The sequence below is a fragment of the Triticum urartu genome, chromosome 2A (genome assembly GCF_056163025.1).
Source record: "Triticum urartu cultivar PI428250 chromosome 2A, HENAU_Tu73, whole genome shotgun sequence".
NCBI lineage: Eukaryota > Viridiplantae > Streptophyta > Magnoliopsida > Poales > Poaceae > Triticum > Triticum urartu.
In genome coordinates, this window is record NC_141874.1 from 345,309,501 (window position 1) to 345,381,589 (window position 72,089).

The 72,089-nt window shown below is 47.5% G+C and overlaps 2 protein-coding genes across 3 annotated transcripts; one reads left to right on the forward strand and one right to left on the reverse strand.

Moving 5' to 3' along the window:
• The first annotated feature begins 17,926 nt into the window (after positions 1-17,926).
• Positions 17,927-42,066, forward strand: ELF5 (proline-rich family protein). Of its 2 annotated transcripts, XM_048700125.2 has the most exons (9): positions 17,927-18,161; positions 27,966-28,059; positions 33,375-33,460; positions 35,054-35,103; positions 35,195-35,264; positions 35,348-35,429; positions 35,518-35,921; positions 36,086-36,613; positions 41,525-42,066. In XM_048700125.2, the coding sequence occupies exons 1-9, from the start codon at positions 18,081-18,083 to the stop codon at positions 41,747-41,749; spliced, it is 1,620 nt and encodes a 539-aa protein (XP_048556082.2). In that variant the 5' UTR covers positions 17,927-18,080; the 3' UTR covers positions 41,750-42,066. The 2 variants fall into 2 exon arrangements, with proteins under 2 accessions (XP_048556082.2, XP_087399982.1); XM_087543856.1 differs by lacking the exons at positions 17,927-18,161; positions 33,375-33,460.
• On the reverse strand, positions 21,935-24,408 carry LOC147985050 (uncharacterized). The gene has a single exon (XM_087543855.1). It carries the CDS (start codon positions 23,966-23,968, stop codon positions 21,974-21,976), a length of 1,995 nt encoding a protein of 664 aa, XP_087399981.1. The 5' UTR covers positions 23,969-24,408; the 3' UTR covers positions 21,935-21,973.
• Positions 42,067-72,089: the final 30,023 nt, after the last annotated feature.

The window sequence follows — 72,089 nt, forward strand, 5'->3', positions numbered from 1 at the left end:
TGCCACGTTCTTACTTTTCATGTTCAGGTTATCTATCATGTTGTTTTTCTGCTTCGAAGAGGGCTTCGTGATCTGAAATTTCAGGCTAGTGTTAATTTCACTAAGTCTGGAATCTGTTTTGCATATTCATTCTTGCCATGCTTGTTTGACCCCCTTAATGGATGAATTTGCCTATGGCTCAGTGCTAGTGTTTTGCTAAGCATCTTGTGTACTTCACTGCCATGTATTTTGTTTTCATGTTTGGTGGCTGTAGCATGTTCATTTCGTTGTATTTAGATGCCTACTTGCTGTAAATCGCAGACCGGTGTCCTATCTTAAAACGCTTGCCATTTCCAATCCGTAACTCCGATTCCAATGATCTTTATATCGTTTTCAAGCGATTTCGTCCCCTATATCCAGTGGCACCCTTGGAATTCCAAGTTGAGGCCAGGTTCATGCATTTCCTGTCATATCTTGCATTTTGCATCCCGCATCGCATCCCGCATAGCATATCATCATTTCATCATATTGCTTGGTCTTGCACGTGATTGATTGTATCCTTGTTGCTTGTTTGTCTTGTTGGGTAGAGCCGGGAGACGAGTTCGCTACCGAGGAGCCCGTTGAGTTTGCTTGTGAGGATCCAGTCAGCTTTGACAACTGTGCAGGCAAGATGATCATACCCTCGAAATCACTACTATCTTTGCTATGCTAGTTTGCTCGCTCTTTTGCTTTGCCACTGCTACGATGCCTACCACTTGCTTGTCAGCCTCCCAATTGCATGATTGAACCTCTAACCTACCATTGTCCTAGCAAACCGTTGATTGGCTATGTTACCGCTTTGCTCAGCCCCCTCTTATAGCGTTGCTAGTTGCAGGTGAAGATTGGAGCCGTTCCTATTAGAACATCTTTTATTTGCTTGTTGGGATATCACTATATTGCTATGTTATCTTAATGCATCTATATACTTGGTAAAGGGTGGAAGGCTCGGCCTCTCGCCTAGTGTTTTGTTCCACTCTTGCCGCCCTAGTTTCCGTCATATCGGTGTTATGTTCCCGGATTTTGCGTTCCTTACGCGGTTGGGTTATAATGGGAACCCCTTGATATTTCGCCTTGATTAAAGCTTTTCCAGCAATGCCCAACCTTGGTTTTACCATTTGCCGCCTACCCCTTTTCTTTCCCTTGGGTTCTGCAGACTCAAGGGTCATCTTATTTTAACCCCCCCCCCCCCCCCGGGCCAGTGCTCCTCTGAGTGTTGGTCCACCTGTCAGCTACCGGTGGCCACCAGGGGCAACTCTGGGCTGGCCTACCCGTACCTAAGACAATCTGAGTGTGCCCTGAGAAAGAGATATGTGCAGCTCCTATCGGGATTTGTCGGCACATTCGGGCGGTGTTGCTGGTCTTGTTTTAACCTGTCGAAGTGTCTTGAGTTACCGAGATACCGAGTCTGATCGGAACGTCTTGGGAGGAGGTCTTTTCCTTCGTTACCGTGAGAGCTTGTCATGGGCTAAGTTGGGACTCCCCTTCCTGTTAATGATATTTCTGCAAAAGTTCTTTTTGACACTGGTGCATCGCATTGTTTCATCTCGAGACCGTTTTCATCTAAGCATGGGTTGCCTTTGCAAATTTTGCCTAGTCCTTTAGCAGTTGTCTCTCCCGGTAAGCGCATGCAGGCTAACTCCATTGCTCCGGATGTTACTATTACTTTGGGTGACTACAAGTTTCTGTCTTCTCCAACGGTTCTCGGTGACTCGGATATTGATCTTATTCTCGGGATGGATTGGCTTTCTAAGCACAAGGCACATCTTGATTGTGCAGCCAGGCAGATTCAACTGTCTCATTCGTCTGAGGAAGTCATTGTCTTTGCCGCTCGGGATAATACAATCCGGTTGTTTTCTCTTAATGAGAAGGGTGAATTGGATGCTATTTCGCAGATTCCGGTTGTTTGTGAATATCCAGACGTCTTTCCAGAAGAACTCCCAGGGATGCCTCCAAACCGGCCGGTTGAATTTGTTATTGAACTTGAGCCCGGTACGGAACCTATGTGCAAACGTCCCTACAAGCTCGGCCCCGAAGAGTTGAAGGAGTTGAAGAAACAACTCGATGAGCAAGAAAGATTGGGTCTCATCCGGCCTAGTACTTCTCCGTGGGATTGTGGTGTTCTTTTTGTGAAGAAGAAGGATGGTTCGAGCCGACTTTGTGTTGATTACCGTCCAGTGAACAAGAAGACCATCAAGAACAAATACCCACTTCCCAACATCAATGAGCTGTTCGAACAACTCAAGGGTGCTCAAGTATTCTCCAAGCTTGATCTTCGTATGGGTTATCACCAGATTCGCATTCGTGAAGAAGATATTCCCAAGACAGCATTCAGAACAAGCTTTGGTTCATATGAATACACAGTCATGTCTTTTGGCCTCGCCAACGCTCCTCCGACGTTTTCTCGCATGATGAACTTCATCTTCAACGCCTACACCAATGACTTCGTTTTGGTCTATCTCGATAACATTCTGGTTTTCTCGAAGAACAAGGAAGATCATGCCAAGCACTTGCATTTGGTTCTTGACAAGCTCAGGGAACATCAGTTCGACGCCAAGTTCTCCAAGTGTGAATTTTGGCTCGATGAGGTCCTTTATCTTGGCCATATCATCTCTGCCAAGGGCATTTCCATGAATCCCGAGAAGGTGTCTACAATTGTGAATTGGGAACCTCCTCAGAACGTGAAGCAACTCCGCAGTTTCCTCGGTCTCGCAAGCTATTGCCGAAGATTCGTTGAAAACTTTTCCAAGATCGCGAAGCCTCTCTCAAATCTTCTTCAGAAGCACGTCAAGTACGTTTGGTCTCCAGAGTGTGATATTGCTTTCAACACTTTGAAAGAGAAGTTGATCACTGCTCCAGTTCTGACTCCACCTGATGAATCCAAGCCGTACGAGGTCTTTTGTGATGCCTCTCTCCAAGGTCTTGGCGCAGTATTGATGCAAGAGAAGAAAGTTGTTGCTTATACATCTCGCCAGTTGAAGCCTAATGAGAAGAACTACCCCACTCATGATCTCGAGTTGGCGGCAGTTGTGCATGCTCTTTTAACTTGGAGACATCTTCTATTGGGAAGAAAAGTGGATATTTTCACTGATCACAAGAGTCTCAAGTACATCTTCACCCAGCCTAATCTCAACCTAAGGCAGACTCGATGGATCGAAATGATTCAAGAGTATAATCCGAGTATTGAGTATACTCCAGGCAAGGCCAATGTGATTGCTGACGCTTTGAGCAGAAAGGCTTACTGCAACAGTCTGATTCTCAAGCCCTATCAACCCGAGCTTTGTGAAGCTTTCCGCAAGCTGAATCTGCAAGTTGTTCCTCAAGGTTTCCTCGCCAACCTTCAAGTCTCTCCTACCTTAGAAGACCAGATTCGCCAAGCCCAGCTTCTTGATGCTATGGTGAAAAAGGTGAAGATTGGGATTGCAAAGAGTCAGTCCAAGTACAAGTGCTACCGCCTTGATGACAAGGACACTCTCTTCTTCGAGGATCGTATTGTTGTGCCCAAAGGTGAACTTCGTAAAGTGATCATGAACGAGGCTCACAACTCTCTCCTCTCCATCCACCCTGGTAGTACGAAGATGTATCAGGATCTCAAGCAAGCTTATTGGTGGACTCGAATGAAGCGCGAGATCGCTCAATTCGTGAATGAATGTGATGTCTGCAGAAGAGTGAAGGCAGAACACCAAAGGCCAGCAGGTCTCCTCCAACCGCTTGCCATTCCAGAATGGAAGTTTGACCACATTGAAATGGACTTCGTGACTGGGTTTCCAAAGTCCAAGCGTGGCAATGATGCTATATTTGTTGTCATCGACAAACTCACCAAAGTGGCTCATTTTCTGCCTATCAAAGAGTCGATCACTGCAGCTCAATTGGCGGAACTCTATACCTCTCGCATTGTCTCTCTGCACGGTATTCCTCAAGTGATCTCTTCAGACCGTGGCAGCATCTTTACCTCGAAGTTTTGGGATTCTTTTCAGAAGGCCATGGGCACCAACATCCGCTTCAGCACTGCTTTCCATCCTCAAACAAGCGGTCAAGTCGAGCGTGTCAACCAGATTCTTGAAGATATGCTCAGGGCTTGTGTGATCTCCTTCGGCATGAAGTGGGAGGATTGTCTTCCTTATGCTGAATTCTCCTATAACAACAGCTTTCAAGCAAGTTCGGGCAAGGCCCCCTTCGAAATTCTGTATGGCAGGAAGTGCCGTACCCCTCTCAACTGGTCTGAAACCAGTGAACGTCAGCTGCTGGGTAATGACTTAATCACAGAAGCAGAAGAAATGTGCAAAGTCATTCGTGATAACCTCAAAGCAGCCCAATCCCGCCAGAAGAGCTACTATGATAGTAAGCACCGTGATTTGGTTTTCAAGATCGGAGATCATGTTTACCTCCGCGTCTCTCCTATGAAAGGTACTCGTCGCTTCGGTATCAAAGGGAAGCTTGCCCCTAGATACGTGGGACCTTTCAAGATTGTCAGGAAGAGAGGCGACCTCGCCTATCAACTTGAGCTTCCTTCAAACTTTGCAAATGTTCATGATGTGTTCCACGTCTCTCAGCTTCAAAAGTGCTTCAAGACTCCTGACCGCACCGTCAACTTCGAGGACATTGAGCTCCAAGAAGATCTCTCCTATCGTGAGCACCCAGTTGCTATTCTTGAAGAGACTGAATGCAAGACTCGCAACAAGTCAATCAAATTTCTCAAAGTCAAGTGGTCTCACCATTCCGACCGTGAAGCTACCTGGGAACGCGAGGATCACCTCCGTTCTGAGTACCCGGAGTTCTTTCAGTCCTAGATCTCGGGACGAGATCTTTTCGTAGTGGTGGAGTGTTGTAACGCCCCAGATATACTTTCCATATTTGTACTCCAACTCTTGCCGTTTCCGGCGTTAAGTTATATTTATTTCTCGGGTTCGGGTCCTTGTCTCCGTGTGTTGTTTTCTTTTCCGTGCATCTCTTATCTTGTCATCACGTGCATTGCATTTGCATACATGTTCATCTCATGCATTCGAGCATTTTCCCCGTTGTCCGTTTTGCATTCCGGCGCTTCGTTCTCCTCCGGTGGCCTTTTCTAGCGTTCTTTCGTGTGTGGGGATTAAACATTTCCGGATTGGACAGAGACTTGCCATGCGGCCTTGGTTTACTACTGGTAGACCGCCTGTCAAGTTTCGTATCATTTGGACTTCGTTTGATACTCCAACGGTTAACCGAGGGACCGAAAAGGCCTCGTGTGTGTTGCAGCCCAACACCCCCCAGATTTGGCCTAAAACCCACCAAACTCTGCTCCATGTCCTAGAGCGTTCGATCACGATCACGTGGGCGAAAACCGCACCTCATTTGGACTCTCCTAGCTCCCTCTATGCCTATATATACATCCCCCCATTTCGGATCTCGTCTTCCTCCCCGTCCTCCTCCTCCTAAAAAAAACAGTTCAAACCCCCCCGCCACCGACGGACATGTCCGGCGTCCCCGTCCGCCGCCACGTGTCGGCCTCCTAGTGGTCGCCGCCCGGACCACTTCCCCGCCGCCGCCGAGGCCCGCCCGGCCCACGCGGGGCCCTCCCGGGCCCGGGTCGCCGCCCTCCCCGCGCCTCCTCCACCCGACGCCGGCTCCGCCATCCCGTCCGGCTCCGCCGTCCCGTCCGGCTCCGGTGGCCGGATCCGCTCCACCGCCGCCGCGCCGAACCGCGTCGCCGGCGCCGCGCCATCGCCGCCTCGCGCCTCCGCCGCGCCCCGCCGCCGCCCGTCCCCGGCCGCGCCGCCCCTCCTCGCCGCCAAGACCGGCCGGCCCCGGCCCTCTCCTTCCATCTCCGGCCGCCGCGCGCCGTTTCCGGCGAGCCCGAGCTCGGGCTGCTACAGTGCCGCGAGATCCGGATCTAGATCCGGTTGACCTCTCCCCGAAACCCTAATCTCCATATTTTTTTATGCATTCTTTGACTGCTCGTATCTCCGCAACCGTAACTCCGTTTTGGGCATATGATATATCAAAATCTTCGCCTCGACATGTACATCATTCCATTCCATTGCATCATTTGCATTTGAGGTCATCTTGATGCCCAAAATGCTGTTAGAAGTGGGCTTCGTGAGTTAAATTACAGATCCGTTAGTTCATCATGCACTTTTGTCATTTTTGCCATGTTTAATCCGTGCATGATATGCCTGTGCCCCTTTGGGATGAATTGTTAAGCATTTTGTCTTCTTTCCAGAGGTGCCACCCATGCATTTTTAGGATGTGTGTGTTGTCTTGTGCAAGCTTGCGAAGAGAGGTACCTGAGATTGCTGATTTCAGGGACTTAGTGATTTTCACAAAGTCTGGAATATTTTAGTTCATGATGCCATATGTCCAGCTTGTTTCCTAGTGATACGTGCCTCTTTTGAGGATGATCAGTAAGGGAGTTTTGATATTTACGTTATGCTCTATCCATCCATGTCTTTGTTTGCATATGTGGAGTGCTCTAGGTTGACTCAATCGAGCTCAACTTTTGCTTCGTTGTTAATCTGGGCAGATCGTCAACTTGTTTGCGATTTTGCCGATGCTACCGTTAGTGTTCCATGCAGGCTATGTCTTTGTTCCTGCCATGTGTAGCTAGCATATTGTGTCTTCTTTCGGGATATATGCTTACCTTGCCATGACTTGCACCGTAGTGAGTGCATCGAGCTCGTTTACATGCCTTCGTGAGTTATAATTTCAGCATGTCTCAGTTTTCACTAAGTCTGAAAACTGATTGTGTTCGAGCTATGTTCGTGAGCTCGGTAGAGTATTTTGTGAAGCCTTTTGGCCCCAGGTCACTTTGGGTGTTTTGTTAAGCTTGTTGAGTAGCTCCATGCCATGTTCTTACTTGTCATGTTCAGGTTATCTATCATGTTGTTTTGCTGCTCCGAAGAGGGCTTCGTGATCTGAAATTTCAGGCTAGTGTTAATTTCACTAAGTCTGGAATCTGTTTTGCATATTCATTCTTGCCATGCTTGTTTGACCCCCTTAATGGATGAATTTGCCTATGGCTCAGTGCTAGTGTTTTGCTAAGCATCTTGTGTACTTCACTGCCATGTATTTTGTTTTCATGTTTGGTGGCTGTAGCATGTTCATTTCGTTGCATTTAGATGCCTACTTGCTGTAAATCGCAGACCGGTGTCCTATCTTAAAACGCTTGCCATTTCCAATCCGTAACTCCGATTCCAATGATCTTTATATCGTTTTCAAGCGATTTCGTCCCCTCTATCCAGTGGAACCCTTGGAATTCCAAGTTGAGGCCAGGTTCATGCATTTCCTGTCATATATTGCATTTTGCATCCCGCATCGCATCCCGCATAGCATATCATCATTTCATCATATTGCTTGGTCTTGCACGTGGTTGATTGTATCCTTGTTGCTTGTTTGTCTTGTTGGGTAGAGCCGGGAGACGAGTTCGCTACCGAGGAGCCCGTTGAGTTTGCTTGTGAGGATCCAGTCAGCTTTGACAACTGTGCAGGCAAGATGATCATACCCTCGAAATCACTACTATCTTTGCTATGCTAGTTTGCTCGCTCTTTTGCTTTGCCACTGCTACGATGCCTACCACTTGCTTGTCAGCCTCCCAATTGCATGATTGAACCTCTAACCTACCATTGTCCTAGCAAACCGTTGATTGGCTATGTTACCGCTTTGCTCAGCCCCCTCTTATAGCGTTGCTAGTTGCAGGTGAAGATTGGAGCCGTTCCTATTGGAACATCTTTTATTTGCTTGTTGGGATATCACTATATTGCTATGTTATCTTAATGCATCTATATACTTGGTAAAGGGTGGAAGGCTCGGCCTCTCGCCTAGTGTTTTGTTCCACTCTTGCCGCCCTAGTTTCCGTCATATCGGTGTTATGTTCCCGGATTTTGCGTTCCTTACGCGGTTGGGTTATAATGGGAACCCCTTGATATTTCGCCTTGATTAAAGCTTTTCCAGCAATGCCCAACCTTGGTTTTACCATTTGCCGCCTACCCCTTTTCTTTCCCTTGGGTTCTGCAGACTCAAGGGTCATCTTATTTTAACCCCCCCCCCCGGGCCAGTGCTCCTCTGAGTGTTGGTCCACCTGTCAGCTACCGGTGGCCACCAGGGGCAACTCTGGGCTGGCCTACCCGTACCTAAGACAATCTGAGTGTGCCCTGAGAAAGAGATATGTGCAGCTCCTATCGGGATTTGTCGGCACATTCGGGCGGTGTTGCTGGTCTTGTTTTAACCTGTCGAAGTGTCTTGAGTTACCGAGATACCGAGTCTGATCGGAACGTCTTGGGAGGAGGTCTTTTCCTTCGTTACCGTGAGAGCTTGTCATGGGCTAAGTTGGGACTCCCCTGCAGGGACTGAACTTTCGAAAGCCGTGCCCGCGGTTATGGGCAGATGGGAATTTGTTAATGTCCGGTTGTAGATAACTTGAACCTTAAGTAATTAAAATGAATCAACCGAGTGTGTTGCCGTGATGGCCTCTTCTCGGCGGAGTCCGGGAAGTGGACACGGTGTTGGGGTAATGCTTGCGCAGGTTGTTCCTCTAGATTCTCGCTCACGCCTTGCCTCCTCTTCTCGCTCTCTTTTGCGTATAAGTTAGCCACCACATATGCTAGTCGCTTGCTGCAGCTCCACATACTTGCCTTATCCTTCCTATAAGCTTAAATAGTTTTGATCGCGAGGGTGCGAGATTGCTGAGTCCCTGTGGCTCACAGATACTATAATTCCAGATGCAGGTCCAGGTGATTCCGCTCCAGGTGACGAGTACGAGCTCAAGTGGGAGTTCGACGAGGACTCTCAGCGTTATTATGTTTCCTTTCCCGACGATCAGTAGTGGTGCCTAGTTGGGGTTTTCGATTCAGGGCCTTGTCGCATGTTGGGGGTCTTTTCTATTTTGGCGCCGTAGTCGGGCCATGAGTGTTTTGTTGAATGGATGTTATTTATGTACTTTGATGTGACGTGGCGAGTGTAAGCCAACTATGTATCTCCTCTTTATTATGTATTACATGGGATGTTTGTGATGATTTCCTAACTTGCGACATTGCTTTCAATGCGGTTATGTCTCTAAGTCGTGCCTCGACACGTGGGAGCTATAGCCGCATCGAGGGCGTTACAGTTTCCTTGCCAACCTTCAAGTCTCTCCTACTTTGGAAGATCAGATTCGCGAGGCTCAACTTCTTGATGCTATGGTGAAGAAGGTGAAGATTGGGATTGCCAAGAGTCAACCCAAGTACAATTGCTATCGCCTTGATGACAAGGATACTCTCTTCTTCGAGGATCGCATTGTGGTGCCTAAAGGTGACCTTCGTAAAGTTATTATGAACGAGGCTCACAATTCACTCCTCTCTATCCACCCTGGGAGTACGAAGATGTATCAGGACCTCAAGCAGGCTTATTGGTGGACTCGAATGAAGCGCGAGATTGCTCGGTTCGTGAATGAATGTGATGTCTGCAGAAGAGTGAAGGCAGAACACCAACGACCAGCTGGTCTCCTCCAACCTCTTGCCATTCCAGAATGGAAGTTTGACCACATTGAGATGGACTTTGTGACTGGGTTTCCAAAGTCCAAGCGTGGCAATGATGCTATATTCGTTGTCATTGACAAAGTCACTAAAGTGGCTCATTTCCTGTCTATCAAAGATTCTATCACTGCAGCTCAATTGGCGGAGCTTTATACCTCTCGGATTGTCTCTCTGCATGGCATTCCACAGTTGATTTCTTCAGACCGTGGCAACATCTTTACCTCCATGTTTTGGGATTCTTTTCAGAAGGCCATGGGCACCAACATCCGCTTCAGCACAGCTTTCCATCCTCAAACTAGCGGTCAAGTCGAGCGTGTCAATCAGATTCTCGAAGATATGCTCAGGGCTTGCGTTATCTCCTTCGGTATGAAGTGGGAAGATTGTCTTCCATATGCCGAATTCTCCTACAACAACAATTTTCAAGCAAGTTCGGGCAAGGCCCCATTCGAAATTCTCTATGGCAGGAAGTGCCGTACTCCTCTTAACTGGTCAGAGACCGGTGAACGTCAACTTCTTGGAAATGACTTGATCTCTGTGGAAGAGAAAATGTGCAAAGTCATTCGAGATAACCTCAAAGCAGCGCAATCGTGCCAGAAGAGCTACTATGATAGTAAGCATCGTGATTTGGCTTTCGAGATCGGATACCATGTTTACCTCCGCGTCTCTCCAATGAAAGGTACTCGTCGCTTCGGTATCAAAGGGAAGTTTGCCCCTAGATACGTGGGCCCTTTCAAGATCGTCAGCAAGAGAGGCAATCTCGCCTATCAACTCGAGCTTCCTCCTAACTTTGCAAATGTGCACGACGTGTTCCATGTCTCTCAGCTCCGCAAGTGCTTCAAGACTCCTGACCGCACCGTCAACTTCGAAGACATTGATCTCCAAGAAGACCTTTCTTATCATGAGCACCTCGTGGCTATTCTTGAAGATACTGAACGCAAGACTCGCAATAAGTCAATCAAATTCCTCAAAGTCAAGTGGTCACACCATTCCGACCGTGAAGCTACCTGGGAACGCGAGGATCACCTCCTGAGTACCCGGTGTTTTTCCAGTCTTAGATCTCGGGACGAGATCCTTTCGTAGTGGTGGAGTGTTGTAACACCCTGGATGTAATTTACCTTATATGTATCCCAACTCTTGCCGTTTCCGGCGCTAAGTTATCTTATTTCCTCGGGTTCGGGTTTTTGTCGCGTGTGTTGTTGCCTTTGTCATGCATCTCATATCATGTCATCATGTGCATTGCATTTTCATACGTGTTCGTCTCATGCATCCGAGCATTTTCCCCGTTGTCCGTTTTGCATTCCGGCGCTCCTATCTCCTCCGGTGGTCCTTTCTACCTCTTTTCGTGTGTGGGGGTTAAATACTTCCGGATTGGACCGAGACTTGTCAAGCGGCCTTGGTTTACTACCAGTAGACCGCCTGTCAAGTCTCATGCCATTTGGACTTCGTTTGATGCTCCAACGGTTAACCGAGGGACAGAGAAGGCCTCGTGTGTGTTGCAGCCCAACACCCTTCCAATTTGGCCCAAAACCCACCTAAACCCTTTCCTATCGTCTAGAGCGTTCGATCACGATCGCGTGGCCACAAACCGCATTCCATTTGGAGCCTCCTAGCTCCTCCTATCTATAAAAAGGGTTCCTCCCCGAAATTTTCGGTTCTTACCCTAACCCTAGCCCCCTTCTCCCACCGCGCGCCGGACAACGTCCGCCGGCGTCGGACGTGTCCGACTTGCAGCCGCCGCCGCCCCGCGCCCAATCGCGAGCCGCCACCTGTCCCGGGGCGGGACCGCTTCGCTGCCGCCGCCCGAGGCCCGCCAGGCCCGGAGCCGGCCCTCGCGGCCCACTCCCTCTGCCGCCGCGGATCGCAGCCTCTCCCTCACGCCCGACCACCGCGCAGCCGCGCGCCATCGCCGTTAGCCGCCACGCACCTCGCCGGTCGGAGCCGAACTTCGTCCCGCGCCGGCCGCACCTCGCCGCCCCACCGTGGCAACCTCGCCGCCGACGTCCGCCGCCCTCCGCCGCCTCTCCTCCCCTCGGCTACGTCCTCCGGCGAGCTCCGCGACAGCTCCGGCGAGAAGCCCCAATGATCCTCGAACAGCGTGCCCCGATCCAGATCCGGTGCTACAGTAACCCTAGGGGTTGACCTCATTTTTTTCCTAAGTCTGCATATTTTTTTGCATTGTTCATCGCACCATAACTCCGCATCTGTAGCTCCGATTTGCGTGTGTAGCATATCAAAATGTTCGTATCAGAGAGTGCATCATTTCATCTCATTGCATCATTTTCATTTGAGCTCATATTGATGCCCGAAATGCTGTTGGAAGAGGGCTATATGATATAATTGTCAGATATGTTTCATCAAATGGCTATTTGTCATTTTTGCCATGATTAATGTGTGCATGATATGCTCCTGAGTTCTACATGTGTTTTGTTATATGCCATGCCATCTTTACATAGGTGCTTACCATGTATTTTTATGATATGTGTGGTGACTAGTACAAGCTTGCAAAGTAGTGCATTCGTTAATGTTGATTTCAGGGACTTAGAATTTCACTAAGTCCTTGATCTGATTTTATCAATATGCCATATGTTCATGTTGTTTCCTAGTGATCCGTGCCTCTTTTGAGGATGATCAGTAAGGATGTTTTGTTAACATTGTGGTGCTCTATCCATCCATGTCTTTTTTTGCAATTATGGAGCACTCTAGCTTGAGTCAATCGAGCTCTACTTTTGCTATTTCGTGAATCCTGTCAGATTGTTGACTTGTTAGCGATTTTGCCGAGGATATTGTTATTGAGCCGTGCATGCTATGTTGTTGTTCTTGCCATGTCTAGCTTCTATGATATGTATTCTTGATGGGTGTATGCTTATTTTTTCATGCCATGCTCTGTAGTGAGTGCATCGAGCTCGTGAACATGCCTACTCGTTAACAGATTTGCATGCTCAAGTTTTTCTCTAAGTCTGAGACCTGTTTATGTTTTTGCCATGTTCGCATGCTTGCAATTGTATTTTCTGATCCCTTTTGGCTCAAGGTCACTAAGGGACTTTTGTTAAGTGCTTTGAGTAGCTTCATGTCATGCCTTGCTTTGCCGTGTTAAGTTCCTGTATCATATAGTTTTCATGCTCTAAAGTGTGCTACCTGATGTTAAATTCCAGACTTGTGTTAATTTCACTAAGTCTGAAAGTTGTTATCATTTGCACTTTTGCCATGCTTGTTTGAACCTGTTAATGGATGAATTGGCCGTAGCTCAGTGTTCATTTTTTGTCAAGCACCATGAGTGGATCCCTGCCATGTATTTTGTTGTCATGTTTGAGTGATGTAGCATAATTATCTTGATGCATTTAGATGGCTACTTGCTGATTATCGCAGACCGGTGCCATATTTGTTTTGCTTGCCATTTCCAAACCGTGCATCCGATTCCGGTGATCTTTATATCGATTTCAACCGAAATCACCTCACCTTTCTAGTGCACTCTTGGATTTCCATGTTGAGGCCAGGTTCAATCATTCCTTGTCAAATCTTGCATATGCATCACATATCGCATCCCGCATAGCATACCATGTTTGCATCATGTTGCTCGAGCTTTGCACGTGGTTGATTGTGTTCCTTTTGCTTGTTTGTCTTGTTTGGGTAGAGCCGGGAGACGAGTTCGGTAACGAGGAGCCCGTTGAGTTTGCTTACGAGGATCAAGTCAACTCTGACAACTTTGTAGGCAAGATGATCATACCCTTGAAATCACTTCTATCTTTGCTTGCTAGATGCTCGCTCTCTTGCTATGCCTATGCTATGATGCCTACCACTTGCTTATCATGCCTCCCAAATTGCCATGTCAAACCTCTAACCCACCATGTCCTAGCAAACCGTTGATTGGCTATGTTACCGCTTTGCTCAGCCCCTCTTATAGCGTTGCTAGTTGCAGGTGAAGTTTGGAGATCGTTCCTTGTTGGAACATTGTTTATTGTTGGGATATCACTATATTATCTTGTTATCTTAATGCATCTATATACTTGGTAAAGGGTGGAAGGCTCGGCCTTTTGCCTAGTGTTTTGTTCCACTCTTGCCGCCCTAGTTCCCGTCATATCGGTGTTATGTTCCTGGATTTTTGCGTTCCTTACGCGGTTGGGTGATAATGGGAACCCCTGGACAGTTCGCCTTGAATAAAACTCCTCCAGCAATGCCCAACCTTGGTTTTACCATTTGCCACCTAGCCTCTTTTTCCCTTGGGTTTCCGGAGCCCAAGGGTCATCTTATTTAAACCCCCCGGGCCAGTGCTCCTCTGAGTGTTGGTCCACCTCGTCAGCCGCCGGTGGCCACCAGGGGCGACTCTGGACTGGCCTACCGGAAGTTTGGACAATCCGAGTGTGCCCTGAGAACAAGATATGTGCAGCTCCTATCGGGATTTGTCGGCACATTCGGGCGGTGTTGCTGGACTTGTTTTACCCTTGTCGAGGATGTCTTGTAGAACCGGGATGCCGAGTCTGGTCGGAATGTCTCGGGAGAAGGAATATCCTTCATTGACCGTGAGAGCTTGTGATGGGCTAAGTTGGGACTCCCCTGCAGGGTTTTGAACTTTCGAAAGCCGTGCCCGCGGTTATGGGCAGATGGGAATTTATTAATGTCCGGTTGTAGATAACATGAACCTTAACTTAATTAAAATGAATCAACTACGTGTGTAACCGTGATGGTCTCTTCTCGGCGGAGTCCGGGAAGTGAACACGGTGTTGGAGTAATGCTTGACGTAGGTTGTTCTATAGTTCTTCGTTCGTGCTTTGCCTTCTCTTCTCGCTCTCTTTTGCGAACAGGTTAGTCACCATATATGCTAGTCGCTTGCTGCAGCTCCACATATTACCTTGCCTTACCTATAAGCTTAAATAGTCTTGATCGCGAGGGTGCGAGATTGCTGAGTCCCCGTGACTCACATATTACTTCCAAACCAGATGCAGGGACCGATGATTCCGTTCCAGATGATGCGCTTGAGCTCAAGTGGGAGTTCGACGAAGGCTCACGCCGTTACTATGTGTCTTTCCCTGATGATCAGTAGTGGTGCCCAGTTGGGGCGATCGGGACCGTGTCGCAAGTTGGGGTTGTTCTTTTATTTTGGTACCATAGTCGGACCATGAGTGTATTGGATGATTGTAATGTTATTCATTTATTTGTGTGACGTGGCGAGTGTAAGCCAACTATGTACCTTTTTCCCCTATTATTTATTTACATGGGTTGTTGTGAAGATTACCTTACTTGCGACATTGCTTTCAATGCGGTTATGCCTCTAAGTCGTGCTTCGACACGTGGGAGATATAGCCGCATCGAGGGCGTTACACTGTTGGTGACGTAGGAGTTCATGTTGTCATCGTGCTCAATGAAGAGTGGGTTGGTAGAAGTACTTGGCCTATCCATCATTCCAAGAGAAAAATGTGAGTGATAGAAAGAGAAGAACGAATACCAAATGTACCTTGACCAAAGTTGAAAGTGGATCAATGATCACTCCAATGTGGACAAGGAAATAGCACAATTGGTACCAATTCTTGTCGGTTTCTCACACCTACACAAGTAAAAGCTTATGGTGGAGCTTGGTTAGGATGGTGGCACAAAATTTAATGCAATTGTAAGTGAGCTTCAATAATGTTGGAAAAGATTCGCAAGATTGCAATGCAACAAGTAGACCAAGCAAGATAAGGTACACGGAAACACACACGCAAAAAGATAAGTGGGGTCGTGCAACCAAGGATGAGCCAAAATGTGGAATCCACAAAAATGCTCTTGTTGCACAACACTAGAGAGACGCTAGCACGATTGCACAATAGGCGGATACAAAGACTTGTGCACAACCTACTAAGCAAAAGTGCAACGACTTCTATCTCAAGTATGCTCTATGCAAGGTGTTTCTATGATATGATCCAAGATGATCTAATATGACAATCTTAATGTTGTATGATGCTATGGTGCTTGCTTAAAAGCTCTTTGCTTATCTTTTCATTTTGCTTAAAAGCTTGTTTGGCTCTTTGTTGTTTGAGCTCTTTTCTCATGCAATGCTTCACGAACCAAGATGGCAATTGTGTATGCGATGACAACCTTGTGACACAAGAGATGATACCAAGATATGCAACAATGATGTATGTATTCTATGGGAAGTATGATCACTAATGTGCACAAGTCTCGTTGCCGGCAGTACTCAAAAGCTAGTCTCGATGGGTAAGCGACGCAAAGGAGTAAGGCTATGATGGCTATCAAAGTAATGGCAAGAATGATATGTCGAATACCAAGGCGAGGTTACCATTTCTTGCGTACGATATGGTGTCAAAATGGTGGCACGAATACCAAGATTTAGTCGAGGTGGTCGTCGTTGATGACGCGTCCGTGGCGAAGATGAGCGGCGGTGATGTTGATGTCGAACTGTACCTAAATAGCCGAAACACAAGTAGGACACGGTATCGCAACTCAAATTCTCAAAGCAAAATTGGGCCAAAATTGTCAGAGTTGGTGTTGGTAAGTGGTGGTTGTGTATGTGGTATAAGGTGGTGCTATGCGGAAGTGGTGGAGGTATGCGGAAGTATATGTGGGCACCAGAACAAAATTTGGCGAAATATGGACGAAAAACGGGTGGTGGAGAGGAAGTGGTGCTGACAGGGGTCGGATGTTCGGGCTTGATGGCCGGATGTCCGGGCTTGTCGGGCCGGATGTCCGGGCTTTGGATCCGGGGATGAATTCGAAGATCTTTGCGATGAGAGGTCAAATCCGGCAAAATTTGGAGGAATTTGTGGGTGGAAATTGGGGAAAATGGATGGAAAGCTAGATCTACCTGCAACACACGAAATCCGCGGATCAAATCCAACAAAACTTCATCACACCAACAAATCACAAAAAAAATTGGGGCTATTTTTGTGGGGAATTTTCGAATTAGGGACAAAATCAACAAAACTAGGCTAGCAACACAACGGGGAGGCTCCGAAATCGTGATCAACGTGGCTCTTGATACCAAGATGATGTAGGGTAGAACCCTAATCGGCCAATCTTTCACGAAAGAAGCGGGTCCCGCGATGAACACGAAGAACACAAGAGGGAAAACGAGGGGAAACACGGGAAAGTCACTAAACCAACACGAAATAGTCACAAATGTGCTAGATCCTCGGGTACATAAGAGATCACACGATCCATGAACAACTAAGGACGATACAAAGGCAGCCGGTCTTCTCCGTGAGGAGGTTTTGATGTTCTTCTCCGTAAGGAGGTCTTGAATCCAAAGGGATCTTCTCCAAAGAGGGGTCGCAGTCTCTCTCGTCGAGTAGATCTGATGTGGATAAGCAATGCTCTCTCTCTAAAATGAGCTAAACCAATGCTAACTCTAAAAAGAAGGATGAGGAGGAGTATATATATTCTAGGTGGGCGAAGGGGTACACGGGCCTCGGGCCCTTACACTGTGCGCAGACAGGGGAGGTCAGACGCCCGGGCGTCGGGCCGGATGTCCCGGCTGTGGAGGCCGGATGTCCGGGATGGTGAAGCTGGCCATGTTGCTCTCGGGTTCGGGGGTGTCCGAATATCCGGGCTGACAGCCGGATTTTCGGGTGCTTGGGAAGGGTCGGATGTCCGGGCTGGCGAGGTCGGATGTCTGGGGCCTGTAGTGTCCTAGCGGCTGAGCGGCTGTGGTGGGTGAAGCTCCAGGGGCCGGACGTCCGGGGTCGTGGCCGGATGTCCGGATCCTGGGAGGTGTCCTTGACTCCTTCCGTTGGTTTTCTTCATCCGTGAATTTAGGGGTTTGTACATCTTCACGTGCATCTTTGGGAGGATCCTTTTGATACCTAATCATGCACAACGTCTCAGACTTAGGCAGTAGCCATGTTTCATGCATAGAAAATGGAAGTTCGGAGAGGAATGAGTTCACCTTATTTTCGATAGCCTTGACTCGGGCTTTTATCATTGGTCCAAGTGGTGTTGTTGGAGGTGTAGGTGCGTTCATGGGATGATTGTGGGATGCTCCGCACGAGCTACTAAAATGGAAAATGAAGGATTTGATTCGTGACTAAAATGGGTGAGGACGTCATAGTAGTTAGTGTAAGGATTATACTTAAATGGAATTAGTGGGAAATTATGCTAGGAAAACAATATAAACATGGCTAAATTGCATCTTATTTTTTATGTTCATTTTATAGAAGAATGTTGCATTGTAACATGTTCTTTATAATGAATCCGATGTTATGAGACATGTACGAAACATCAAAATTTTCTATTACAACGCACGGACATATATGCTATAGTAAACTTTTAAATAAATATATTTAGTTGGGCTTCTAGAATGAGCTGCCCAGCTTTAATAAAAGATCCGGCCCTGGATTTTTCACGCTGACCCAGCAGCCCTCACAAGTCACAAAGACCCCTAAAAAAAAAACGAAAAAGCCAGCCCTCGCAAAAGAAAAGAAACAAGTTAAATAAAAAGAATTTAAAGAAAGCGAAAGAAGGTACGCCGACCCGAACCCCATCGCGACGACGTTCGCCGCGAAGTCCCCCCTCTCTTCTCTTGGCTAAATCTCCCGCCGCCGGTGCAGCTCGGTCGCTCCGTCGCCGGAGGCGCGAGAGGAAGGGGGAAAGATGAAGACAACTAAGGGAGGGAAAGTCATGAATCCCACCGACGCCTTCCGCAAGGAGCAGCGCAGGAAGGAGCTTAAGCGGGTGAGTCTCCAACCCTAGGGTTTCTGCCCTACGGCTTGCGCTCTTGTGGGGGGTTATCTGAACAAGACTCGTACGCTGCAATAGCGATAGTAGTTCGATTCGTTAGATTTGTTGTTTCGTGGGGCGGGTTAGGGCTATCTGAAGGTGGAAATTCAGCAATGACTTCGTAGCTTTCTGATCGTTTTAACATGAGATCCTCTTGTGCTCGTTACGGTCGATTGAGATGCTATCACGTACTCCTAGTAAACTAGTCGTTGTTTTGGTTCAATTGGACAATGCATTGTGGCATTCTTGCATGTAACAAGCATATTTACATTTGACATCACTAAGATACTAGGTATTTCGCTTGAAGAGCTTGTATGCAGCAGATAGACCAATCATACACTTGTACCACTATGCCACGCGGAATGGATAGTCATAATTGGGCAGCATACCCGTAATTTTAACTGTGAACAGTCTTGACCAGAAGCTGCAGCTTGTTCTGCTTTGTGATGTAAAATTGCCTGGCTGTCCGTTGTTTTGGCTGGATTTAGACAATCTCTGGTAGAATAGGGTGGTAGCTTGATTTTGTTGCTCAGTTGGATTTACTTTTTTGCTATGCCACCCAACAAAGGTTAATAGCAATGCTATCGTGATAGGAACTAGGGTTTTGCCTGCCTAGGGCGTAGGCTGTAGGGGAACGAGGGAGGTGGGCGAGGGCTGGAGCGCGGCGGCCGGCGGCGGGGCGCCGTCCTTGCGGTTCGGCGGCGGCGGCGCAAGCAGGAGGCGGCTAGGGTTTTAGGGTTCAGGCTCCTCTGGGAGCCGGGCAACAGAATAGTCTTATTGCTTAAATCTGAAAATAGTCTTACAACTTGTATATATAACCACGATCTGAAAATAAAACTAAGATAACTTGCGGCCTAAGCCTGCCCGGTGGGCCTCCTACGGCTGTAGGCCCGGCCGGTCATAACATCTCTCCCCGCCTGCGCAAACAGCTCGTCCTCGAGCTGAAAATCTAGATAGTGTTGGCGGAACTCCTCGCGCTGCTCCCAAGTAGCATCCTCTTCAGTAAGGCCACCCCACTGGATCAACACGTACCAGGAGCCACGACGCAGCTGAGCCTTCAACGCCTTGGCCGGCTCCCGAAGTAGGCGACCGTCAGCAGCTGGTGGTAGAGTGGGGGAAACCGCCGGTGGCTCTCCACGGAAGGGCTTGAGCAAACCCACATGGAAGACATCATGGATCCATGCACCCGCTGGAAGCTGAAGACGGTAAGCCAGCTTCCCAATGCGTTCCAGGATAGCAAAGGGACCGGCATAACGAGGACCCAGCTTCCTCTTCGCACGGGGGTCCAGGGACTGCGTAGAGCGATGAAGTAGACGCAGCCAGACCCAATCACCCACCGCGAACTCCGCCTCGCGATGGTTGCCGTCGTAGTAGTGGTTGGCCAACTGCTGGGCCTGGAGGAGGCGTTGCCGGACTTCTGCCAGCATCTCGTCACGGTTCCGCAGAAGAACCCCGGCCGCCTCGGTCCGCGCCAGGCCCGGATCAACCGGAAGAATTGGCGGTGGTGGCCGGCCATACACCACCTCAAACGGCGTCGCACGGAGGGCGGAGTGATAAGAGGTGTTGTAGCAGTACTCCGCCCATGATAGCCAATCGACCCATGCGCGAGGGCTATCACCTGTGACACAACGCAAATACATGGCAATCACCTTGTTAACGACCTCAGACTGGCCGTGGGTCTGAGGATGGAAGGCTGTGCTCAGGCGGAGCTTAACGCCTGCCAGCCGGAAGAGGTCGCGCCAGACATGTCCAGTGAACACGGGATCCCGATCACTGACGATAGAGGATGGAAACCCGTGGAGACGGACAATACCGTCGAAGAAGGCCCGAGCAACAGATGCCGCCGTGTAGGGATGCCCGAGCGCGATGAAGTGGGCATACTTGGAGAAGCGATCGACCATCGTGAGAATGACGGACTTGCCGCCTACTTTGGGGAGGCCCTCGATAAAGTCCATGGAAATGTCCGCCCAGACCTGGGACGGCACCTCCAACGGCTGGAGCAACCCAGCCGGCTGAAGCGTCTCCGTCTTGTTGCGCTGGCAGGTCACACACGACCGCACCCAGTCACGAACCAGGGCACGATCACCTGGAATGTAGAAGTCAGCGCGGAGACGATGGAGCGTCTTCTGCACACCCTCATGGCCCGCCGAGTGAGCGAGGCGCATCACCTGGTGACGAAGATCATCATGCGCCGGGACGAAAACCCGGCGGCCATGTAGCAGCAGGCTGTCGGCGAGGCGCCACGGCGCATCCAGCTCCCCCGCAGCGAGCTGCTGCTGCAGGAGAAGCGCGTCGGCCGCCGCGGCCGTCGCCCGTCGGATGTCGGCGAAGAGCGCGAAGGAGGGCCTGATGATGATGCAGAAGGCCGCTCCCTCAGCCGACCCATCGTCAGTGTCGGCGTCACGCCGAGATAGGGCGTCGACGACCGTGTTAAGGCGACCCGGACGGTATTCGATAGTGAAGTCAAACCCGAAGAGCTTACTGATCCACTGGTGCTACGGTACGGTTGAGAGCCTCTGATAGTGGTCCGTCCGGATCCGCAAGGAGCGACCCCAAAGATAGGGCCGCCAATGACGCACCGCCTGCACCAAGCCAATGAGCTCATGCTCATAGGCCGCCAGCTTAAGATGGCGGGCGGCAAAGGGCCGGCTGAAGAATGCGAGGGGTCCATCGCCCTGATGAAGGACCGCACCGAAACCCGCACCCGAGGCGTCGCAGTCAACGGTGAACGGTAGGTCGAAATCAGGCATCTGCAGGACTGGACCCGTCGTGAGGGCCCCTTAAGGGCCTCGAACGCGGTGGTGGCCTCCGCATCCCAAGAGAAGGCGTCGCGACGGAGAAGGCGCGTGAGCGGGGCCGCGATGACGCCAAACTCCCGGATGAATTTCCGGTAGTATCCCGCAAGGCCCAAAAAGCCGCGGAGAGCCCTGGGCGACTGCGGAATCGGCCAGGCGGCGATGGCCGCCACCTTGTCGGCGTCCATGGCCACTCCCTCGGCAGAGGTGACGTGGCCCAGGTAAGCGACCGAAGGTGTCCCGAACGAGCACTTCGAGCGCTTAAGCTGAAGATGATGCGCCCGAAGCTCGTTGAAGACGATGGCCACATGTTGGAGGTGCTCTGCCCAAGAGGCGGCTGTAGATAAGAATGTCATCAAAGAAAACGAGCACAAACCGACGTAAGTAGGGCCGGAGGACGTCGTTCATCAAGGCCTGAAACGTCGCCGGGGCGTTGGAGAGGCCAAAGGGCATCACCAAGAACTCAAAGTGGCCGTGATGAGTCTGAAACGCCGTCTTGGCGATGTCGTCTGGATGCATGCGCACCTGATGGTACCCCGACCGGAGATCTAGCTTCGTGAAGAAGCGCGCCCCATGTAGTTCATCCAGGAGTTCATCGACCACCGGGATAGGGAACTTATCCTTAAGTGTGAGAGCATTAAGGGCGCGGTAGTCGATGCAGAAGCGCCACGTGCCGTCCGACTTGCAAACGAGGAGGACCGGCGCCGTGAATGGTGATGTGGAGATCCGGATAATGCCCGCAACAAGCATGAGTGCACACTGCCGCTCCAACTCATCCTTTTGCAGCTGAGGGTACCGGTAGGGCCGTACTGCCACCGGTGCCGAGCCCGGCAGGAGGTGAATACGGTGGTCGTAGACCCGAGCCGGCGGAAGGCCCTGTGGTTCCTCAAAGAGATCACTGTGCTGCTGCAGGAGGTTATCTAACAGCGGATGCTCGGCCGGATGCTCGGCCTCGGTGGTGGCCGCGGCCAGCTAGAGCGGAGGCGTCGCCGGGGTGCCTCCAACGCCCTCCCACCGGATGCGTCGGCCGAGACGCCAGAAGGTTATCGTCAGGGTGTCGAAGTCCCAAAGGATGGGATCGAGAGTCCGCAAAAAGTCGACACCGAGGATGAAGTCGAAGCAGCCCAAATCAATGCCGGCGCAAGTGATGGTGAAGTGCTCGTCGCCGATAGTAATGGGCACGTCCCGAGCGAGCCCATGGCAGCGGAGGCGGTCGCCATTAGCGACGGTGACTCGCAGCTGCTCCCCGCTGATCGGCTGTAGCGCGAGGCGCCGCATAGTAGCCTCAGGTAGGAAGTTATGTGTAGAACCCGTGTCCAAGAGGGCCACTAGAGTCTCGCCATGGATCGTGACCGGTACAAGCATCGTCCGCTCATTACGGATGCCGGCCAATGCGTGAAGTGAGACGACGACTGCCGTAGCTGGCGCGGGCGTGGGTGCCGGCGCGACCTCCACGGCGGTCGGGTCGCCGGGTCCAGCATCGGTGTCCTCGTCCTCGGTCTCGTCGGTCGTCTCCAAGTAGAAGAGGCGCGGGCAGACATGGCCCGGGGCGTAGGGCGCGTCACAGTTAAAGCAGAGCCCCAGGCTGCGGCGCTCGAGCTGCTCCGCCTGCGAAAGGCGCCGGAAGGGCCGTGTCGCGGCCGGGGTGGCCGCCGGTGATGCAGCTGATGGTGCGGGCGCGGGCGGCGGTGGCCGTGGAGGAAGTCGGCTCCCACGAGGCGCGGCTGGCCGTGTCAAGTCCTGGGCGCGCTGCTCGAACGCCCGAGCATAGTACTTGGCCGTCTGCAGGTCTTGGGGCCCCTTCATCTCGACGTCCACGCGGATGTGGTCGGGAAGGCCGCCGACGAAGAGTTCAGCCCGCTGTAGTGCCGTCACCCCCGGTGCGTGACACGCCAGAGCCTGGAAACGGTCGGCGAAATCCTGGACCGTGGAGGTGAAGGGTAAACGGCCCAACTCGGACAGGCGGCTGCTGCGCCGTGGGGGCCCGAAACGAAGGAGGCACAGCTCGCGGAAACGCTCCCAGGGAGGCATGCCGCCCTTGTCCTGCTCGAGGGTGTAGTACCATGTCTGGGCTGCACCCCGGAGGTGGTAGGAAGCGAGCCAAGTGCGCTCCGACGCAGGCGTGCGCTGCCCCCTGAAAAACTGGTCACACTGGTTTAACCAGTTAAGAGGGTCGTCCGAGCCGTCATAGGTGGCGAAGTCGATCCGGGCGAACCGGGGTGGCGTCGGGGTCGGCGCGCCAGTGCCCACCGGCTCGGCGATGCGGAGAGCGGATGACGGTCCCCCGGACTGCAGCGGGGGCACTGACGGGTCCCCGGCCTCCGTGTAAACTGGCGGTGGCGACGTCCCGGTGAGCCAGGCCGGAATCGGAGAAGGCGACGGTGGAAACCGCACCTGCTGAATCGGGAGCCCTCCTGGAGTGGCCTGGCTTAGGCCGATGTTGGGTGGCGGCGATGGCGCGTGGCTCGGCGCAGACGGGGCCGGCGCGGGCCAGGCCGGCCACGGGGCTGGGGCGGGCGCGGTAGACGCAGGTGGCGCCGCGGGCGCTGGCGCAGGCCACTGCGGCCAGGCCGGTGCTGGAGCGGCCGGCGGCTGTAGCGCCGGGTAGCCTCCGGTGAGGGCCGCGGGCACCGAGTACCACAGGAGAGCCGGCGGTCCGGAGGGCACGGGTGGTGGGAGCGGCGGTGGCGGCACGTACGGGCTGGCCAGGTAAAGCCGGATGCCCTGGACCACGACAACCAGGTCGTTGAGGACACCAGCCATGGCCTCCGGCGAGTATTGGGCCGGCAGGGTCGATGGAGATGGCGGTGTCGTGGTGACGGGGGGCGGCAGCAGCCCGGTGGACGCGTCGGAGAGGAGGTCCAGCGGCGCCGATGGAAGGGCCAGCGGGCCCGTGACGATCGGCGATGGCGCGGCGGTGGTGGTGGTGGTAAGGGGCAGCGACGGCGATGGTGGTGAGGATGACATGGTCGAACCCGAGCTGGATGATACCAAGGTGATAGGAACTAGGGTTTTGCCCTGCCTAGGGCGTAGGATGTAGGGGAACGAGGGAGGTGGGCGAGGGCTGGAGCGCGGCGGCCGGCGGCGGGGCGCCGTCCTTGCGGTTCGGCGGCTGCGGCGCAAGCAGGAGGCGGCTAGGGTTTTAAGGTTCCGGCTCCTCTGGGAGCCGGGCAACAGAATAGTCTTATTGCTTAAATCTGAAAATAGTCTTACAACTTGTATATATAACCACGATCTGAAAATAAAACTAAGATAACTTGCGGCCTAAGCCTGCCCGGTGGGCCTCCTACGGCTGTAGGCCCGGCCGGTCATAACATATCGCCTAGCAGCTTAGTTAGGGCCAGTTCTTTTGGTGGCTTCCAGAATAAGCTGCAATAAGCTGCCCCCTACCTAGCTTATTCTAGAAGCTGAACCAAACTTATTTTTTTAGAAGCCTAGTAGTTAAGACTTGACTAGTAGGCTTTTAAAAAAGAAAATTTTGGTTGGGCTTCTAGAATAAGCTGGGTAGGGGGCAGCTTATTCTGGAAGCCCAAAAAAGCTAGCAAAAGAAATGGCCCTTATACTTCTTTGTTATGTCACTCCAGTTTTCTATGGTACTTTTATCTGATGGGGCACTTTAGGAGCAATCTAGTTTGTCAAAGTAACCAAAGCCAGTTGCTGCAATTGTTCTGTGCTGTACTCTTGCATCTTCAGATGTCACATTTTTTTGGTGCACATCATTTTGACCTGGAAATGTATCCCTCGTCATGTATCCTGGTACAGATGCACCAACACTGTAAGGCGGCAATAGTGGTCATTACAGAGTTTACACACTATGTTATGTCCACTTATTAGCTTTGTCGGTAGTTTTGTCTTTTTAACCCCAGTTTCATATCAGACTGATGCTAAAGATTTTTTACACTTGTAATTCATTTAATCTCTCCCTAATAATAAAGCACGGATTGACTTTGTCGGGTTCACCGTCACAATACGCTTTCTTTTCATGTCATAATACGCTTTTATAATTTGTATGGACAAAATCATAATATAAACGAGGTGGTACTAATTTGGCTTCCGCACGTCCTTGTGGAAGTTTTCGTACGTCGTTGGAGAAAAATTCATCCCTCGTTGTCCCAACGAAGCCCAGTATGCCTCAACCGGCTAGCATGGGCCTCAAGCCATCCAACGAATCTTCTGGCAAGATCCGCCCCCGGCCCCTCCACCGCGCGCCGCCACCACAGGCTCCGCCCCTTCGCCGTGCGCCGGCCCCACCGGCGACACCCGATGCCGGCGCCGCACCTTCCTCCAAATCCTCTCTCCTCCTCAGCCGCTGCCCCTCCCTCTCCCCCGCCTAACACCCCAAGCCCCCAACCCTCTCCCTCCGCAGCCTACCTAGACGGCAAGAGGATGCGTGCTCCCATGTCGAGGCTGCTGCGGATTCGGCGCGGTCGCAGCTGCAATGGCAGAATGACACCAACGGGGGCTGTTAAGTGTTAACAGGCACATTTGACATGCCACCTCGTGCCCCTCGTCGGCCATTGCATCGTCCGCATGCTCATCTACACGTTCGTCCCGATGGCATGGGCGACGAGGCAGCACATCACACTCGGGGTGGCGAAGGTGGTCCGCGGCACTGGCGCTTCGGGCAACATCGTGGCATGGCTCGTGAAGCTCCTCTGTCGCGGCTACACCGTCCCCGCCACCGCCAGTGACACCGGTACCCATCCCTTCACCCCCCGGGCTTTCTTTTTACCCCTGAACCAGGGATCCATAAATTCAATGGCGGATCGGGTGTTTGGTTAATCTCGCTAGCCAGATTTTATTCAGGTCGTTGTTTCTTCAGCATATAACGTCTTAAATAGGACTACAGATATTGTTAAAAAGTGTGTGATGATTGTCAGACAACCTTTGGATATCCGTCAAAGACTTCACATATAAAGTGGAGGATGTGATTCATTCCTTACAATATGGGCTACGAATCAAATTCCCAGTACTTTTTTTTACTGTGATATTTTCACTTAATTATAGTATATCTAATGTGTGATATTTATTAAACAGATGAGAAACATTTTTGTTTGATTTGGGGACTCAGTTTGTTTGTGGATTTTGTAGAGGTAGCCGTCATGTACGTCAAAGTTCCACTCAAACTACAATCTATCTGAAAAAGGCCATGATTTAATCTTGCCTCATCAATCACTCTCTTCCCCAATCTTTTAATATCTTCCGTTTTAATTTCCAACCACCCTGCAAGCTGCAATATAACATCCTTTTTCATGTCAATCAGTAAATTAATCTCATGATTTAAGCGAATCATCCGCCCGCTGTCACCGCTGAGACTTCCAACTAGAGAAACTGGAGCAGTGGTGCAAGCCTTTTCTCTAGCCGTTGTATTTCTCTCATGAACACCCAATCAGCTTGGTCCAATGGTCAATCCCTATTGTTTGAACAAGAAGCCGATGTGTACATGTGTAAATCTATGAGCGCTACTCTGTACGCGAGAGACAAGCCACTTTGACCATGGAAACAAGCCGAGTTTGTTTATATTTTTATGTACACAGACATAATGTTGTATCTTACATTGTTGCTTTGAACATATGCTAAATTTGTTTAGTTGGAAGGGGGCAATCCTCCTTTTCAAAAAATATGCTAAATTTCTTATTATATCAAACTGTTCTTCCTTTCACCATACAGATAAGGTACAATAATGCTTGCACTATTAATATGTTTCCCATATATTTGGCATTTAACATGATGAAAATTTCTCAAGATTTCTCAAAATCATGTCTAATAGAGTACTGTTTAGTTCCAGGTTTTAAATTGTCCGTGATACAATTAGTTGCATGGAGTACTTGAGTTACACAGGAGGTTTCTTAATTACATGGTTCCTGATGCCTGGCCAAAAGGCACCGGACTGATGCACAGGAAACAATTCATATGAAGTTTTTCCTTGCTATTCGAACTATGGACGTGTGAGGCATATATGGCAGTGTTATTATATTTATATATAGCCTGCACCAATAAGTTCGGTCCATTCCAAACCTGGCGATCTGCTAATGGAATTTTATTTTATTCAGTTGTATTCCTCTATTGGCACTATCCTTTGCAAATTCCACACTCCAAATAATTATTCTGTCGTTGCTAACTATGGTCAGTGCATAGTCCATACCGCTATGTGAGCAAGTCTTTTCATTGCTCTTAGAACATTCAAAATTAGTGCTCTCTCTAGCTTTGTAAGGTGTTTTTCAGGAGTAACTTTTTTAACCATTAATTCACATGTTAGCATGTTCTGCTTAATAAGATAGTACTAGGTGACATAGATGACTATTAAATAATTTTGCTCATGTAGCCCATTGGTCTATCGTGTTGTTGGCACCTTTATGGTCTACATGTAGTTCAGTGGTCTATCGTGTCATGGATATTAACTGTTCCTGTTGAAAGTCTGACATAGACTCCAGTTCTATCTGTGTTACACCTGTTAGTTATGAGCACTTTCGGTTGTCTGCTGCTTGCTTATTTGGTTGCGTGCTGCAAGCGAACTACAATTGTGGTCTCAAGAAATTACATTTACTAGCACTTTTACCTCACTTTGAGAACAAAGTTCTGGTCTGCTGCTGTTATATTGAAACTTCATTTCAGATGATCATGTTTGTGTTCTTGCCCTTTTTATATGTACAATTAGTTTGCAATTATTTCTCTTCCTGTTATATAGCATTATTTGTCCTTTGCCGCTGATACATATACTGCCTATGATGATCACTTGGCTTTGAAGTGTAGTATGCACTGAAGTTTGGCAAATACCCTAACAACTTCTAGGTTTTGGTTTGTTTACTAATAAATTATTTCTCTTTTTTGCTTTATTAGGTTCGCATAGCATTCGATTTGTATTTTTCTCCCGGTGCAACACACGGGCATTTTTCCTAGTCTGTTACCAAGTAGTTTAATCCATCTTTATTTCTCAAACTTTATCATTTTCTTTGCTCCGCAGAACAAAAAAGAAAGAAAGAAGGTACGGGAGGTTGGAATTTTGAAAAAGGACCCAGATGCTATAAAGGATCAGATTGAGAAGTTGGAAAAGATGAGTAAGTATATTGCATTGTATTTCGAGGCTAATTCAGACCTTTAGATCAATGTCTTAGAAACAGACCATTTTAAAAACCTATCTTTTATGCAGAATCAGATGATTATTTACTTGCCCTACCAGCTTTGTTTGTAAGAGGCCTAGCATTCTAAGTTTTATGTGTCTTGAGTCGTTGCTTTGATGATCATGTCATCTGACATATAGAAGAAGAGTCCGACCACGGGCGGAAATATGATAAAAAAGCGCAGGATCATGACCACTTGCTGGAAAACAAACCACAGTCACCACGAAGGTGAAGTACTCAAACTAGGCACAAGGGGCGGCCATAGAGAGACCGACGAACATGCCAGGCTATGCTATCAGGAACATAATACCCAGGTGGTGGCTGCATGTAAACCTCCTCACACAACTCATCGTTAAGAAAGATATTCTTGACATCAAGCTGAGACATAGACGAGTGATGAACAAAGGCCATATCGAGAACTATGCGAACAATGGTCACATGGGCCATAGGAGCAATGTCTCACTGTAATCATGCCCACGCTCCTGCTGAAAGCCTCGTGCCATAAGACGAGCTTTTTAGCGCTCAAGAGAACCATCAGAGCGAGTCTTAACCTTGTAGACCCACTTACAATTGATGGGACAAACACAGTGAGGAAGGTAAACAAGATCCCGCGTTCCGGTGTGCTGAAGTGCGGCAATCTCTTCTACCTCGCATGCTGCCATTCAGGATGAACTACATCACGATACGAAGCCAACTCAAGATTAGCAGTGCCAGAAAAACCATAGTGGTGAATGGCGAGGTGAGGACGAGCACAAAAGCCATAAGTAGGCTATAATACGGCGAAGATGGCACACCAGAAGTAGATGGCTAGTCAGTAGACTCATCCACAACACGTGGACGACGGGTATAATAGTGAGGATAAGAGGGAAGAATACGAGGAGGAACCACCGGGATAGACTCAGGTGATGGAGGCGGGGAAGCCATCGGGGATGAAAGTGTAGAATCATGTGACAAGTGAGGTGTGGAAACCATAGGAGCCGGCAGCGTCGGATATGCAATAGTTGGATGAGCAGGGGCAGTGGGATGGTGGACAAGGGATCAACAAAAGTGACAACTACGTCAGAAAAAAATGAGGAAAGAGATATCCTCCACTGAAAAGGTCGAGGAGGATGGACGCATGTAGAAGGGACGAGACTCATCATAAGTCACGTCCCGAGGAATGTGTATCCGACGACTGATAGGAACCCAATAGCATAGCCCTTATGTTCATCACTGTAACCTAAGACACACTAAACCGATTGAGCAGTCAGTTTGGTGTGTTCGCAGGGTGCAAGAAGAACGTAACAAACACAACCAAACAAGCGAAGGGTCGACTAGCCAGGTGAACGACCAAAAAGAACTCCGAGAGGGATGCCACCTTGGAGTGCAGAAGAAGGCTGAAGGTTGATGAGATAGGTGGAGGTAGAAACAACTTCATCCAAAAAATGAGGGAGAAGTGAAGCAACAATCATTAGCGCATGAGCCGTCTCAAGAAGGTGATGATGCTTGCGCTTAGCCACACCATTATGAGCGTGAGCACCTAGACAAGAGAATTGGGCAAGATTACCCTGCACAGCAAGGACTCCACGCAACATCTTGGAGATGTAATCTCCAGCAGAATCAACACATTATAGTATCGATGATCTCGTTTCGAAGCGAAGGGAGCTGGACCCCATAAATTTGAATGAAGTAGATCAAACGGAGGATGAGATACTGACTCACTAGTATGATGATAAGGTATGTTTACTAAGCCTACAACCTTGACACTCGAAAGAGACATCTCCGTAGATAGACCCTAGAAGATCTCGAACTAAAGACGACATACGAGAGTCACAAAGACCCAGATGATGACACCACTACTGAAAGGAACCGGTAGCTGAGGCGATGGATGTAGAGAGATTGGTGACGGTGGTGGCTGCGGAAGGAACATGAAGCTATTCCACCTCCCAAAGTCCTTGAGGGTCACGACGGTGAGGGCCAGCCCCAACCAAAGCATGCACGCACTGATCCTGAACAAAACAAGAGTCGACCAAGAATGGCGCGGCAACCAGTGTCAGTAAGCTGACCAGTTGAAAACAGGTTCATGGTAAGTCGAGGAACATGAGCAACATCGGGATAGAAAAGGAAGTGCTAAGAGTGCCTTGACTAGCAACATGAAGGGGAGTACCTTCAATTGTAAGAACATGAACTGGATAATCAAGAGAGCTAAGGTAGGACAAGGTGGAAGAATCAGAGGACATATGAAAGGAAGCTCCAAAATCTGGAATTCGTAGGGGATCGGTGTAGGGGGTGGTCTCTTAGTGCCAGAAGCATCAGTCACAGAGCTTGCAGAACCGAAGCTGCAAGTGACACTTAAGTCTCGTAATATCCTGCTCATTCAAGGAGACAATTGAGAGTGTCAGAGTAGAGTACGAGTCCTAGAAGAAGAGCTGCGCATATGCCTCTTCCTCTTGAAGCAATCAAACTCAGAGCGACCATCCCTGTTGCAATAGCCGTAGTGTATACAAGCATGACCCCACCACTAGGAGTGGGCAGAAGTGGTGGAGGACCAGGGTGGGAGGTAGCCTGTCTGCCTGTGTAGTAGGCGGCCTAGCAGGAGCTCCAGTAGCGAGCACAAAAGGGAACCTCAAGCAGACCAGCACCACATAGGCGAGTCTCCTCAGCGTGAGTCTCAGTATGTGGTTGTTTGGGTACTGAGGATTAGATGCAAGATTTTAGAAAATGAGTTTTTAGAGGATTTTTAGGAAAACTACTTTTAGTTAGTTTTTCTGTTAAGATTAGCATACACAATTCTTTGTTTGGATGGGAAAAAAAGAAAACATGATGATGCAGTTCTTCGCTCTAGCCGCCTATTGAAAATCCTATTCTGTGATCACTACTTGTCTTCTTCATCTTGATCCATTAATCTCTTCTACGACCTTGCCCTCGCGCCATTGTCCCACGCTAGAGAAAACCTTTGACCCTTCCGCTTCATATAACTCTCCATGCACTGATGTAGTTGCTGTTGTGGTCTCGTATGATGAGTAGGATCAGCTGAATTGCGTGCTCATCCACCCGAGTAATGATCGAATAATCGATTGTTAGGTCTCCCGTACGATGGAGCGCCTTAATTATAGGAAAAGCAATGCTACTATGAGTAATAGATGTGCTCACAGCAACATCATCAAGCTCTCATGTCGCTGCCCGCGGAGGCGCCCATGGTGAAAGTGCGCACAGGGAAGACGTCCAAATTACTGATGTAATACCAATGGAGAGGATGGTACTCACATTGCCGTTGTTGCGGTTACAGAGCAATCCCGTTGTGTGCCCTTATCGCTGCCAGCGATCGATTCTTTCCGCCGCAATCCGTTTAAATCTTTTGTATATAGAAAATTGGATTGTGCAAAAATGTATATTGTTCGTTTGTTCTAAAGTCTATTTTTTTTGGGCCTTGTCGAACTTGCTTTTATATGTCCATGATTAGATTAGAAAATCCAAACAAAATTTTAAGTTGTTACAACCGAAATTACGTTTAAGGAGAAGCAATTCTGCATAATCTTCCTATCCAAACAACCCCTAAGAGCCTCCAGAAGAGAGAAACACGAGGCACACGGGCAAACAGCTGAGCGCGCCGCGGCTCAAACTCCTTACTGACCCAAGACAAGAACTCGTAGATGCACTGAAACTCCAAGTTGGACCTCACAGCCCGGCAACACTAGCATGAACCACAACGAGCAGTGCGGAGGGAGTCAAGCTGACGTCAGATAGCAGAGCTCTGTGCATAGAAATCATCCACATTAGAGTCACCCTTCGCGTGCTTGTGGTGGACCACATACAGGTACAAGGCATCACCAGAGCCGATAGCGTTCTCGGAGAAGGGTCCGCATGTCGAAGGCAGTAGAGAAGCCCACAAACTTAGAAGAAAACTGAGGCAAAACACCAGCTCGTAGAATAGCCGAGCATCATTATCAAACCACTAAGTGTAGAAAGACAGCTCATTATGATAAGTGTTAAGAGCCGTTCGGTAGTCCGAGGCCTGCTGCTCATAAGCAGCAGCAAAACAACATCAACAGCAGCCTGGCGACATCCTTATCAGCCTTGGAAGCATCTGAGGCAAGAACCGGTGGCGTCTGCAGGGTAGGAACCACGTGAGGAACCAGGCACGTCGGACAAGAAACCTTGCCAGAGAACGCCCCATAGATGAATACTATGCATATTAGCGCACATAAACACGACGCACTTGGTGTAGTTTACACCATCAAACATGATGTGGCAACATGGAATGGACACGTAGCTTGCTGCATTGGACATCACCATTTTTTTGCGTGGAGCAAACCAATCTGATCTGGCTGACCGCTGCACACGTACGCAACGAGCCCAACACTCTAGCGCCCACTTCCGTCAGCGGTTACGAGCTGACACGCTAGATATGAACCAACCGGAATGGAGCTGCGCGAGAGATCAGATTGGGAGGCGGATGGCGCGACAGATCAGATCTGAGGCGACTGGCGTGGATGATGGTGGCGGCTGGCTACGGATGGCATGGAGGCTGCGGAGAACTAGCGGTGGCGGATGACCTGACAACAGTGGACGGCACTGATCAGCATGTGAAAGGACCGCCAACAGCGGTTGAGGAGTCATGCGTGGAAGGGGAGAGAGGGGAGGCAGCGACGGCTAGTTGAGAACAGGATGGCGGTGGCGCGAGATTGGATCGGAGGCACAAGTTGTGGGTGTGAAAAAATTACCTAGGCTCTAATACCATGTTAGGAAATATGCAACTTGTATTTCCTGGGGGCCCAGGGCCAGTGTATATATGCTACATGAAAACATATTAAATTCAAATGTGAAGTATGTCATTCACAATGTGTTGACATGCATATTTTTCCTTATCAAGTCATACTGTCCATAACCACTCAAAAATTAACGCAAAAAGTGTTACTTGGGACTGACATGCGTAGACTTGATTCCTCCAGGAAAAAAAGACATGCATGACTTGATGAGGTGGCATGGTTTGCGTGCATAGATTAACGCAGAAAAGTAAATTACGAGTACATGCATGACTTGCAGATGTCACACAACTTCAATCTAACGGTTATCAACAATTGAGGTGATGTGGAAGCACGCACGTGTAGAGAAATTTAGTAGTGGGGCAGCTAATTAGATATAGAAGATTTGCTTGCTTATAGAAACGTTGTTGCCTGTTTGAATTTATTTGTTTGCGAGGAGGAAATGTATGTTAATGATTCTGGCAAGCTTGTATTTCTGAGTGATTAATTACTATTTGGTTGATGCAGAGGCCGATGGTGCTCTGGATAAGGCTAGGAAACATAAGAAAAGACAGCTTGAGGATACTTATAATCTTGTTGTGAAGAAAAGGAAGGTATTCTTATTCTGCAGATACGTTGGACTTTCTTTTGGAAGTCTCGAATGGTTTCACTACCATTACTGCGATTTTAATATCTTTTTAGTCCATCAAACATACAAGATTTTAACCGTTCCTTCAATTTTCTCTGACCATGTTACGGAGAAGTATTGGGGGCAGCACTGTAGCCGCAGGCCCAAACCTGCAGCACAGTCCCTAACCACAATACAAAACAGTTGGGCCTTAGGCAGGCACATGGCTAATCCTTGGCAGCGAAGAGGTCCCAAGTTTATCCCTAGGAAATATCTCTATTAGGAAGTTGTCTTTACTTTCCAAACAGTTCAGATTTGGTTTGTTTTCCAAGTTACATGAGGATAGTTTGCATTAGGATTATCAATAAGTAAACAGAGAAAAATTGCCCGAAACTGAGAGTTCAGAGCGTCCAGCATCATGGCAGGGGACGAGCCCCTACGTGCGCCTAAGGTGAACCTCGCTATTCCCTCTGATCAGATCCCTGTTCCCACCACCAACTCTACGCACACAACATCTTGGTATCAGAGAGGACCTTCCTTAGCCTCCCACCACCAACAGCCACCACACCATGGGCGACCCCATCACCACAAAGCTTAGAATGGGCAGCAAAGAAGTCCAAGTTTATCACTAGGAAATATATATATATATATTAGGAAGTTCTCTTTACTTTCCCAACGGTTAAGACTTGGTTTGCTTTCCAGGTTATGCGACCTCTCTGATCTATATAAAGGGAGGATAGTTTGTATTATAGGGTTATCAATCAAGAAACAGAGAAAATTGCCCTGAACAGAGTTCAGAGTCTCCAGTGTCACGGCAAGGGACGAGCCTCTACGTGTGCCTAAGGGTGAACCTTGCTATTCCCTCCGATCAGATCCCAATTTCCACCTCCAACTCCACGCACACGACAGGCTAGGGACCATTTTGGGCAGCACATTAGGTTTTGTTTGCTATCGATGGTTCCATATTATTTTTTCCTTTTCCACAATCTTTTGTTAGTATTTTTTAAGTTTGTCCGGAACTCTTTTTAAGAGGAAATGCAAGTGGCCGCCCAATGAGTTAAGAAGAAAGGAAAAAAAAACTGTTACAATTTCATCAAGATTCAGGAACATGATATTTGGAGGATTTCTGTTAAATATCCCATGCTGTTAGTGAACTATGTTAGTGTATTCTGATGTGTTCACAAGAAACATTTGGTTTTGATAACAGGGGAAAGTTAGAACTAAAAGGGATCATTCCTTTTACAGAATCATCTGTATCGACTCTGTTATGCAATCTAACTGAAGACTGTTATTCCCTCCGTCCCAGAATAAATGTCTCAAGCTTAGTACAACTTTGTACTAGAGTTGGTACAAAGTTGAGACACTTATTTTGGGACGGAGGGAGTATTATCTTATTCATGAGTTATATATCCCTCACATTATGACACAGTATGAGTGATTTTTAATGTGTTGGTACTTGGTAAACCTATTTGGACTTTGTATTAATCTTCTAATTTCTGTACAACTTCTTGACGGGATATGCTATAACTAGTTTTTTTTGGGAGCATGGTACCTCATTGCCTTTTCATATCTGTGCCAGGAATATGAAGAAAAGATGAAAGAAAAGGGTGAGCAACCAGTTATGTTCAGGTGAGAATTTTTTCATTTGTTATACATTCATTTCATTAAATTTACATGCAATTGTTTTCGTTTATTAAATTTGTATTTCATTTCCAACCAGCCATCTTGGACCACCAAAGAGACGGCCTGCAGCAGACGAAGATGACAGAGCTAAAAACCCTATGCCTGAAGTATGGTATTTACAGTTCTTCGGACACCATTGATATATGTTACAGCATGTTCAGAACAGATACTAACTAGGTTTGTACTGCAGGATTCTGTTTACTATCACCCAACCTTGAACCCATCTGGGGCACCACCACCTGGCAAACCTCCTATGTACAAATCATCGATAGGTCAGCATAACTTGTAGGATATTTTCTTAATATTTTTTTACAGTTTGCTGAAACGTCTTGCTCACTTTTGTTTCTTGATTGACAATAGGACCAAGGATTCCACTGCCTTCCTCAGTTGGTGCTGGGGCTTCATCTTCCATGACAGAATCTGAAGAAGCAGGTCCTTCCACCATGCCCCCTCCTCCACCGCCCCCTCCACTGCCAGCCTCTTCAGAACCTTCAGATCTATCTGTCCCTTCTTTACCTTTACCCCCACCACCGCCCCCACCCCCACCTAAGCCTGCTGGCGCTGTAATAGCACCAGGCTTACTGCTGCCACCTCCACCTCCTCCTCCTGGTGCACCTCCCAGAGAACCTGTGTTAGATCATATATTACTGCCACCACCTCCTCCACCACAGCGGCCTTTGCAACAACCACCTCTACCTGGTACAAATGAGCTGCTTAATAAACAAATTGTTGGAGAGGGTGCAAGCTCGGCAGATTCTACACAGGTGCTACTTCAATTTTTATTTTAAATATTTCTGACTCTTCCAATATGTTACTACTATTTATGCATTCCCTGAAAATCCTTATTAATATTTCAGTTACCATTCTCTTCGTTTGGTTTATTATTTGGCTGCTAGTTCCGGTCACAACTTTGAATTTCATTTTGCAGGCTCCAGTTGTGCTACCTCCACCTCCACCTCCCCCTAGGTTGCCACCGAACTCGAATGAAATACAGGCTACTGACGATACTGCTATGGATACTCCTGTTGTGAAAGAAGATGCTAAAATTTCAAGGTTCTTACCACCACCTCCACCGCATCCATCGCAGTTACTGCCTTTGCCTCCAAGGCCTCCAATGATGCCTCCAGTACAACCTGATATTCTAAGTCCAGGAATGGTCAGATTTCCTCCACCACCGTCACAACCAGATTCAAGGCCACCATTTATGGCTCCTGGTGTTGCTGCCAGGCCCCCTCCACCTCCTCCAGCATTAACTCCGGCTCAAATGCCAATGGCACCCTTTGGTGTACTTCCTGGTCCGTCAGCAATGCTTAGGCCTCCATTTTTTCCAGGACCCGAATTTGCTGTTTTTGGCCCAAGGCCGCAGTTACCTCAGCAGCCATCTTACGTCAAATCGGCTGCTTCAACAGTTGTAAAGAGACCATTAGCACAACATACTCCTGAGCTAACAGCTATGGTATGTGTTCTTTACTCTGGTTATTGACTTGCTGCATGAATGCTATCACTTGCTTATTTCCTGAAAAGTTCTCAAACACAGCAACAGAGTATTAAAACCGTGTACTATGGTGATATGAACTAAGGCTTGGGTATATCATTCCAAGGAAACACATATACCATAGCAACGATGACCTAATGCAGCAAACAGTATATTTTGCCTTTTCAGTTTTGGGTTTTGATCACTGTTATATCTGCCATTTACAAAAGGTTTTGGGACCAGCTTTCCAACAAATAGACAATTTTAAAATATGTTCTCATCTGAATTACAAAATCTGCTGACTATCAGGTAGTCCATATGACATGTTACTGAGATGTTTTTTGTTTAACACCGAGGCAAAAACATTCATTAATAAAGAGAAGGTTATGACAATGGGTAGCAAAAAAACAAAACCCCCCAAAAAAGATGCAGGGCCGTTACTCTCCCGGCATCAAGTTACTCAAGCGCTTCGGCCACGCAAGGACCCAAAGCTTTGCCTCATTCTTCAAATTGTTCAAGATGATTTGAGGTGGCGTAGATTTCTTCCGAAAGATCCTCGAGTTCCTCTAGTTCCAAATAGTCCAATTGGCGAGCATTGTGAGGGACGCCATTGCTTTGCTCCGCGTAGCCATATAGATCCACCAACTACAGATGGAGTGGTGAGTCGCCCATTGGGAGGGGTCGATGTCAAGACCAAACCAAGCTTTGATCAACCTCCACATGCGCAAGGTGTATCGACACTTGAAGAAAAGATGAGTGGCGAATCCAAACTCTCTTTTGCACAACGGGCAAAGGCCACAATTTTATCTTTCCCGCCGGTCAAGGCGATCGGCCGCCCACACCCTATTTTGAATGGCACGCCAAGCAAAGAACTTGACCGTCGATGGTGCCCAAGCTTTCCAGATGACCTTGTTCATATGTGTGAAGATAGTGTTGGGTTCTATGGTAGGGTGCGTCGACTGCAAATTAAAATTTCCTACGTGCAGAACAACCAAGAACATGCTACGGGAGATGGATCACAGATCGTTACCACTAGACGTGTAGTGCCGTGCAGCGGAAGAAGAGTTGGGGCAGCGCGTCCACATGGATCGTCCCCTCCTCGTCCGATCTCCCTCGAACAGCCGGTCGTGGATCCCATGTATAAGTTCGCCGGAGCGGCGCAGGTGCACCGCCTCTAACGGTATCCACGCGTGCAGGAGGAACACTGTGCGGCGGACTGCTAGGTCCAATCACATAGTCGGCGATGAGTGGAGGTGGCTATTCGCAACACATGCAAACCCTAGTGACAACGCCGAAGCGATCAACCGCACGAGTGTGCCGCACCCCCACTTTATATAGGCGTCCTTCGCGGGCTCAACACTTGGGCCTCGCACGGACCCTAAGGCCCAAAATCTGTTCGGCCTGGATCCGAGTCCGAGTAGGATCACTCTGACTCGTGGAGTCGGACTGGGCCTCACAGGTTCCTTCCCTTAAGCGCGCGACCCCTTAGGTTCTGGTTCACTTGGTTGCGAGTCAGATCACATCCAACTCGGCAGCGGCCTCTAGCAAAGCATGCAGACTCCAAGTGTCCGATGAACCTGGTGTTCCCTTTGCCACACGATATATGTTGTTGGGCTCAAGGCGAGTCTGTCATCCTTGTGCTAGCCCGACCTCTTTCTCGTTCCAGTGATGCCGACCACTAACCGGATTATCTCATAATCCCTGTCGCATGGCCATGCTTATCTTGGTCGGATCACACGAGGGGCCCAGAGTATATCTCTCCTGATCGGAGGGGCAAATCCCATCTTGCTCGAGCATGTCTCGCAGCATGGGTCTGGACAAGCCCAAAACCTACCTTTGTAACTACCCAGTCACGGAGTAGCGTTTGGTCGGCCCAAAGCAGGTATGTCACCATCCCGAGTACATGCGCCAGCTCAGGTCTTAGGACATAGAACGTATGTTGTACTAGAGACTCACAGATGACATATCGCTACGTCTCATTCTCATAGTTGGTTCTGTCCGACTTGGACCTTATCTCAACTCGGATCCGACTATGTTGAATCCAATCAGACCCTTCCGAGTCTATATTATCTAGTTAGCATCCAATGCTCCATGGCCAGTGAGACCAAGCCATCAACCATGTCATATGCTAGTCTAGTCGGTTGTGCGTCCACACAGCCCTTTCGACTAGGGTCCTTTTAGGACAGCCATCATACAATGCATAGTCCCACAAACAAGTCACGTACTTGCTGATACACATCATTGATAATGTCCAAGGACTATCTTTATTCATAAGCACATAGGAAATATCATCATACATGATTGCCTCTAGGGCATATCTCCAACAGATAGCTCCTATGAATTGAGCCTTATAAGCTGAGTTGACCGAGTACTCCCTACTAGGAAATAGCTTCCACATGATAGTCTTGGGCTTCATCAAGAAGAACATGGGAAAGTTGAGACCAACGCTCGATGAATTGGGCGACATGATCCCAAGATAGCCCGGAGCATTTTTTTTAAGGCGTCACTATGGCGTTGCTTAGGCGACGCTTATGCGTCAGGGCGCTCCCAGGTGCCAAGGCGTCGAGCTCGCCTTACAAACTAGAGTAAGGCATCCGCCTTAGTCTTTAGAGTGTCCAGATCGTCCGCCTAGGCGTCCTCCTGCTCGCCTCAGGCAAAAGCAGATGCCTCAGGCAGGGGAGAGAGAGGTTCAGGCGGGAAAAAGCCCCTCGCGCGGGAACACAGGAGCAGGAAAGATTACCTCGTGTGGTAACAAGTACGCGGAGGGGATAGAAAGAGTCCAAACAAACAGAGCAAACCAGATCCAGCACGATAGGGAGAGGTGTCTCACTGTCTCTCCTCTCTGGAGATTTGGTGGCGGCTAGAGCTAATCCCAGATCCTTCTCCTCTCCGGCAGCTCTCCAGCAGCTGGTCCCCCCAATCTCATGCAGCCTTTTCCTCCCCCCTCTCCAGCACAGGCCACAACAACAACCAGCAAGGTATGCCTCCCCCCTCCTCCCCCTCCTATCCAGCAGCTTCTCCCCCTCCTCTCACACAGATCCTCCTCTCCAGGACAGCAGGCTGGAGCAACCAGCAAGTTATGGGGCTCCCCCCCCCCCCCCCCCCCCCCCTCTCCGGAACTCTCAAGGCGTCGCCTTGCCTGATGCCTTAGCGGTGAGGCGCCCCCAGCGCCTTGCCTCGCCTTACCGCCTTAAAAACAATGGCCCGGAGCACATGTCAATGGTCTTAACCCAAGCATCCTCGTGCATGGCTGCGCTAACCTTCCAAGATTTGTGCTTCGAGACCTTCAAGATAAAGGGGGAAGGGCGCGGGGGGGTGGGGGGGGGGGGTGATATCCTTGGGATTTTTAGCATTCAGCCACGGTGCTTCCCAAAAGGGGTCCTCTCACCATTGTCGACGGTAATGGTGGTAAGAACATAAAAAAGATCCATGTCCGCTTCATCGCAAGGGTTGCCCGAACCAACCCAAATCTTCGTCGGGTCCCGCCACTCAAACCAAGGACATTGTAAACGAAGAGCTCTAGCGAATTTCCCAAGGTGCAACACACTACGCACTTCAAAGTGGGTTGGTCGACATATAGTTTCCCAATTTACCTTGCACTTTCCGCCCGTCACCTTATTAGTTCTGGCCCAAAGGGAGGCCTGCTCAATCTTGTTGATGCTCTTAAGGATGGGTGGGGGCATGATAAGTGGCTTGAGGTGATGGATAGTTTGCGAGGTGAGAACCGACTTCACGAGTGCGTTACAACCCACATTGGTGATGTGTAAGTGCTCCCAAGGCACAAGTTTTGCCGCAATTTTGTCCTCGAGGTGTTGAAAGTCCATGCGTCTAAGCTACCAAACAGAGAGTGGGAGGCCGAGGTATCTCATGGGTGAAGGAGCTCGTATGGCGGGCAGCCTTCGAGAATGACATCCAAATCCAAGTGCCCACACCGAATGGGCACCACTGAGCTCTTCATGAAGTTTGTTTGCAGCCCCGTCACCTGACCGAAACCATGTAGGATACGGGCAAGGTTTTGAATATCCTCCTTGATTGGTGCCACAAAAACAGCCCCATCATCCGCATATAACGAAGTCCGAAGGATGGTACCACGACCCCGGATCCTATGGCGATGACAAAGAGCGGCGGAGAAAGCGGATCACCTTGACTAAGACCCCGACCATGAATGATAGGGGTGCCCAGCACCCCATTGAGGAGGACTTGAGAGGTGGAGGTGCGAAGAAGACTAGCAATCCAGTCACGAAATCTGCTAGGGAAGCCTCGCCGTTGGAGAATGTTAAGAATATACTCCCATCACACCGACTCAAATGCTTTCCGGGATGTGAAGCTTGAATAGTATAGCGTTGGGTTCTTGTTCTTGTGGAGCCAAAGGGCAAGGTTCCTAACATGCATGAAGTTGTCATGGATGCTCTTATTCTTGTGGAGCGTTGAGATGTTTTTACGTGCAAGTTTTCTTATGGCACCAGTGCACTACTACCAACTCAAGTTTTTTATGTCCCTAACATGTGTTTGATTTTTCTTATGGTACTAGTTCTAAGACTGGTTACTATGCATATTGCTTTTTGTACTACTAGTTTGCAGTATCCACATTTGTCCACATCCTACAATAACAAAATTCTGAAATGTAATGCTTGTTGCCTTGCTGGTCATTTCAAGTAATTTTTTTAAATATACTCAGGGGATTATCATGCTGTCCTACATATAAATTAAAATACATTTTACTTTTATGCTGTCTTACACGAAACAAATTGCGCGCTCAAGTTTGAACAGTTCACCTAGTATATTCGTGTAAATTTTTGTTCTGTCAGGGTTTTGTATTAAATAGCTGTTGCATCTAAATTGTTAGCTTCTGTGTTGCACTGAGCGAAGAACTCAAACTAATTTCTGTGGCAGGTTCCTGCATCAGTTCGAGTTAAGAGAGAATCCGCTCTCCCTAAACCAAAACCAAAGGCGCAGCAGCAGTCATCAGCACCATCATATTCTGCTCTGAAGCCTTCAGTAACCCCCATAAAATCTGCAGCCCAGCCTTCACCCTCAGTTTCTAAGCCACAAAGCATTGATGACTCCTACATGGCATTCCTGGAGGATATGAAGCAACTGGGTGCCCTCGATGAGTAGCTCAGCATCCAGTCCCTTCTCCCTGATGGCTGTCAGCAGCTTGGTCATGAACCTGAACCTGAACATGATTCTGTTCTTTGCATTATGGCTCATGAATGGCTTTTCCTGCTATGATCTTAGAAACCATTTCTGTTTTTCCATGAGCAAGCATTTGAGATGTATTCCAGTTCGAAATGGGGAGACAACTATCAACAACAAATCTTTCGTTGTTGTCATTGTGCAACACAGCCGTATCGAGTCAAACAATGGAAGCATTTGATTCATTTTTTTTAAATGGAAGCACTTGATTGGCCGCTCTAGCTAATAGGGCAACAATATCTATCCACTTGTCTGTGTAACGACCCCCTGGACGACTTTGAGATAACTCTGGTCGTGGGAAACACTACTGGCAGCTTGCTGTATTTTTTTTTTGGGGGCTTGCTGTATTATCTGGATTGGATGAATTAGAAAAGCAACTGAAGCCTACAAAATCAGATTTATTTCGTACTCCCTCATATCCATGTTAATTGACGCACACTTAGTACAACTTTAGTACTAAGTTGTACTAAGTCTGCCTCACCTAATTTGGATAGGAGGGAGTACGATGGTTCTGGAAAATGAGTATCAGCTCTTTGTCAGCTTGTATAACATCATGCTGCCTTGCATAAAAGAAAGAAAGAAAGAAAATTGTTGTGCGAAATGCGTGTTATATATTTTTTGAAAAGGATAAATTTGCCGCAATCATTAATTAATAGAGGGTTTCGAACAAGTTTGACTCCCCTGAAGTGGCTGGTAACACAAAAGCCTACCCCCGACATAATAATACACAAATAACAAGTAGCCGCCTTTGGAATTTCATGGGATTAATTGAAAGCTTTTGTACTAGCAACTATGCATCACACACAACATATAAGAGAACAAAACATGAATTTACTTGAATGCTAAAAGCTTCTAAAGCCACGGGAAAACTCTATCCTTTGTTGTGTCCTGAAATTTTGGACAGCTACAAAGGAACATGCTCCATCTGTCCGATGAAGAGTGTATGTTTGACTTTAAAATTTGTCCACATAAGACTGTACTTCTATCTTCCCAATGCATTTTAAAGTAAAAAAAAATGCTTCTCTCTCGTCATACGGTAATCAAGACCAATAAAATTCTACACATGGTCTCCTTAATTTTTACATGCACCTAGCTCATTGGGGATTGGGCAATTAAAAGTAGAGAGATGATGTCTTGCACCTTCCCAATGCACCACCACTTCATAATTTGTCCTAAAATTTGTATACCTACACTTTTCACTGGACGGAGGGAGTAAGCTTCACAACTTCGATTGATACGTTTAACCACTCCGATCCTAGAATTAACACCTACAAAACATTCGACATACTCCTCTGATTTTGCAATATAGGAACTCTAAATTGATGATTTCCATATATGAATACACAGAAACAGAAATACAGATAAAGCATTGCCCTAATTCCCCAATGGTCATCTTTGCATTCCGCAGAAGTCTCAGGTGAAAGATGACATCCTCCAAGAATGCCATCACACAGTGGCGGAGCTTGGAAGAAAAAGCTGGACGGGCCAGATTAATGCCAAAAAAAATCTTGGCTCAATGTGATTGGCCTTGCCATGGGTATCTACGTTGCAGTTGCAATTTGAAAAATGTGAAGAAAACTTGCCGGTCAGATCACATTTGCTGTCTTTCAGTTTTGCAGACTTGTAATTGCAGGGAAATGGAGATGCAGTGCTGGATTGCTAATTCTCCTTGCCTTCATATTTTGGTCGCCGACTAGCCGCTGCTCCTACCTAGTTGTTGGACCTCTAGTGACTTGCGATCTGGCCGGTGCACGTATGGCGAGTCGAGGCAGGGAGCTGTCTATGCGAGTAGCGCCGGCTGCCGGCTGCTCGTGCTGATTGCTGCGCGCCGCCGTGCGAGACCTTTGAGGCTGATCGATTTCTAGTGGACTTGGCTGGTGGAATTCTGGTGGACCTTGGAGGCTAATCGATCCGTGGGTGGACTGGACTCTAAAGTGTAGTTTAAGTATGAAAAAACTGCAAAATCCTGGGCGGGCCATGGCCCAGTCTGGCCCCAACTAAGCTCCGCCCCTGATCACACTCCTTACACAGTTCATCCCGGTGAGACCAAGATGTATCATGATCTAAAGCATAACTTCTCGTGGAAGCGCATGAAAGTAGATGTGTCTGAAGTTGATAAGTGTAAGGAAAAAATGCTCTTACACCGCGTCGCTCCAATAGGGGCGACACGGGCGGCCAACCCTAGCAACCGGCAGCAACTTCCCCACCCCTGTCTTTTCTCCTTGTCACCACCAGAGGGGCCACCGGTGCGCCGGGCGAATGCCAAGGAAGGTGGAGGCGAGGATCTGGTAGCCGGTCTCCCTTGAGGTGCCCTGCATCCATGGCGGCAGCCATGGCTGGTGGGCCGTCGCCTGCTTCAGCGCGTGGCAGCCGATGGTGCTAGCCATCCTCCTCGGCCCCCGGGGCGGCAAGGGGGTGGTAGGTGGTGCGGGGCCCTTCGATGGCGCCCGTTTTCAATCTGATGGCCTCTTCCTCAACATTCGTGACGCCCTCTTACCAGATCTAGCCTATGCTGGTCTTCGATTGCTGGTCCTGTTCATGCTTGGATGTTGGAGGTGGAAAGGGACACCAGAGAAATTTGAGGCCGGCTCCGGCCATGACGACGACGTCCTTGGACGCCATTCCCTTCTTGTTGGCGTCGTTAAGGTTATTCGTTTCCCCTCCTCTTCACCGTACTCGTATACTAGGCGAAAGCCCAGATCCTTTCCGGATTGGCGTCATCACCTTTTTGGGGTGCCGGCTGATAGCCTGCAAGCCAAATATGGTGTTGTAGCACTTGCATGTAAGTATCCTAAATAGTAATCGTCCCAGCGAAGAGCGGAGGAGAGTATTATGTGCAATGTTTCTGTGACAGACAAGTTGTCACAACTCTTATGTGAAGTAACTAGTTGTGATTTTGGAGAAGCCGTTAGTGTCCCAAGAAGAAAATGAACCAAGATGGTAAATATGATATGTTTTTGATAATGAGAGCAATAGTAACTTGAAAGTAAATAACATAAATAAAACAAAAATTAGAGATGTTTTTCCTGCGATGGAGATTAGGCACGAAGAGAGTTTAGATCATGGTATACATCAATTGTGCCAGTGCAACGGTAATACCAGTTACCTTGTATCATGAGTTTAGTGTTTGATTTTCTTGTTGGGTAGGTGGATCACCCTAGGGTTATGGAACTCCTCCTCGCAGGATTATATTCCATTACATGCCCCCGCTTTGCCGTTGCCACATCATGGTTGTTTGGACAATTAAGATCACTAGGCCAGAACCATGCATTAAGTTTAATGGATCACATATGAGTGATATTTTTGCATTCATTTCACTCTTGTTTAAACTGAGATATTTCATTTAAAAAGAGATATTCGCTCTGATATTGCTACTAATGACTAATTAATGCAAATGATTCCACAAATTCTCTCTTTGATGTGTTTCCATAGGAAATAAGCTAAAAAGGGAAGAAATCACGTGTGAAAATGGAATGGAAGGAAAATGGAGGAAGGAGAAGTCAATAGGAAGCACCCGCGCGAAACAACACAAAAGACGACGTTCCATACGGGCGTGAGCGCCTGTTTGGCGCGGATTTCAAGACAAATCATCCACCTAAATAACTTATAAAAGGGACCCCATAGAAATGTCAATAGAACGACGAGCACGCAAGCCAGAACCTCTTCATCAGCATCTTCATCCACAAACCCTAGCCCCTGCCATTCCCATCTCCATAGCCATCCCCACCACCACCATAGTGCTCTCTCATCTATTTCGTACTTGTAATCATGCATAGCAGAAGGCATCCATTGAAAGACATATTGAAATCAATCAATCTCAAGATGTGTTCTTCAATGTTTTCTTCTCGCGATCTGATCTCCATGTGTGAGTAGTTCGATAAGTTATGGGTTGAGGCATGAGCCATGCAACCCAAGGAATTTGTTGAGGGGATCAATGGAAGACCTTGACATAACGTCTCGTATGTGTGAAATAAAATTGTTCCATGAAGATGTCTCTTATCTTGTTCGCGATCTTCATCCCTAGAGGTACTCAGGAGTCAGGATCATGGAGATCGAGCACCGATGAGGCTAGGAGCAAGGAGACCGTGAAGTGTTATACCGAGGATAAATGAGGTTTAGTAATTAAACGCCCAAAGCTCTTGTCTGATTTAATTATCTTAATTATCGAGTCAACCCCGCGTGACGGATAGGGCATGTGGTAGGACAACTGATTCTTCATGCAAGACTCGTGCCGGTCAAGATGTTATTTGGACACATCCCTCACTTCGATCCGTAATAAGAACATCTCGATGGGTGACTTCCAGCGCACAAATTAATATCCTATTTGATCCAAGTGCAATACAAGGTTGCAAGCATAAGACCTCATACCCACACCTCTTTTTATTGTAAGTGTTTGAATCACAATTTGCTTGCTGATCCAGTTAAAAGCTTGATTTGACACTTTCACAAAAGCTTGCAGAGACTATTGCTTCAAGGGAATCTTCCTCTCATGGGCTCGAGAACCCAGGGTCACCTATGGGGAAATAGGTGTGGGATACTCTTTTCTGTTCCAATACCGGATCAATAAAAGGAGGTATCAAGCCCTTTTTCTTGCGCCATTGTGATGCGGAGCATCCTAAGGTCATCCCCATGGACCGACCATCGTCTCACGAAGTGATATTACATATGATCCTCTCGAGACATGGCTACTACCTAAGTCCGAGATGTTGTGCATGATTAGGTACAAAGAGAACCCTCCCGAAGGTGCACGTGAAGACGGACAAGCGCCAAGTCCACAGATGAAGAGGAACGTCGAAAGGAGAAGAAGGCAGCTCCAAGGCCCGGACATCCGGCCCCGCTCCATCCCGAACATCTGGCCACTACCCGGAAATCCGGCGCCCGTCACAGAACGCACCTGAAGCTGAACCCCGTCAGCCCAGACATCCGGCCCGCCAGCCCGGACATCCGGCACCTCGCGAAGGCCCGGACATCCGCCCCCTGCCTGCGTGCAGCGCATCTGGGCCGAGGACCATGTACCCCTTCGCCCCTTAGACTATATATACTCCCCCTCCACCTACGTTTTAGGGTTAGCAAAGTAGTAGCTCATTAGAGATAGAGCTTTGCCCAGCTTTGCTCATCCATTACGGATCTACTCCACGAGAGAGAACGCGGCCCCTCTTCGGAGAAGATCCCTTGGATTCAAGACCCCCTTTTGGGTGGCCCCATCAAGACCTCCTTTGGAGAAGAACCGGTTATCGTGTATCACCCCTTGTTGATCGTGGATCATGTATATCCATTTGTGTTCATGGATCTAGCACATGTGTGATCATACTTGTTGGTTTGAGTGTTTCTCTTGTGTCCCCCTTTGTGATTTCCCCTCGTGTTTCTCCTCGTGTTCTTCGCGGGATCCGCTCCTTTCATGAAAGATCGGCCATCTAGGGTTCCACCCTACATCATCTTGGTATCTAGAGCCACGTTGATCACGATTTCGGAGCCTCCCCGTTGTGTTTTCTAGCCTTGTTTTGTTGATTTTGTCCCTAATTCGAAAATTCCCCACAAAAATAGCCCCCCAATTTTTTTTGTGATTTGTTGGTGTGATGAAGTTTTGTTGGATCTGATCCGCGGATTTCATGTGTTGCAGGTAGATCTAGCATCCCATCATCTTTTCCCCAATTTCCATCCACAAATTCCCCCGAATTTTACCCCAAATTTGGCCTCTCCATGTGAAGTTCATCGACTTCGTCCATGGATCCAGAGCCCGGACATCCGGCCTGACAGCCCGGACATCCGGCCACCCCGGACATCCGGCCATCAAGCCCGGACATCCGCCCCCTGCAGCATCACTTCCATCCACCGCCCCGTTTTCCGTCCAAATTTCACCGTTCCTGTGCCCACATACACTTCCGCATACCACCACCACTTCCGCATAGCACCGCCATATACCACATACACCACCATTGCTTACACCTACCAACTCCGACAATTTTGTCATGTTTTGCTTTGAGAATTTGAGTTGCGGTTCCGTGTCCTATTGTGTTTCGGCTATTTAGGTACGGTTCGACATCAACATCACCGCCGCTCATCTTCGCCACGGACGCGTCATCAACAATGACCACTCCACCATCTTGATACCATACCATAAGCAAGAACGGTAAACTCATCTTGGTATAGTGATACATCATTCTTTCCATTGCATTGATAGCCATCATAGCCCAATTTTGCGTATCTTACCCATCGAGACTAGTCGTTGAGTATTGCCGGCAACGTGACTTGTGCACATTAGTGATCATACTTCCCATAGCATACATATATCATTGGTGCATATCTTGGTATCATCTCTTGTGTCACAAGGTTGTCATCGCATACACAATTGCTATCTTGGTTCGTCAAGCATTGCATGAGAAAAGAGCTCAAACACAAAGAGCCAAACAAGCTTTTAAGAAAAAGGGAAAGATAAGCAAAGAGCTTTTAAGCAAGAACCATAACATCATACAACATTAAGATTGTCATACTAGATCATCTTGGATCATATCATCGGAATACCATACATAGAGCATACTTGGGATAGAAGTCGTTGCATTTTTTGCTTAGTAGGTTGTGCACAAGTCTTCGTATCCGCCTATTATGCAATCGTGCTAGCGTCTCTCTAGTGTTGTGCAACAAGAGCATTTTCGTGGATTCCACATTTTGGCTCATCCTTGGTTGCACGACCCCACTTATCTCTTTGCATGTATGTTTCCATGTACCATATTTTGCTTGGTCTACTTGTTGCATTGCAAACTTGCGAATCTTTTCCAACATTATTGAAGCCCACTAACAATTGCATCAAATTTTGTGCCACCATGCTAACCAAGCTCCAACATAAGCTTTTACTTGTGTAGGTGTGAGAAACAGACAAGAATTGGTACCAATTGTGCTATTTCCTTGTTCCACATTGGAGTGATCTTTGATCCATATTCAACATCGGTCAAGGTACATTTGGTATACGTTCTTATCTTTCTCCCACTCACATATTTCCCTTCGAATGATGGATAGGCCAAATACTTCTACCAACCCACTCTTCATCGGGCAAGACGACGACATGAACTCCTACGTCACAAAGAGCCACCTCTTTGGTGCACAACGTGCTTTGCATCAAGAGCAACAAGCAATGAGCGAACGCATCGACAACCTCGCCACCGACTTGCGACTCTCCGAGCAATGTACAAGAGATTACTTCGACCATAAGCTCGATGACAACAAGCAATAGAATAACGCAAGAATGGACGAGATTCGTGCCTTGTTGCTCAACCGCTCTTCTTCCACTTCGTCATCATCAAGACAGAGCCGCTCAAGTCGACAATCCGACTACACCATCTTCGGCTCAAGTACACCGACATCCAATACTCTTCGTCGTGCCGCGCGTCAAGATCGTCAAGCCAACCACAATCCTCTACACGACAACAACTCTCAAGAACAACGACATCGTCAAAACCAAGCTACCTTTGCGCAAGCACGAGAACGGCAACGACAATGCCAACATGAAGAGGAAGAGCAAGCGCGACTACACCAAGAAGCACAAGATGCCGAAGCACAACGTCAAGAGAAACAATTACGACAAGCTCAAGCACTTGAGGCGCAACAAGCCCGCCGAGAATCAAGCCGAGCTGTAGCCAACCGAGGCCGACAAGCTCGTGAACATCAAGAAGCACTTCACGAAGAAGTTCATGAGCTCGCGTGCAACATCAAGCTCGACAAGTTCCTCCACAAGCTTGCCAAGAACATGAAGTTCAACAAGAATAAGAAGACATTGGAAATCCTCCAAGACAAGAGTGAGTTGTGAGAGACGATCCTCCTCGTCAAGGACGTCATCATCCCCGACCCGAACACAATGAAGAGCAACGCTACGGCAAGATAAAGTTCACCATGCCCAAGTTCAATGGAAGCAATGATCTCGAAGAGTACCTTTCATGGGCATCGAAGGTCGACAAAATCTTTCGCTCGCACAACTATGAAGAAGAGAAGAAGATCGCGATGGCATCCCTTGAGTTCCAAGACTATGTCCTCATTTGGTGGGAACAAGTCATTGAGCGCCGAGAGGCAAAAGGTGAACCACACATCACTACTTGGGCGCAAATGAAGGATGTCATGAGAGCACGCTTCGTGCCAACCTACTACAACCGTGACCTCTTCAAGAAACTCCAACTACTCAAGCAAGGAACCAAGAGCGTTGAAGAGTACTACAAGGAAATGGAGATTGCCATGATACGAGCCAATGTCACGGAAGATGATGAACAAACTATGGCACGTTTCTTGAATGGACTCAATCATCCTATCAAGAAGATCGCCGACTTCCAACCATACTCGAACCTCATCGAACTAGTGCATCAAGATACCAAAGCAGAACGCCAAGTGCAAGATGACTTCAAGTATGCCAAGTTCTCATCCAATTCATATGGCTTCTCCAACACCCAAGCTTCAACGACTCCAACTCCTTCTACATCAACCAAGCCTTCTACAAGCAACGTCGACAAGTCGAGTTACAAGAAAGCTTCGACAACCTCAAGTCATCCTCCTCCTACCATGAGAAACTTCAAGCCGAGGGCTTCATCATCATCAACCCCAACCGATGAGATCGTCAAGACAAGTTCCTTCAAATGCTTCACATGCGGAGGCCGAGGCCACAAGTCCTTTGAGTGTACCAACAAGCGAACCATGATCCTCAACGACGATGGTACATACGACTCCATGAGTGAAGGACAAATGGAAGCCCTTGAGCAAGTCGCCATGCACCGGCAAGTGAAAGATGAAGAGGAACAAGTCTTTTGTGATGAAGATTGAAGCCCACTCTAGTTGTCTCCAAGGTCTTGACTCTTCAACATCAACAAGAAGAAGACCAAAGATGCCACATCTTTCATACCAAGGCCGGCATCAATGGTAGGTCCGTCAAGGTCATCATCGATGGAGGGAGTTGTCATAACTTAGCAAGTGAAGAACTTTGCTCCAAGCTCCAATTGCCCAAGATGAAGCACCCACATACCTACATAGTTCAATGGCTAAGCAACTCCGGCACCATGCAAGTCAAGCATAAAGTGCAAGTCTCCTTCAAAATCGGAGCTTATGAAGACACTTTGGAGTGTGATGTCGTTCCAATGACCGTTTGCCACCTTCTTCCCACACGACCATGGAAATTTGATAGAGGTGTCATCCACAACGGCCGAACGAACCACTACATATTCAAGATGAAAGGAAAGGAGTATGTACTTCGCCCTATGTCTCCAAGCCAAGTGATCACCGACAAGCAAGCCACCCATCGTGGAGAGAATAGTGAGAGAGCGAACCACCAAAAGAGAGTGAGCGCCACAAGCCCAAATTGAGTGCCTCCACGATGTGCGAAAAGAAGAACTTAGTTCTATTTGACACCAAACGTGAGATACGAGAAGTGTGTGAGAACCCATCTAGTGTGATGCACTATATCCTTTTGTGCAAGGATGAGGCACCAAAAGCTAACACCTCTCACACTCTACCTCTAGTGTTGTCTTCTCTTTTGCAGGAATTGCAAGATGTTTTCCCCGACGAGCTACCTCCGGGTCTACCTCCTCCACGAGGCATCGAGCACCGCATCGACCTCATCCCTGGAGCACCACTTCCAAACAAAGCTCCCTACCGCGTCAACCCCGAAGAAACCAAAGAAATACAAAGGCAAGTAAAACACCTCATATACCATGGACATGTGCACGAAAGTTTGAGTCCTTGTGCCGTCCCGGTCATTCTTGTGCCAAAAAGAGATGGTAGCTTTCGCATGTGTTCCGATTGTAGAATCAATGCTATCACCGTTCGCTATAGGTACCCCATTCCATGCCTTGATGATATGCTAGATGAACTTAGCGGTGCCACTATCTTTTCCAAAATTGATCTTAAAAGTGGTTACTATCAAATCCGCATACAAGAGGGTGATGAATGGAAAACCGCTTTCAAAATGAAGTTTGGTTTGTATGAGTGGTTAGTCATGCCTATGGGTTTATCGGAAGCACCCGGTACTTTCATGTGTCTTATGAATTATGTGTTTCGCCCTTACATTGGTGTGTTTGTTGTGGTCTACTTCGACGATATCCTTGTTTATAGCAAATCTCTCAAAGATCATGTCACCCATGTTCGAACCATTTTGCAAACTCTTTGAAAAGAGCGTCTCTATGCCAACATGGAAAAATGCCTTTTTGGCGTTGATAAGCTCATTTTCTTGGGTTTTGTTGTATCCTCTAAGGGTGTTCATGTTGATGACTCTAAGATCAATGCTATTAAAACTTGGCCACAACCAGCCAACTTGCATCAAGTGCGTAGCTTCCTTGGTTTAGCTGGTTTCTATCGTTGCTCTGTGAAGGATTTTAGCACCATTGCTTCGCATTTGCATGCTTTGAGCAAGAAGAATGCGCCTTTTGTTTGGGGACCATCCCAAGATACCGCTTTCAATGAGCTTAAGAATTTTCTTACTCATGCTCCCGTGCTTGCATTACCCAACTTTGACAAACCCTTTGAGATTCATTGTGATGCTAGTGGTAATGGCATAGGAGGTGTGTTAACGCAAGAGAAGCGCCCCATAGCTTACTTTAGTGAGAAACTTTCTGGAGCGCAACTCAATTACCCCATCTATGACAAAGAGTTATATGCTTTAGTGCGAGTTTTGCATAAATACCTTAAGGGTCAAACTAAGTTGAACAAGCGTCATGCTATATGGAGTGAATTCATTGAGTCTTTTCCTTATGTCATCAAGTACATCAAAGGTAAGGAAAACGTTGTGGCAGACGCTCTTTCCCGCATATGCATGTTTGTTACTCAACTTGAATTGGATGTCATTGGCTTTGAGCACATAAAAGACTTGTATGAGCATGATCCTACTTTTGCTATTCCTTATGCCAAATGTTAGACGCATACCTCTTGGGATAGTTATTACATCAAAGATGGATATCTTATGAGAGCTAACAAACTTTGCAACCCCGAGTCTTCTCTTGGTTTGTTGTTTTTGCAGGAATCTCATGGAGGACTAATGGGACATTTTGGACGCGACAAGACTTTTGCTACACTCTCCAAGAACTATTATTGGCCCAAGATGTTTCGCGATGTCAACCGCTTCACCAACCAATGCTCTACATGTCGCAAAGCTAAGTCTACTCAATCCCATGGCCTTTAAATGCCTCTCCCAATTCCATATCAACCATGGAAAGATATTAGCATGGATTTTGTACTTGGTTTGCCTAGAACTAGAAATGGAAAGGATTCAATATTTGTTGTTGTGGACCGATTCTCTAAGATGGCACATTTCATTCCTTGCAACAAGATAGACGATGCTTCACATGTTGCCAATCTCTTTTGTAGGGAAATACTTCGTCTACATGGAGTGCCAAATACGATAGTCTCGGACCGCAACGTCAAGTTCCTAAGCTACTTTTGGAAAACCTTATGCGCCAAGCTCGGAATCAAGCTACTCTTCTCAACGCTTACCACCCACAAACAAATGGCCAAACGAAGGTGACCAACCGCACACTCGTCGCTCTACTTCGCGTGCTAATCAAGAAGAACATCAAGGAGTGGGAGTAATGTGTACCTATCGCCGAGTTCGCCTACAACCGCGCAAGACACTCAACTACCGGCAAGTCCCCTTTCGAGGTCGTCTACGGATTCAACCCATTGTCACCATTGGACATTCTTCCTCTACCACTCCAAGAGCGCATCAATATGGACGCAAGTTCACGTGTGAACCATCTCAAGAAGGTGCATGATCTACAAGGAACACCATCGAGTGCCAAGTACAACGACTTGCGACCAAGCTCAACATCAACAAGCACCCCACAATGTTCAACATTGGAGATCTTATGTGGCTAGACCTTCGCAAGGACCGCTTCCCCCACGAACGCAAGTCCAAACTTCGACCACGAGCGGATGGACCCTTCAAGGTGCTTGAACGCTACAACAACAACGCCTACAAGATCGACATTCCATGCGACAAGTACTCCGTGAGCGACATCTTCAACGTCAAAGATCTGCGCCCTACCATGGTGATGAGGATTTTGATCCGAGGTCGGATCTTCCTCAAGGGAGGGGAGATAATGCGGAGCATCCTACGGTCATCCCCATGGACCTACCATCGTCTCACGAAGTGCCAAGAGGACCCATGACACGAGCACGAGCTAGAGCTCTCGAGACCGAGGTGACTTCTCTCCTTAGTGATATTACATATGATCCTCTCGAGACATGGCTACTACCTAAGTCTGAGATGTTGTGCATGATTAGGTACCAAGAGGACCCTCCCGAAGATGCACGTGAAGACGGACAAGCCGCCAAGTCCACAGATGAAGAGGAACGCCGAAAGGAGAAGAAGGCAGCTCCAGGGCCCGGATATCCGGCCCTAGCCCCAGACATCCGGCCCCGCTCCAGCCGGACATCCGGCCACTGCCTGGAAATCTGGCGCCCATCACAAAACGCACCCGAAGCTGAACCCCGTCATCCCGGACATCTGGCCCGCCAGCCCGGACATCCGGCACCTCGCAAAGGCTCAGACATCCGGCCCAACGCCCGGACATCCGCCTCCCTGCCTGCGTGCAGCGCATCTGGGCCGAGGCCCATGTACCCCTTCACCCCTTAGACTATATATACTCCCCCTCCACCTACGTTTTAGGGTTAGCAAAGTAGTAGCTCATTAGAGATACAACTTTTCTCATCTATTATGGATCTACTCCACGAGAGAGACCGCGGCCCCTCTTCGGAGAAGATCCTTTGGATTCAAGACCCCCTTTTGGGTGGCCCCATCAAGACCTCCTTTGAAGAAGAACCGGTTACCGTGTATCGTCCCTTATTGATCGTGGATCATGTATCTCCTTTTGTGTTCATGGATCTAGCACATGTGTGATCATACTTGTTGGTTTGAGTGTTTCTCTTGTGTTCCCCTTTGTGATTTCCCCTCGTGTTCTTCGTGTTCTTCACGGGACCCGCTCCTTTCGTGAAAGATCGGCCATCTAGGGCTCCACCCTACATCACATTGCCAGGGAGGAGTTTAGTATTCCTAGTGTTTGTGTTTAGAGTTTTTGTTAAAGTCATTTTTCAGTTTTTGTCTTTACTTTTTTGTTTTTAGTTTAAGTTTTAATTTTAGTTGCAAGTCTTGTTAGTTGCAAACCAAAAGATTACCATGGCTCGTAATCTTGGGAGTTTTGGTACTCCCAACAAAAACTTCATGTGCGGACCTATAGCACAACCTAAGGTAGCAGCCGCTGAGTATGAGATTAAACTGAACTTAGTTTCCATGGTTCAACGGGACCCATTTGGAGGCTCTGCTTTTGAGGATGCCGATATGCACCTACACAATTTCACTGAATTATGCAACATGACACACATAAAGGATTATGATCCTGACACATTGAAATTACGTTTATTTCCTTTTTACTTAAGGGGAAAAGTTAAGGAATGGCTTCTTGCACTACCTAAGGGTAGTATTACTTCTTGGGCTGATTGTTGTAGTAAATTTTTTTATCGAAGTATTGTCCACCTGCAAAGATTATGCAATTACATTCTTAGATTACAAGTTTCAAGCAAGAGGAACATGAGCCACTAGAATGAAGGAAGCTATTAGAAACTATCCCAATCATGGAATGGAGGAATGGTTAATTCTCCATATGTTTTATAATGGCTTAAATCATAAAACTATGCTTGATACAGCTGCAGGAGGAACAATCATGGGAAAGCCCATAGAAGATGTCAAGAAACTACTAGATGATATGCAAGAGAACCATGCCTAGTGGCATGTTGAAAGAACCAACACCAAGATGGTAAATGCCATTGAAGAAAGTAGCACGGAGTTGACAACCAAGCTGGATGAACTTATCTCCACGATGAAAGGGAAAGAAGAGGTAACATGAATGCCATCACTAATGAAGAAACTAGTGATGTAAATTTTATTGCTCGTAATAGCTACAATCCTAATTGGAAAAATAATGGCTATGCTTCTAGATGTCCTTATCATAGTAATGGAGGAGCACCCAACAACTTTAATGGAGCTAATGGTAGCAATAGAAATAGACTCGAAGAAACTCCTAAAAGTTTTATTGCTGGTCAGACTGAGCAAAATGAAAACTTCAAGAATATCTTGAAGAATCATGATAACTTACTTGGTCAATTGACCAGTAAGGTTGCTGGACTAACAAATGATGCGTAGATACTTGAAGGAAGATCCAAGAATATGGAAGCACAAGTGGCTACAATAGGAGAGAGCCAAACACTAATTTTGGCTAAGTTTGCAGGTAAACCGGAGCCTAACCCGGCTGAATAAGTTAAAAAGGTAAGAAGCAACTAAGAGAAGGCCGAAGTGCTTGACACAAGCCATGTGCCAGAACACAGTTATACCATTGCAGATTTTGTAAAGATGATATCCATGAAGTATCCACTACCGAAGGTGACTAATAACGAAGCATATAATGTCTTTGTTGAACAAGTTGCAGCCGAGGTACGTGAACTTGATGATGAAACAAAAAAGGTCTACACTAAGTTACCGGCTAAGCAAGAGGATCCTTTTGAACCTACGATAGAGATTGATATAGGATTGAATAAATTCAGTCCCTTATGTGATCCAGGGGCAAGTGTTTCCACTATCCTAAATCTATTTATGATAGTCTCAATGTTGGACCATATGCTAATACCGAGATTATATTGAATATGGCTAACTCTACTTTTACTCAGGCAGTAGGCATTAACCATGGTGTTGTAGTTCAAATTAATGATTGCCCTATCATGATTGATATTGTGACAATAGATATGCCTGAGGATCCAATTGCTCCTATAATTCTTGGTAGACCTTTCCTAAGGACTATCAAAGCTATGATAAATGTGTTTGAGGGGAATCTGAGATTTGAGTTACCCACTAAAGATCATTTTGTGAGACATTTCCCCAGGAAAAAGAAAATGAAGACCTACGCAGGAGAAGGCATCATCGTGAATGCCAGAAGCTATGGTCTCAGTGTGTTCGCACCACCTTGATCACCACAATGGTTGAGTTAACTGACCAAAAGTAAGCACTTCGTTGGAGGCAACCCACGCGAATAAAGTAGACAAGTTTTTTTGTTTCAATAAAAGATGGATTGAAGTTCTTTATGAAGAAGTAAGTTTGGAAGAGTTGTTCTAATGAAGGCTTTACGATGTGCAAGATGAAATATATGTTGAATTGATGTTTGGATGCCTGGAAATATGTCTATGTATTGTTTTGGAACTAACCCCATAGGAAAACAAAGAAAAAGAAAAGTTTCGGAAGAAACACATCAAAAGACGACCTTTAAGATGACCGCAACAGTCGTATGGGCGGTCGTATGGCCTGCTGGAGGTTTCAACACAAAACATCCAGAGACATCAGAGTGATCGATGGTGTTTCAAACCTACACAAGCGCCCGTTTCGGCGGTCATTTCATTTATTTGCAGAAACAAAGAAACATACCAGAGTGTTTGACGGTGTTCCAAACGGGCGTGCGCACCTGTTCGAGAGGTTGTTTGACATCCTCGACCAGAAGTTCAAAAAGATCAGATTAGAAGACGGTGTTCCAAACGGGCGCCGCCGTCCGTTTCGTCCATGCACAAATGCAATAAGTCATTAGGGAGAATGACGTCATTCCATGTGAGCACTTGCGCCCGTATGACCGGTCGTTTCAAACCCTGGTGGCCCCAATATGTTAGGAACGAGAGTATATCGACCAGAGGGGGGTGAATGGGAGATTAAAAAATCCCTAGGGATGTTTTGAATTTGATCCCAAACACAACAACGAAAATAACGTTTAGTAGACAGGAACTTAATCAAGCACGAATTTGAGAAACATATCTATCGAGGTATGAAGCAATTTTGGTACGAGCATAGGATATCACAGGTTTGACAATGATGATGGTAATGCAGTATGCATACAAATGCAACAACATGAGAGAAAACAAGGTATGAACTACGAAGAATAAGTTTGAATAAGAACAAAGATGAGGTGAATGAAAGCTATACAGGAAAAAGCACTAGTCTAGGTAGGATAAGAACGAGGAGAAATTTATATACTAGAATGACTAAAATGTATGATGAGAATGAAAGAGATGACATATACGAATGATATGCAATAGTCAATGATTGATTAGATAACCATCGTCACAGAGCACGAATGTAAACTGCTGAAGGTAATGCTGTAAAGTAAATTGAACCAGTGGTGCTCGACGGCGACATATGGATTTGGTAGACCAATGCGCCTTCTGCCAAATGACTATGTCCGGTTGGAGGGGTTGTGATTTAACACAGAAGATAAACTCTCTTCACCCTATTCTCCTTCAACTCAGAGTTGATTAGACTCCAGTTGATTTCACTCGTGGTAGATACTTGCCGGAGACCTCCAAACCTTCGACAAACCTCTTCGCGAACCACAACGACTCTTGGTTGCTGAAGATCTTGCTCGGTGAATAGAATGACTATTCAAACTCGAGCCAACACCTATCCATCTAGAGAGTGCACAACTCTCAAGAGTAATAGGTACAGGAACTCCAAACTCAGAACTACTATGATGCTCAACCACGGTCTAAGTTTTGGGCTCTTGATTTTCTCTCTCAGTGGATCTTAAACTCAAATCACTCGGAGAGTGGTTGCTCAATAAATCTTCTCAAAAATCTTAAGCGGAGCAGCCAACAGGCAACGTTGGAGCGGAGTGGCTATTTATAGCCGCAGCCTTCCCTAGAAGGGAGAAAGACCAAATTGGACATGTGGAGCAGCCAATGGCCGACCGACACGAGTCCAATGGTCGGAAATTGAGCACAAAGGTAACATTCCTTGTGGAGCAAGTAATGCTAACTCAGTTCGAATGATACCTCCTGTAGCACGAAGGACAACGTCTATTACTGGCAGGTAATTGAAGGAAATATGCCCTAGAGGCAATAATAAAGTTGTTATTTTATATTTCCTTATTCATGATAAAGGTTTATTATTCATGCTAGAATTATATTGATCGGAAACTTAAATACATGTGTGAATACATAAACAAATACTGTGTCCCTAGTAAGCCTCTACTAGACTAGCTCATTGATCAAAGATGGTTAAGGTTTCCTGACCATAGACATGTGTTGTCATTTGAAAACGAGACCACATCATTAGGAGAATGATGTGATGGACAAGACCCATCCGTTAACTTAGCATATTGATCGTTCAGTTTATTGTTATTGCTTTCTTGATGTCAAATACATATTCCTTCGACTATGAGATTATGCAACTCACGGATACCGAAGGAATACCTTGTGTGCTATCAAATGTCACAACATAACTGGGTGATCATAAAGATGCTCTATAGGTATCTCCGAAGGTGTTTGTTGAGTTGGCATTAGGATTTGTCACTACGAGTATCAGGGAGGTAGCTCTGGGCCCTCTCGGTAATACACATCATAATCAGCCTTGCAAGGAGAGTGACTAATGAGTTAGTTGCAGGATGATGTATTATAGAACGAGTAAAGAGACTTGCCGGTAATGATATTGAACTAGGTACGAAGATACTGACAATCGAATCTCGGGCAAGTAACATATCGATGGACAAAGAGAATTGCGTATGTTGTCATAAGGTTCGACTGATAAAGATCTTCGTAGAACATGTAGGAGCCAATATGGGCATCCATGTTCCACTATTGGTTATTGACCGGAGAGGTGTCTCGGTCATGTTGACATAGTTGTCGAACCCGTAGGGTCTGCACGCTTAACATTCGTTGACGATATAATGTTATATGAGTTATATGATTTGGTGGCCGAATGTTGTTCGGAGTCCCGGATGATATCACAGACATGGCGAGGAGCTTCAGAATGGTCTGGAGGTAAATATTGATATATAGGACGATGATATTTGGACACCGGAAGAGTTTCGGGATGTACCGGGTAGAAATCGGGTCACCAGAAGGGGTTCCGGACACCCGGGGAGGTTAATGGGCCATATGGGCAAAAAGGGGGGGGACACACCAGCCTACAAGGGGCTGGTGCGCCCCTCCTAGGCCGCATCCCTTAGGGAGAGAAGGAAATGGGGGGGGGGGGGAGTCGGCGTCCCCCTTCCTTTCCTCTCCCCCTTTCCTTTCCCTCCGGCAAATATGGTAGGGGGGTGCCACTAGGGAAGGACCCCAAGTAGGATTCGGCCTACTTGGGGTGCCTCCTTGGCTGCTCCCTCCTCCCCCACCTATATATATGTGGGAGAGGGGTGCCACACAGAACCACGACAATTGTTTAGCCGTGTGCGGCGCCCCCCTCCACAGTTTAGTCCCTCGGTCATATTTTCGTAGTGCTTAGGCAAAGCCCTGTGGAGATAGCTTCACCATCACCGTCACCACGCCATCATGCTGCCGGAACTCATCCACTACTTCGCCATCTTGCTGGATCAAGAAGGCAAGGATGTCACCGAGCTGAACGTGTGCTGAACGCGGAGGTGCCGTACGTTCGGTACTCCATCCGTTGGATCGCGAAGAAGTTCGACTACATCAACCGCATTACTAAATTCTTCTGGTTACGGTCTACGAGGGTACCTAGACACACTCTCCCCTCTCATTTCTATGCATCTCCATGGATAGATCTTGCGTGTGCGTAGAACTTTTTTTGTTTTCCATGCAACGTTTCCCAACAGTGGCATCCGAGCCAGGTCTATGCGTAGATGATATGCACGAGTAGAACACAAAGAGTTGTGGGCGGTGATAGTCATACTGCTTACCACCAATGTCTTATTTTGATTTGGCGGTATTGTGGGATGAAGCGGCCCGTACCAACCTTACACGTCCACGCACATGAGACCGGTCCCACCGACTGACATGCAACTAGTTTTGCATAAAAGGTGGTTGGCGGGTGTCTGTTTCTCCTACTTTAGTTGAATCAAATTTGACTACGGCCGGTCCTTGAAGAAGGTTAAAACAGAAAACTTGTTGAATCACCGTTGTGGTTTTTGCATAGTTAAGAACGGTTCTTTCTAGAAGCCCGTAGCAGCCAAAAACTTGCAACAACAAAGTGGAGGACCTGTAACTTGTTTTTGTAGGGCATGCTATGATGTGATATATGTTGATGTATGAGATGATCATGTTTTGTAATATCGACAATCGGCAGGAGCCTTAGGGTTGTTTCTTTATTGTATGAAATGCAAGCGCCATGTAACTGCTTTACTTTATCACTATGCGTTAGCAATAGTTGTAGAAGCAATAGTTGGCAAGACGACCCCGACACTACGATGGATATCAAGGTGTCGAGCCGGTGACAATGGAGATCAGGACGATGCTTTGGATATGGAGATCAAAAGCACAAGATGATGATGTCCATATCATGTCACGTATTTTGGTTGCATGTGATGTTTATCCTTTATGCATGTTATTTTGCTTAGAACGGTGGTAGCATTATAAGATGATCCCTTCACTTAATTTCAAGATAAAAGTGTTCTCCCCGAGTATGCACTGTTGCCAAAGTTCTCCGTTTTGAAGCACCACGTGATGATCGGGTTTTATAGACTCTACGTTCACATACAACGGGTGTAAGCCAATTTTGCACATGCAGAATACTTGGGTTAAACTTGGCGACCCTAGCATGTACAAACATCGTCTCGGAACACTGGAGACCGAAAGGTCGAACATGAGTCATATTGTAACACCCCGGATGTAACTTTCCCAATTTGTACTCCAACTCTTGCCGTTCTCGGCGTTAAGTTATTTTATTTTCTCGGGTTCGGGTCTTTGTCTCCGTGTGTTGTTATCGTTGTCATGTATCTCATGTCATGTCATCTTGTGCATTGCATTTGCATACGTGTTCATCTCATGCATTCGAGCATTTTCCCCGTTGTCCGTTTTGCATTCCGGCGCTTCGTTCTCCTCCGGTGGTCAATTCTACCTTTCTTTCGTGTGTGGGGATTAAACATTTCCGGATTGGACCGAGACTTGCCAAGCGGCCTTGGTTTACTACCCGTAGACCGCCTGTCAAGTTTCGTACCATTTGGACTTCGTTTGATACTCCAACGGTTAACCGAGGGACCAAGAAGGCCTCGTGTGTGTTGCAGCCCAACACCTTTCCAATTTTGCCCAAAACCCACCTAAACCTGCTCCATCATCTAGAGCGTTCGATCACGATCGCGTGGCCGAAAACCGCACCTCTTTTGGACTCTCCTAGCTCCCTCTATGCCTATTTAAAGACCCCCTTCGAAATTCTCCTTCTCCTCCCCCCCGAAACCCTAGTCCCCTTCGTCTCCACGCGCCGGCGGACGATTTTCCGTCCGACCGGACACGTCCGAATCTGCCGCCGCCGCCACGTGACGCTCCACCATTCGCCCGCCGTCCCGGCCCACATCGCCGCCCTGCCGACCCGCCGGGGCCCGGATCGGGCCCTCCCGGCCCGGGACGCCGCCGCTGCCACCCGCGGGCACCCGAGCCCCGCGCCGCCGCTCGCCACATCGCCGGCCGCCGTGCGCCACCGTGCACCGCCCGACGACGACCTCGCCTCTCCTCTCCTCGCCTCGCCTCGCCGCCACCCCGTGCCTCGCTGGAGCGCGCGCCGCCGCCGCCCTTGCCGCGAATCCGGTCGGGCCGGACCGGATCCAGCCGTCCCTGACCTCCGGTGCCGCCCCGCCGCCACATTGCCGGCGAAGCCACCGGCGTCGCCGTTGACCTCAAACCCTAGATCCGGAGGTCGAATTCTACCAAGTCCCCGATTTTTCCAGTTTCAAGTGCCTATATTCATCATGCCGTAACTTTGCATCCGTAGCTCCTATTTGGGCATATAGCATATCAAAATGTTCATCTCAGAGAGTACATCATTTCATTTCATTTCATCATTTTCATTTGAGTTCATCTTGATTCCCGAAATGCTGTTAGAGAGGGCTACTTGGGATAATTGTCAGATCTGCTGCTCCATTTAGCTTTTTGTCATTTTTGCCATGATTATTGTGTGCATGCTATGCCCATGAGTTCTACATATGTTTTGTTAAGGGTTTTGTCATCTTTCCAGAGGTGCAACCCATGTATTTTTGTGATGTGTGTGCTGACTAGCACAATCTTGCAAAGTGGTGCACTTGGTAACTCTGATTTCAGGGACTTAGCATTTCCACTAAGTCCTTGATCTGGTTATCTCATATTGCCATATGTTCATGTTGTTTCCTAGTTATCCATGCCTCTTTTGAGGATGATCAGTAAAGATGTTTTGTTAATCTTGTAGTGCTCTATCCATCCATGTCTTTTTTTGCAATTATGGAGCACCCTAGCTTGAGTCAATCGAGCTCTACTTTTGCTACTTTGTGAATCTGGGCAGATTGTCAACTTGTTTGCAATTTTGCCGATGATGTTGTAGTTTATCCGTGCATGCTATGTTATTGTTCTTTCCATGTATAGCTTGCATTTTGTGTATTCTTGATGGGTGCATGCTTAGATTATCATGACTTGCTCCGTAGTGAGTGCATCGAGCTCGTGAACATGCCTACTTGATATCTGTTTTCAGCATGCTCCAGTTTTCACCAAGTCTGTGATCTGTTTATGTTTTTGCTATGTTCACATGCTTGCAATTGTATTTTATGATCCCTTTTGGCTCAAGGTCACTAAGGGTCTTTTGTTAAGCTCTTTGAGTAGCTCCATGCCATGCTTTTCTTTGCCATGTTCAGGTCCTGTAGCATGTAGTTTTGTTGCTCCGAAGAGTGCTATCTGATCTGAAATTCCAAACAAGTGTTAATTTCACTAAGTCTGAAATCTGGTTGCCATATGCATGTTTGCCATGCTTGTTTGAACCTGTTAATGGATGAATTGGCCGTAGCTCAGTGCTAGACTTTTGTTAAGCATCATGAATGCATCCCTGCCATGTATTTTGTTGTCATGTTTGGGTGCTGTAGCATGTTCATCTCATTGCATTTAGATGGCTACTTGCTGTAAACCGCAGACCGGTGTCATATTTGAATTGCTTGCCATTTCCTAACCGTAACTCCGATTCCGGCGTTCTTTATATCGTTTTCAAGCGATTTCATCTCATCTTTCCAGTGGCACACTTGGATTTCCAAGTTGAGGCCAGGTTCTTGCATCCTTTATCAAATCTTGCATATGCATCCCACATCGCATCCCGCATAGCATACCATCCTTGCATCATCTTGTTTGATCCTTGCACGTGGTTGATTGTGTCCTTGTTGCTTGTTTGTCTTGTTTGGGTAGAGCCGGGAGACGAGTTCGCTAACGAGGAGCCCGTTGAGTTTGATTTCGAGGATCCAGTCAACTCTGACAACTGTGCAGGCAAGATGATCATACCCTCGAAATCACTAATATCTTTGCTATGCTAGTTTGCTCGCTCTTTTGCTATGCCAATGCTACGATGCCTACCACTTGCTTTCAAGCCTCCCAAATTGCCATGTCAAAACCTCTAACCCACCATGTCCTAGCAAACCGTTGGTTGGCTATGTTAACGCTTTGCTCAGCCCCTCTTATAGCGTTGCTAGTTGTAGGTGAAGATTGGAGGCTGTTCCTTGTTGGAACATTTATTTACTTGTTGGGATATCATCATATTGCCATGTTATCTTAATGCATCTATATACTTGGTAAAGGGTGGAAGGCTCGGCCTCTTGCCTAGTGTTTTGTTCCACTCTTGCCGCCCTAGTTTCCGTCATATCGGTGTTATGTTCCCGGATTTTTGCGTTCCTTACGCGGTTGCGTTATAATGGGAACCCCTTGATAGTTCGCCTTGATTAAAGCTTTTCCAGCAATGCCCAACCTTGGTTTTACCATTTGCCACCTAGCCTCTTTTTCCCTTGGGTTTCCGGAGCCCGAGGGTCATCTTATTTTAAACCCCCCCGGGCCAGTGCTCCTCTGAGTGTTGGCCCAACTCGTCAGCCGCCGGTGGCTACCAGGGGCAACTCTGGGCTGGCCTACCGGAAGTTTAGACAATCTGAGTGTGCCCTGAGAAAGAGATATGTGCAGCTCCTATCGGGATTTGTCGGCACGTTCGGGCGGTGTTGCTGGTCTTGTTTTAACCTGTCGAAGTGTCTTGAAGAACCGAGATACCGAGTCTGATTGGAACGTCTCGGGAGGAGGTCCATTCCTTCGTTGACCGTGAGAGCTTGTCATGGGCTAAGTTGGGACTCCCCTGCAGGGATTTGAACTTTCAAAAGCCGTGCCCGCGGTTATGGGAAGATAGGAATTTGTTAATGTCCGATTGTAGATAACTTGAACCTTAACTTAATTAAAATGAATCAACCGAGTGTGTTACCGTGATGGCCTCTTCTCGGTGGAGTCCGGGAAGTGGACACGGTGTTGGAGTAATGTTTGCGCAGGTTGTTCTCTAGTTTCTCGCTCGCGCTTTGCCTCCTCTTCTCGCTCTCTTTTGCGAATAGGATAGCCACCATATTTGCTAGTCGCTTGCTGCAGCTCCACATATTTACCTTGCCTTACCTATAAGCTTAAATAGTCTTGATCACGAGGGTGCGAGATTGCTGAGTCCCTGTGGCTCACAGATTACTATTACACCAGATGCAGGGCCTGATGATTCCGCTCCAGGTGACGCGCTCGAGCTCAAGTGGGAGTTCGACGAGGACTCTCAATGATACTATGTTTCCTTTCCTGATGATCAGTAGTGGTGCCCAGTTGGGGGTGATCGGGACCGTGTCGCATGTTGGGTTCTCTTTTACTTTGGTGCCGTAGTCGGGCCATGAGTGTTTGGATGATGTAATGTTATTTATGTACTTGATTGACGTGGCGAGTGTAAGCCAACTATGTTATCTCCCCTTTATTATTTATATTACATGGATGTTGTGAAGATTGCCTAACTTGCGACATATGCCTTCAATGCGATTATGTCTCTAAGTCGTGCCTCGACACGTGGGAGCTATAGTCGCATCGAGGGTGTTACACATATAGTAGATATGATCAACATAGATATGTTCACCATTGATGACTACTCCATCTCACGTGATGATCGGACATGGGTTAGTTGATTTGGATCATGTATCACTTAGATAACTTGAGGGATGTTTATTTAAGTGGGAGTTCATTAGTAATTTGATTAATCGAGCTTAATTTATCATGAACTTAGTCTTAATAGTTTTGCATATCTATGTTGTAGATCAATGGCCCGAGCTACCGTTCCCCTGAATTTGAATGCGTTCCTAGAGAAAGCTAAGTTGAAAGATGATGATAGCAACTACACTGACTGGGTCTGTAACTTGAATATTATCCTCATTACTGCACAGAAGAATTATGTCCTTGATGCACCGCTAGGTGAAAGACTTGCTGCAGGAGCTACCGGGTTATGAATGTCTGGCAGGCTCGATCTGTTGACTACTCAATAGTTTAGTGTGCCATGCTTTACGGCTTAGAACCGAGACTTGAAAGACGTTTTGAACGTCATGGAGCATATGAGATGTTCCGAGAGTTGAAGTTAATATTTCAAGCAAATGTCGGGATTGAGAGATATGAAGTCTCCAACAAGTTCTATAGCTGCAAGATGGAGGAGAACAATTCTACTAGTGAACACATATTCAAAATGTCTGGGTATCATAACCACTTGACTCTATGGGAGTTGAACTTCCCGTTGATAGCGTTATTGACAGAGTTCTTCAATCACTGCCACCAAGCTACAAAGGCTTCGTGATGAACTATAATATGCAAGGGATGAATAAAATGATTCCTGAGCTCTTCGCAGTGCTTAAGGCCGCGAAGGTAGAAATCAAGAAGGAGCATCATGTGTTGATGGTTAACAAGACCACTAGTTTCAATAAAAAGGGGAAGGGAAAGAAAGGGAACTTCAAGAAGAATGGCAAACAAGTTGCCACTCCCGGGAAGAAGCCCAAAGATGGACCCAAGCCTGAAACTAAGTGCTTCTACTATAAAGGGACTGGTCACTAGAGGCAGAACTGCCCCAAAAACTTGGCAGATAAGAAGGATGGCAAAGTGAACAAAGATATATTTGATATACATGTTATTGATGTGTATCATACTAATGCTCGTAGTAGTGCCGGGGTATTTGATAGTGGTTCGGTTGCTCATATTTGTATCTCAAAAGAGGAGCTATGGAATAAACGAAGATTGGCTAAGGACGAGGTGATGATGCGCGTCGGGAATGGTTCCAAGGTCGATGTGATCACCGTCGGCACGCTATGTCTACATCTACCTTCGTTATTAGTTTTAGATCTGAATAATTTTTATTTGGTGCTAGCGTTGAGCATGAAAATTATATCTGAATCTTGTTTATTGCGAGATGGTTATTCATTTAAATCAGAGAATAATGGTTGTTCTATTTATATGAGTAATATCTTTTATGGTCATGCACCCTTGATGAATGGTCTATTCTTGTTGAATCTCGATCATAGTGATACACATATTCATAATATTGATGCCAAAAGATGGAAAGTTGATAATGATAGTGCAACATATTTGTGGCACTGCCGTTTAGGTCATATTGGTGTAAAGCGCATGAAGAAACTCCATGCAGATGGACTTTTGGAATCACCTGATTATGAATCATTTGATACTTGCGAACCATGCCTGATGGGCAACATGACAAAAACTCTGTTCTCCGGAACAATGGAGCGAGCTAATGACTTATTGGAAATAATACATACCGATGTATGCGGTCCGATGAGGATTGAAGCATGCGGCGGGTATCGTTATTTTCTGACCTTCACAGATGATTTGAGTAGGTATGGGTATATCTACTTAATGAAACACAAGTCTAAAACATTTGAAAAGTTCAAAGAATTTCAGAGTGAAGTGGAGAACCATCATAACAAAAAAATAAAGTTTCTATGATCTAATCGCGGAGGCAAATATTAGAGTTACGAGTTTGGCCTTCATTTAAAACAATATGGAATTGTTTCACAACTCACGCCACCTGGAACACCACAGTGTAATGGTGTGTCCGAACATCGTAACCATACTTTATTAGATATGATGCATTCTATGATGTCCCTTACCGATTTACCACTATCATTTTGGGGTTATGCATTAGAGACAGCCGCATCCACATTAAATAGGGCACCGTCTAAATCCATTGAGACGACACCGTATGAACTGCGGTTTGGCAAGAAACCTAAGCCGCCGTTTCTTAAAGTTTGGGGTTGCAACACTTATATAAAGGCTTCAGCCTGTGATAGAGGCAAAGGTGTCCCGTCTTTCGATGAGATGATGGCTATCGTTTTGGAGGAAGTCGACTTTGACGATCCGACTACGAACGTGCGAGGACGTCGCGCCTTAGCAATTGCTAAACCAACTCCGAGAGGTTATTGACCACGCCGGAGCATGATCAACCTGACCACGAAGGTCTGTTTCCTGCAGGTAAACGAAGAACAAGCAAGAAACTAAGATTGCAATTCTGGATATTGCGAATATAAGAGGAATGCTTTATTGATCAAGGTGGGGTTCTGTGACGCCCTTGTCTGGTTGTTGAACACAAACGAAATACGCGAAGTTGCAGCTATGGCGAACTTTAATCTAAAAAAACCCAAAGTCTAAACGATGCCCTAAGGGCTGTATATATGGAGGAGAGAGGGGGAATTTCGTGGTCCTTGGAGGAGGGGTCCGAAACCAACCCTAACTCTTGTTTCCCCACACATACGGACTGTAAAAACTGCCTATAATCAAGTATTTTGAAATTACATGGGCCTGGCCCAAAAATAAGGTGACGCAGCACCTAGGATAGCATCTGGACGAAATTTATGAAGTGGCATCTTGTATATTTCGTCCAAGGCTTCATGCACTCATTATGGTGGCTTCAAAGTCCTGGATTCATCACTTGTAACTCTGTTCTTGTTCCCCTTGTGCATGCCATCATCTCCATGCTTGAACTTGCTCCAAGGTTCATCTTTCTTGTCCAAGATAGTCCCTTCATTTGTAAGCAAAACAAATGTATCCAATTTAGGCAGCATCATATTCTCATGAACATTAGAATCGTTACCAAAAAACGAAAGTACCTGGTAATTTCATTGGCGTGCGTGAGCTCTAGTAATTGGTACAGTATGTATAGCAGCAGGGGCTGTGGGTGTAACAATGCTATTGATGTCCTCATCAGCCTAATAAGCTCGAATCCAAATCGGAGAAGTGCGTCTTCATAGGATACCCTGAGGAAACAATTGGGTACACCTTCTACCATATATCTGAAGGCAAGATCTTTGTTGCCAAGAGTGAAACCTTTCTAGAGAAGGAGTTTCTCTCGCAAGAAGTGAGTGGGAGGAAAGTAGAACTTGATGAGGTAATTGTACCTTCTCTCGAATTGGAAAGTAGCACATCAGAGAAATCCGTTCCCATGATGCCTACACCAACTAGTGAGGAAGCTAATGACGATGATCATGAAACTTCAGATAAAGTTACTACTGGACCTCGTAGGTCGAACAGAGCTTGTTCCGTACCAGAGTGGTACAATAATCCTGTCCTGGAAGTCATGTTATTAGTCCATGGTGAACCTACGAACTATGAAGAAGCTATGATGAGCCCATAGTACGGTAAATGGCTTGAGGCCATGAAATCTGAGATATGATCCATGTATGAGAATAAAGTGTGGACTTGCCCGATGATCGGTAAGCCATTGAGAATAAATGGATCTTTAAGAAAAAGACAAACGCTGATGTGTAACGACCCGAGACCGACGCTCCAGTTGCCTTCCATGTTTTGCGTGTTAGTTATGTTAATTATTTGTTTGTTGCATTTCATCATGTCATCATGCGCATTGCATCCGCATGTTTTCGCAAACTTGCATCTGTTCGTAGTTGCCGCGTCTCTCCCTTGTCATCATTGGCCGTTTCAAGTCCAACCACACTTGCAACCTTGTTCTTCATTTTTTCACTTGCCTAAACCGGAGTCTCTCTGCACAGTGCATCGACCCCCCCCCCCCTGCGCGCGTCCGAAAACTTCTCCGAACCCGGCCTGGGCAGTCGTTAACGATGGCTCTGAATCATCTCCAAACATCCCTAAATATCTTTGATTTCTTATTTGGACTCCCTAACATATTTACCCTGGAGCCGTCTGATCTAAATCAGAGAGCTCCAAACCATCCCCTTCCCCTATACACAAGCTATCTCATTCCAAATCGGGTCAAACCCTAGATCCTAGCCCTCTTGTCCCGTCGGCACCACCGCTGTCTTCTCCATCATCGGGATCTTCCCCAATCCACTGCCAACCACCACTTCCTCCTTCATTTTCAGCACCACCCTAATCGGCAGCCTCCACGTCGCCCCGATCCATCCACACCGAACCACCTTCCAGCAACAGCATCGAGCGCCTCCTCCTCCTTGTTCGATCCAAAGGAGGGGAGCTCCTCCACGCCCACGCCTCTTCGCAACCTTCTTCCACCTCGCCACCCATGCGCCTTCGACCACGCATGAACACCGAGCCGCCTGCCTCGTCCTCCCCTGTGCTGCATCACCGCGGTGCTCCCGCTCGGGAGGAGCACCCGAGCACGATCGGTGCCGCATCGACCACGGCCAAGGCCGTGCCCTTGCTTCCTTCTCCTTCTCTGCTCTCTTCTTCTTTGAATGCTCTGTCCATGTCTTTCTTCCACAGGGAACCGACGCCGCCGGAATTCCCCTCGCTGCCGCCCATGGCCTCGTCTCCGGCCAGAACGAGTCGTCCCCGACCTCCCCTCATCGTCCGTCCACCGATAAGCAGCAACCTCACTGGATCTCATCTGGTTCCTCTTCTTCACCTCATCGGTCTCTCTCGCAGGTTACAACGCCATGCCCTTCTCACGTCACCGGGAGGTCCTCCCGCTGACCGGAGCCACTGGTGAGCTCCTTCGCCGCGTCTCCCTGCCCCTTTCTTTTCCTCGGGCCGCGCCGCTGCTGACTCCCTGCCTCATCGTTGTTTTGCTGCAGGAGCCGGGGCCTCCGCCTCCTCATTTCTGCCGGATCCCTGCTCCATCCCGCGACCCCGAGCTCGCCCCTCATTTCCTCTGCTCGCACGACAGGACGAGCGCCCTTGCATCTCCTGAAGCTACCGCGCCAAGTCCCCGCCTCGCCTCTGCTTTGTTCGAGGAAGGTGGACGACGAGCCCGGTCACTCGCGTTGACTTGCGGCCCAGCATCGACTCCCGGCCTGCTCGGGCTCCTGTCCACCAACTTGGGCCTTGGCCCATGGTGAGGCAACCCCCAATGCCTCCTTTTTCCATCTGTTGGGCTTGTCCTAGATTCGGCCCGACTAGCTTTTTTTTTCCAGTTCCTGCGATTTAGCATTATCCACTAATTTACTGTTCTACAGAAAAACCCTCATACTTCATGCATTTAATATCTCACGAACCGTGCATCGGATTAAAATGTTTTATATATGTAAAGTGCTTAGAATTTCATCTAGTTTCATAATATGCTACTTTCAACCATGTTTAAAATGTTTGAATGTGGTGTTTGCATTTAATTTGTTAAATGCCATGCTAAAATGATTTATTTAATAACTAAATAACTGTAGCTCCGAATTAAATAATCTTTATATGTAAATGGGGTAGAAAAATGCATAGATTAACACAGTGGCATTACTTTGCATGTTTAACAAGTCTAAAATATGGTTAGGGCAGAACAGTACCAAATTCAAAACATGTATATGGGGATTTTTTGAAATTGTTGTTTGTTATTTCCGGCCTCATTTAAACTTGCCTAAATAGTTAGTTTACTTATGCTTCACCTCTTGCCATGTTAACCAACATTTAATCTTGTCATATACATAAACGAGTGTGAACTAAATAATTGAATGTGGTGTTTCATCAATATGCAACTCGTTACATATTGAGCTCCACTAAACTTGTAGTGTTGTTTGTGCACTTTGCCATGCCATGCCTCATTAAACCAGACATGCATCATACTTGATTGTGCATCATGCCATGATTATGCTTGTTGGTTTACCATGTTGTTCTCTTGTTTCCAGTTGTGCTTCTTCTTGATAGTTCCGGTTACGTTGCGATTGTGAGGATTCGTTCGACTATGTAGGTTCGACTACTTCATGGACTCGATCTTCTTCCTAGCGGGATTTTAGGCAAGATGACCGTTGATGCGGAGCATCCCACATTGATCCCCATGTACACTCTGACTACTCTCCAAACCCTAAGAGGACATACGACGAGACCACGAACATACGCCATCGAACACAAGGTGAACTCGCTCCTCTCAAAGTCGTCACTTTCCACATGTGAGACATGGCTACTACCTCAAACATGTGTGCTATGCATGACCAGGAACCAAGAGGAAGACCATGGACAAGACGACAAGGACACCAAGCGCGAGGAACGGGAGAAGGAGCTGCCCGGAGGCTATAGCCGCCGGACGACCGGTCCTTACCGGACGTCCAACCCCCCTCCAACAACCGGACGTCCG

Excerpts from the sequence above, each read along its gene's own strand:
- ELF5 (XM_048700125.2), top strand. The coding sequence starts at position 18,081 with ATGAAGACAACTAAGGGAGGGAAAGTCATGAATCCCACCGACGCCTTC. Across the intron at positions 33,461-35,053 it reads TTGTTGTGAAGAAAAGGAAG|GAATATGAAGAAAAGATGAA; the intron begins GTATTCTTATTC and ends TATCTGTGCCAG. Across the intron at positions 36,614-41,524 it reads CTCCTGAGCTAACAGCTATG|GTTCCTGCATCAGTTCGAGT; the intron begins GTATGTGTTCTT and ends TTTCTGTGGCAG.
- LOC147985050 (XM_087543855.1), bottom strand. The coding sequence starts at position 23,968 with ATGTCATCCTCACCACCATCGCCGTCGCTGCCCCTTACCACCACCACC.